Source organism: Phoxinus phoxinus (genome assembly GCF_949152265.1).
Source record: "Phoxinus phoxinus genome assembly, chromosome: 23".
NCBI lineage: Eukaryota > Metazoa > Chordata > Actinopteri > Cypriniformes > Leuciscidae > Phoxinus > Phoxinus phoxinus.
In genome coordinates, this window is record NC_136898.1 from 26,076,962 (window position 1) to 26,131,848 (window position 54,887).

The window sequence follows — 54,887 nt, forward strand, 5'->3', positions numbered from 1 at the left end:
ACTGCTATTGGCAAGGTGAAGTCCAGGGACAATCAGCAGACCTGATACTCTTCATTATGCAGGATGCTGACCTGACAGTACCAGTCATGCTTGGAAAGGGTTTTCTGTTAGAGACAGGAATGGTGCTAGACTTTCACAAAGCTCAGTACAGCCTACCCACAACAGAAGGTACTTTTTATGAAAGTAAATACTTGTCTGCTCGGTTATGGAAAAAATCATAATCACGATAATTTTGGTCAATATTGAAATCACGCTTATGTAACACGATTATTTCACATGACTTTGGGAACGTGGTGCGTTTATTAAAAAGACACCTTTTAACAATTCTTTTAAAAAAAAAATTTGAACATTTATTGTACTTTTTTTTAACTATTAAAATAAATAATATAAAAGATAATACTTCAATAAGTATTTTAATAATTCCCGCAGGTCTTCCACTTATAATGCGGGAAATTCCCCCGCAAACATTGATTCACTTTAGCAAGAAGATTGTATGAGAAGCCGAAATGAATCCACAGAGATTAGCTATAAAATCAAGTCAATCATTTAAAAAATTTCTCCAAGACGCAATTTCACAAACCGCGTGAGTGTTCAGCGGTGCCGTGTCTTCTCTCTCTCACTCTCTCAAAAAGGGCTGGACAAGGCAAGCGTCGAAACTACTCTCGCGTTTAGGAGTCGGACATGACGGAATTGTCTTTGCACAATCGGGCCAGCATTGCATCGTAACTAAAGTTGATAATTGTCACTTCTTTTTAAGTCTTATCTATCAGTTTAAACATTCAAACTGAGAGAGGTTATGGCTTCGGGAGGGGCGGATGTGTGTTTCATTCAGGACACAAGACAAAATAAGAGTGTTCTTGCGAACAGAACATGCAAAATAATCGTTTTTATTCAATTGTACTATTTTGGTGATCATTGGGAGCCGAAATCGAAATTCAATTAATTGCACAGCCCTAGTCCCTTCCCTTCCAAAACCATAACATCCACCCTTACTATGCATTTTTACCTCGCCATTTCCTCATATACTATTATATATTATAGTGATGAAACTCGTCAGAACATACATGAACTTACACTGGCAGTAGACACAGAACAACAGAGCTGAAGAGTCTGATGTTACACTGGCCTACTGTTTGTAGCCAAGAAATTACACTTTCCAAGACCGCGTATAGTTAGTAGCTGCAAGAAACATATGGCGGATGCCAGACCTGTTCACTCATTTCTGTTGAGATACTGTTATGCATGAGTAAGTCTCTGTCCTGTGGCAAACCACCAGTATCCCAGAATAACACAACTGCTCCTTCAACACAGCACTGTGTCCAGCAGTACAACTGACTTCACATTAACCTCTCAAACTGGGTGTAATACTCGTCAATATGTCTGACATATTAATAGCACAAAACCCATTATTTTTCCTCGTACTGTCAATAACAAGACAGAAACCTGCAGATTGTCATTTTCATACTCGCATGAAACCTGATATTTAAAAGGACAAAGGTTTTTACAGAGGGGATTTTGGATATCTCTATTTATCAGGCCACAAATCAGAAATTACTGTCAACAGCCACCATTTTTTTAAGGAATAAAATGTTGTATAAAATCAGGAAAATTATATATGAACAACCCCTCTGTAAAAACCTTCAGAATATAGATACGAATAAAACTGTAAAGTTTGGTGTATGTAAAGTGGAGATTTCTGGCTCAATGTAGAAGGAAAAACTCATTTTGAGAAACGGCCTTTGAAGATATAAACTGTAATTGAAATCTACAGACATGAATAGATAAAGTGCTCTAAAAGATACAGTTAAACGTGTATTTTGGATGTTTTCTTTCCACTAGTCTGAAAAAACACTTTATGAAAAGCCAAAAATAAACAGATGCATGAAAAAACACTGTTTTTGCCTGAAGTGTCTCACCTTAAATTGAATAGTGCAAAAAATAAGTTCCTATAATTTGAAGCAGAAAAGCAGAATATAAACATGGAGTAATAAGAGGTTGAGATAAACTCGAACTCGAGAGAGTCTAAGATTGAGCAGCACAGTTCACCCTATTCAACCCAAATTCCACATGAGGATGTTAACCGGCGTTACCTCGTATGACCAGACGCACTGGGTCCCCCCGAACCGCCTGACACAGCGCCCGATCTCCACGTCTTCATGAGTGGTGTACATCTCCCTGAGACAGGCCCCGATGTGAGGCGCCATCCTGCGGAGCAGCTCCCGGCTGAAGATCATCCCCGGACCCCCCATGCAGAAGTTCTCTCCGGGCTCCAGCGCCAGCTTACCCAGCTCCTCCGTGGTGCCCAGGCCCGTCTGGCCCAGATACAGCGGCTTACTGCTGTTCAGAGAGCGCAGGAACCGCTCCAGCTTCTCGCCTGCAGAGGAGGAACCCACGAGCTTCAGAAACATCCCAGCAAGACATTTATACAAACTCTGTGTGGGAAATGATCAATCACTAATGTTCTTAAACATACTAATTAGGGCTGCACGATATTGAAGAACAACGTGATGTGCGATAACTCAATATTTGATATGTAATACAATAATGCTTAAAGGGATAGTTCACTTTGAAATGAAATGTTGGTATGTTTTATCTTACCTGAAGTGCATCCAAGATGCAGGTGTCTTTGTCTCCGCAGTAGTTTCAATTTTGATATTTTTAGGTCAAACCGTTCTTGTCTGTCAGTCATATAATGCAGGTCTATAGGCACTGTCTCCAAAAGCATGCAGAGAAAAGCCCAAATTACACAATTCCTCATCGTAAGTGCACATTGATGGCCTAAGACAAGAAACAAGCAGTTTGTGTGATAAAACGAACAGTATTTATATCGTTTTTACCTCTTGTACACAACGACGTCCATCTGATCTGTTTACACCGGATTTCTTCCCCGGAAACTAATCTAACCGCCTTTGATTGGACGTTGCATTTTTAAACTCAGCAGAAACGCGTGTGATTGGCTGTACGGCTCAACGTATGCCTTTGATTGGCCTGAACAATGAAGCGAGTCGTGTGTCAAGATAGAAGGCTTACAAATTGGGAATAAGTGAAAACTCAACACTCCCGGATGAGTTCGCGAGCTTAGGCCATCAATGTGCACTTACGATGGGGAATTGTGTAATTTGGACTTTTCTCTGCATGCTTTTAGAGACAGTGCCTATAGACCTGCATTATATGACTGACAGACAAGAACGGTTTGACCTAAAATATCAAAACTGAAACTACTGCGGAGACAAAGACACCTGCATCTTGGATGCACTTCAGGTAAGATAAAACATACCAACATTTAATTTCAAAGTGAACTATCCCTTTAAAGTGTGTTAATTCTCTTTAAAATGTATTTAAAATTATATAACCTACATGAGAAGAAAGCTTCCCTACAACTTCTGAAAGTGAACAGCAGTGTTTTCCTGTAGCATTAGAAGTGTCGTTTTAACATCAGTGTAAACAGGGGTTCAGGAAGGCCTACATTCGGTTTAACAGAAACTGAATAATCAATGTAAAAATAAAACACTGCTTAGTTTTCACTGTATGAATTAAATATATTGATTCTTATTAAAGCTACAAAAGTTATTCAGCAGTGAGTGATTTTCTCTTTGTCTTTTGTTCATGACCTGACATGTTCATATTCATATCGCGATATACACATTTGCAATATTTCATTAATTTCGATATACTGTGCAGTCCTAATACTAATATTAACCTTAATTAATGTACTCAATATTTCTAATGAAGTGTAGAAACATTATAGACAGTATTATGTCACATTAGATAGATGTGATTTTTAGTAAAAACTTTTTTATTGAGGAAAAAAACTACTGTCTTCACCATATACATGTTGATTGACCAATGGATATAGCCGCCTTAATTGATTATGCATTTGATAATCATCTGGGTTAATTTCACAAATAACCCACCAAGAGCATATCTGGGTCATATTTCACCCCAGAAATAGAAATCATTATATTTTCCATAAAGAAAATGAGGTCTGATTTTAGGATTATTATCAACATTGTGACATTATTTTCATGCCATCATTTTAATTGTACCCTTAAATTCTGATTACTCTAATATATAAAAAATTATGTTATATCGTTTAAATTGTTATATATTTAGAGAATTATTTTACCATTAAAAATTAAATCAAGTTAGAATTGCCATAAAAAACATATTTGGGGGAATTTTAACAGTCATTAAAATAATGTCACAATTAGTGCTGGGAAATGATTAATCACATCCAAAATAAAAGTTTGTTTACATAATATATGTGTGTGTGTACTGTGTATGATTATTTTGTATATATAAATACACACATGCATATATATAGAATTTTTATTTATTTATATATAAATTATTTATGTATAATATCAATAATGTATAAATATATATATATATATATATATACAGTATATATATATATATATATATATATATATATATATATATATACAGTATATACGCAAATATTTCTTAAATATATACATGCATATGTGTGTATTTATATATACAAAATAATTATACAGTACACACACATATTATGTAAAAACAAACTTTTATTTTGGATGTGATTAATCATTGCCCATCACTAAACATATCAATGGTCCTAAAATAAGCTTCCATAACTTTGTTATTTCTATAATTTCCCAGAAAAAGGCACTTTAACTCTGTCATTATTGTAAAAAGTTAAATATTTCCAAAGAGCTATGCATCAACCCAGCAATGTCTCTTTTCACTCTGGCTCTTCAGCCATTCACCTCTGATGTAGACATCGTCATCGGCCCTCATGAACCACTCATATTTATCCAGGTAATGGTCGTGCATGTACTTCAGCATCATGAAAGACTTCTTCTGGGGAGGGTAGGAGTCGTCCACCCCTGCCAGCGAGACGAGGGGCACAGGGATGGGCAGGGGTATCTTCTCAGACCCCTCGCTGGAGAAGAACTCCACCCGGCCCGGGATGCTGGGGCTCCAGGTCCTGAAGGCGGCCACGGCCCTGGAGGACAGGTACTTCTGAGCCGTCATGACCCCCACATACAAGAAGCTGTTCACCTGAGGCTCAGGTGCAGCTCGATCACTGCTGTTCCCCGTCCCATGAAGCTCCTCTTCCCCTTCATCGCTGCCCTCCTGGCTGGAGAAGACTGCCTGCAGATGCTTGTGTCTGCCACTGGTTGAGGAGGAGGAGGTGTCTGAAACTTCAGCCTGAGCCCTGTTACTGTAGAAGGAACACACTGAGGACCTTCTGTTCTTCGCACTGATCTCTACGACTCTGGGCACAACCAGCCACGACGCGGCGGTGAAGCCCAGAAACACCCCGACGACGAGGCTCACCAGCGGTCTCCTCGACCTGAGGGCCATCGCACAGTCAACACAGCAGATCCCTCATAAACAACAGTCTCCTCAAACTGATATACAGTGCAGTTTGGAGTCAAACGACTGACGCCTGTGATTATCTAACATCTGCAAAGTGCGTTCGCGAGCACGTCGCGCGACCGAAGCGGAGAGTTGTCCCGTCACACGTGAGCCAAACATCTTTCACATGTATCGATCACGGTTAAAATCCATCCCAGTGTTGATATCGCAGCTCTCGCTCGGCGAGGAGAGTTTCTTATAATTCTTTCGGTCGCTGCCAGTCCACATTACTGAAGTGGAAACGCGTCTCACTGTAACGTTTATAAAGTTGACGCTTCCTTTCCCAAGCGGTGAACGCTCGCGTTGTGCCTTTCTGTTTCCTCACCTCACTGTAATATACTCTGCATTCGCGTCAGCCGCTTCGGTCTCCACACACTCGACATTTTCCCTCACAGTTTGACGCGAGGACGCGGAACTTTTCCTCCTCGCGTCTCCCGCATGTCTCCGGGGTTCGCACTGATGTAACGGGACAAACACACGCTCCGTCGCGGGGCGGAGCGAGGCTTCTCTTCCCAGGCTGACTTTAGCTGGGAAATACAAAGAAGGCAGGAATTCACTGCTCTGGGCTTATTGACTCTGAATATTTGACTTAACTGAGACTAGGCTACAGTTAAGCCCACTGATGTGTAACACAAGACTAAGTGTAGCCAAGAAATAAAAATAAATTAAAGTTGTACCCTATGTTTTAATAGGCTAGGCTACTATGGATAACATTTAGCTACTTGACAGAAATCAACAACACGTGTAGGTTAATGACAAATTAGACCAAACTGAGAGACCTGTCAATAAATAAATACATAATTAAATCAAGATTGGAAACAGCTGAGCCAATGGTGTGAGTTTGGGGCGGCATTGAAAACATTTGGGAAACTTGTTTGAAAACAGTCATTAGCTGCATCGTGTATTTTTTTTTATTTTTCAGCTTTAGTACTCCTCAGCTTCCATGGTATTATGGGATAGCAAAGTGTTTGCTATGTTCGCACACTTTACAATCCCATCATATGCAGTACGTCATCTCGGTATTGTTCATCTAAAATCTGTTCAGATTTGAAAAGTCGTGTAGTGTATCCCAGCCTTTACCAACACTCAATATTTCAGTGATCACATGACACATATTTCCTGTCTGCTATTTAGAATGTGAAATAGCAATGACCAACTGGTGAATAACTCACTATGAGTTGATTAGTCAATGAATTGGTCAAACTAACAAAATTATCTAAATCACTTCACGATAATTTGGACACGTTAATGCATGCACTGAATCATGTTGAGAAAACTAGAGAAAAAAAGCAAATTACCCCCCAAAAAACAAAGCTGGTGGATAAAGTGGAATATTTACACTAACTCTGAAAATGAATCTGAAATCCCTCCTGTCGGTTTCCAGTAATGAAGATCTTCATTAACCTGCATGTGCAGCGAACGAAAACGCATTTCCCTAACAAAATACCTCTACCATTTATTATGTGCAAAGGTATTCTTTGATCCACCATGTAAATAACCAAGATAAATATGTAACATTAAAAAAAATCTGAAAATTAATTGAAAGAAAATTCAAGAAGGGCTGTCAGGTTAATGTGTTTTTGAGATGTTTTGTCTTGACAGTATGCATCTTTTATCTTTTATAACCACTCACTTTCTCTGTTCAGAATTCGTTTTTTTGATTTCAGGCTTTTCTTGTCAGCAGAATTAATCGACACAATGCATGGCCAGCGAGTTTCTTAGATGAAGGCCTTGTGACAACTTGACACAATTTTCCCTATTTATAAAATTCCTGACAAATTCAGAATGCAAAAAAAAAAAATTGTAATGTTAGTTTTGCATCAGAATGTGTTTTCTAGATATGACTGTATAGTCGGCACACACTCCGTGTTGACCCCTGCACTCATCAGACAGAACTGCTCCCGGTGTAATTCTTATACTTGTAAAAAAGCATTAATATCTTCGTAGCAGTCTGACGTGTGTTGACTGTGGACTGCATGGTTCCCACATCTTTTTATTAGATTTAGATTGCTCTTATCTGGTGCTAACTTCAGACATGTATATGTTTAGATGTGTATTTTAGACTTTTTTTAAACATTTTAAATGTGTTTATTACTTTTTAGGATTATCAGCTCTCTTTCAGATCATGTGTATCACGTAAAAGCAATATATAAATGCATCATTAAATATAAAATAACCCTATTTTTAATTTAAAAGAAGTGCATTCAAACTATATTTGATCAGTATGCACATTCCCTGAAATTAAATCCATAACCTTGGCATTGACTGCACCACTTAAATAGCAAAAACATTTAAAGAATTGTCTTTATCAAAACTATATATCAAGGAAGTTAGAATATTTAATTAGTAAAATATTATTGGACCAATTAATAAAAATGTTTGTCAACAGCCGATAAAATTTAATCAGCTAATATTTCATCAGCTATTTCTTTCCAATCTTTCACTTGACAATCTTCATGATATGTGCATAACCCACAGGTCTACTAACAGGGGAAGACACACAGTTAGCTTCAGAATGAGCAAGACCCTGAAACCCTGGAGTGCTCACGGCATCAGCAGAACAGGTTTAAATGAGATCATGCTTTTTTAAGCTGTAAAATGACGTCCTCAAAGGCAACTAGAGGTCAAGCTGCAGCTATTCTCGCGTCAGAAGTAGAGCAGTGGCTTTCTGAAGAGAGTCACTCACAGTTCTCCAGTTTACCTGACAGCTGACCATTCACAGCACTGTTGCTTTACAGGGTGGAGTCGAGACCCGGAGCTCCACAGGAACCCACAGAACTCACACAGACACACACACACACACACACACACACACACACACACACACACACACACACACACACACACACACACACACACACACAGTCACTCACTCACTTACACACTCACTCACACACACACACACACACCGACAGGAACCCACAGAACTCACACACACACACACACACACACACACACACACACACACACACACACACACACACAGTCACTCACTCACTCACTCACACACACACTCTCACACACACACACACACACACACACACCGACAGGAACCCACAGAACACACACACACACACAAGTACACACACACACACACACACACACACAAGTACACACACACACACACACACACACACACAGTCACTCACTCACTCACACACTCACACACTCACTCACTCACTCACTCACTCACTCACTCACACACACACTCTCACACACACACACACACACACACACACACACACACACACCGACAGGAACCCACAGAACTCACACACACACAAGTACACACACACACACACACACACACAGTCACTCACTCACTCACACACTCACACACTCACTCACTCACTCACTCACTCACTCACTCACACACACACACACACACACACACACACACACACACCGACAGGAACCCACAGAACTCACACACACACAAGTACACACACACACACACACACACACAGTCACTCACTCACTCACACACTCACTCACTCACTCACTCACTCACTCACTCACTCACACACACACACACACACACACACACACACACACACACACACACACACACACACACACACACACACAGTCACTCACACACACACACACACACACACACACACACAGGAATTCTGCCTGCAGGCCATTCAGTGCACATTGCAAAAAGACTGTGGGGAAACATAAGCAGTCAGGTGAATGTTTAAAACCTTGTTTCAAAGTTTTTTTTTATTGCTATTTGGATTATAATGACAAAAAAAAAAAAAGTTTGATATTAAACTGTCTTTTGTATTAGGACTCCTCCTAGTGGTGATTTCTAGCCGTTGCTGATCCCCTAAAAAACATCCAAGTATCCAAACTAAAGCATCTCGCAAATAATTAAACCTAAAATATTTATAAAATATGACAAAATATGAATTTTATATTAATGACAAAATATTAATGACAAATTCAACTCAGATTATACAAATATAAAGTTGTAGATTATAGGCAATATCTAACATGAACAATATTTTAACAGTATTTATTAAATCATGTTAATGTTAATTTCTACATTAACTAATACATTTCATATTTCAAGTTGTATGAATTAACATTAATATTATGAACAATATTATTAACATTATAAATTAACAGAATTATTACCAATGAAAACAGAAACTGACTTTGACATAACTGTGACATTATATATCCTCAGCTATTATGTTTGTTTTTAAATAATCTTCATCAATTGCTCTATATAAAACTTATCCGTTTACAAGGACATGTTCTTCTTTGTTAGTAATTTTTGAGAGCAACTGAAAATTGAATGAAAAGTAAAATTTTGCCTCCTGACAAAAAAAAAACTGTTGTTTTTCTCTTTTCATCTTAGCAATAAGTTTACTTCTTTTGATTGGATTTAACCCATTAATATGAACACCTCAGGGTTATTATCATATAGTCCCTGTCAACATACATAAACCATAAACAAACTGAGGTGAACAAAACATTATTCCTTGAAGCAAAAACACAAACATTTTGTCCGAGTATAGTATATAATTAGGCTGCATAGTTTAGAACAGCCGGGACCGGGAACACTTCCCGTAAATCCTGATGTACTCGTTACATCATAAGAAGGATGGCGTCTACGCTAATATTAGTCTCTCTGTCTATCCCGAGGTTTACCGCTGTCCACCGGAACCAGGCCGTATCCAGATCTGATGAAGGACCAGCGCCAGGACACGACGACGCCGCTGACCTGAAGTGTCAACCAGTCTCTCCTCCTCTCCACTCCGACTTCAACAAACAGGAACTGGACAAATACTCTGATTCATTCTGAACTTCATACACTGTTCACTCATTGGCCAGAGGAGAACTGGCCCCCGACTGAGCCTGGGTTCTCCCAAGGTTTTTTTCTCCATTCTGTCCTGATGGAGTTTTGGTTCCTTGCCGCTGTTGCCTTACCTTCTGGCTTGCTTAGTTGGGGACATTTAATATTCAACAATATTATAGATCTGCCTTAAAGGTGGACGATGATGAAATTGTTTTTTGTATTATTTTCATGTAATCACTGTGAAGCTGCTTTGATACAATCTGTATTGTAAAAAGAGCTATATATAAATAAAGGTGACTTGACTTGACTAAGAGGCTTAAAATTGTGCCATCATATCCAGTGAGGGGACGTGGTGAGCATCCACAAGGCTCAGTACTAGGACCGCTGCTGTTCACTCTGTACATGCTACCATTAGGAGATATCATTAGGAAGTGAATCAATCAAAACTAACTTAAGCTGGAAAATAACATTATTCAAGAACCGCTATAAAGCCAAAACAATCTGTTACCTTAAACTATACGTTTATCTCTGTAAAGCAGCTTTGAAACAATCTACATTGTTAAAAGCGCTATATAAATGAAGATGACTTGACTTGACTTGACTGAGCATTGAGATTATATTATAATGAAGCGAATATTTCGGTGCACTGGAGGCCTTTAATGATTGAGACAGACCCTTAAAATCTCCCTGATCAGGAACCAAATTAGTTTTTCAACTTCGTATTATTGTTTATGTTGATACCATGGTTAACATTAACTTATATTATAATAAACAAACTAAAAAACTGAACCAAATACAAAATAAGAATTGTTAACACATTATAGATCCATTTTAAAGCATACACTTGCATGCACCTGGGAAAAAAGCTAGTAATAGGTTAATATCAATGAATACACATTAAAAAATGTTTTATAATACATAAGCAACATGAATAATCAACCATTTATATACACTAGGCTATATACAAGAAAAGACATCACAACAAAATACATGGAAACACATACTGTATGTTCCATGTAATAAATGAATGTAAAAAAAAAAAAAAAATTACAAATGTGCGTCTTCACTTAACTCTTTGTGTCTCGATCCGCTAGTTAAGTCTGACGTCACTGCAAAAGCTCTCAGATGCCAAAAGCAAACAACAAACGGTGCTAAATATAAACGCACAGTGTGCTGTAATACTCCAGTAAATGATCATCCTAACCTTTATGTCTAACGCAATCTCACTCAGATGTTTTTTTGTTTTTTTATCGTTAAAATATTGAAGTCTGGGCTGCCGTGAGACTGGAGACTGCAGTGCACCATGGCTTTGGAATAGCTTAAATGTGTGACTTAAATCAACAGTGCTCATAAACACGGTTGAGCCTTCAAGCATTCGTCACAACAAGCAGATTACATTTCACTTATAACTGAGTTTAGGTGCAGTGAAATCGGCTGGTGTTCGGAGGATTTCAATAGGAATCCACACCTGGTCAAACATTTCACTGTGGGATCAAGTTACTCACTGAATGTGCCAGATTTGACCCACAGAAAGCTGCAAAAGTGAGCGGTGTTTCATACATTACTTCACTACACTGCTGACAATGGACAATGGACCTTTTGCCTGTGTAATCTCAAAGAAATGTAACTAATGTGACCACACCTTTACTCACTGCAACATAAAATGCAATCAATAATAAAATCTTAACAAGGGACATTTGAGTTAATTAAGTCAAATGAAGACCATACTGCATTACAACAACAGCAGAGTAAATGAACTATCCCTTTAAAGTCCTCCCAAATTGAATACTGTTATCTATAAGCTAGTGTAATCCAGAACAATGACAAAGGTCACATTTAAAAGATATAAGCATTCAAAACTTACAGTCTCACTTACGCCAATATGTCACTCTGCACTTCAGCTTCACATCAGATTTCTGTCCAATCAAATGCTATTTAGAATATGAAGCTCCGCCCCCTACATGTGAATATGCTTTCCATTGGGGCGAATGAAGTGCAGACCAGAACACTTGTCAGACCCATATGAATTCTGCACAGAAAGCTGCATTTTAAAGAGATATGGAGATCAGAGGAACGGTCAGAGATCAGGAGGAAACTGAAGCTTTACTGAGCGCAACGGGTCTGAGCTGTGATATAAACTAAACCCTATTGGCTATTTTAGAAAAGGGGAGGGGCTGTTTGATATGCCCCGCCCCTCTTCCTGTTTTAGTGGAAATTACATCAACACATTGAATAATGCTGCGCGTTTCAAGGCACTTCAGTGGGTCTTTAACACAAGCAGTTATACTTTAATTGTAATTTTATTATTACCGTACCATTATGATTAAATGGTGGATAACATCGTATCTATAAGAAAATTACTCAAAAAAAAAAAAAACCCACACCACTCTGAAACGTCCTGTGTAATCCGTGCTTGCAAAGTCTGTGCTTTAAATCCATTCAGCACAATCCTCTTGTTCGTTAACATTGTCAGGGTCTGAATCGGGCTCGAAATAGTTTGAAATTGATGCTTTTGTTAATATTTACATCTGAGTAGAGCTTATGAAGGGGAGTGACATTTCCCGAAGACAATAACAACACACTGGGCCAGCTGACCAATCACAGCACATTTCATATTTCAGAAGGAGGGGCTTCACCGAAAACAATGCGTTCAACCCGACTGGGGAGAGAGGAGCTGTATTAATGTAAAATATGTGAAAAATAATGTGCTTTTTGAACAATAAAGCATGATAACATATTGTAGTACACCCCAAATACAAAATCAAATCTTTGTGAATGGGCATAATGGGACCGCTTTAAGCTTTTGAAATAAATTTCACTTGAAAAAAGGTGATGTCTGGCCTTCTTTCACCCCACCAAACAAACTCCATTCATAGATATATATATATAAACACTAGATACCTCGTACGCGCTGTTGGCCAATGGAGGTCGACGGCCGCACACGACGGCCATCTTGCCACAGTCAGCTCGCTCACTCGTAACATTGTGTTGTATGATGCATGTACTTTTTAAATAACCATAACTTGCTCAATTATCTACCGATTTTCAAACGGGTTGGTTTGTTATAAACGTCAGAGATGTAGTTATGACACTGCGTACTTATGAATAATTATAATATTATATATTTCAACATGTTCAAGCATCCAGAATTACAGCCATGTTAATAACGTTTGTAAGAAACCAAACCGTTTGTAAATCCGTCAAGATTTCAGCGAGATAAGAGTATTTGTGTTTGTGCAGATCATTCACCTTACAGAAAGCTTCCCTGTGACAAGATGGCCGCCCTATGATGCCGGAAGTGACTCCGCCTTAAGAGATCTAGTGTTTATATATATCTATGACTCCATTACCATGCCCTCATTTCTTCTCTTTTACAGGAAACCTTCTTCCTCCGTTTCCTCTCTCTATCGCCCTCTAATGGCCAGGATGACACATGTCACCCCTGTACGAGGGCAGCTCAGCAGACTAGAGTAAGCGGCTGGCGTGGCTCCGTCAGACTCTTGATTGTGTCACCACTATTGGCACAGTAATAATGATCACTACTGCACAAACTAACAGAATGATGAATGCAAATGTTTTACAAATTTTGTTCCTCTTCATTTCTGCTGCTTTCTTCTTGAGCAGAGAATCATAGCCGGGGGTGTAGAGATCTTCCAGCCAGAAGCTCAGCTCTTTCGGGTCTTCCTGAAAGACACATTCAGAACATTATTCTTTCTGAGTTTACTGCGTTTTAAAAGTACTGGGAAAATTTCACACTGTGATAGCAAATGCTAGATCTTTTATATAAGCTCCGCTTTACATGATAACTAATGTATTATTTAATAAATGGTAACAAATGAGGTCTTATTGTAAAGTGTTACCAAATAATTAATGGGATTTTCACCATTTTCACGTGTTTCAATAGCAAATGCATTTGCGCCTATTTGTGCGCCCATGGGCTGCTGGTCTGAAAACGAGATGTGTGTTCAGGCGCATTGTTGCCACTTTGCTATATTGAGGAACTGAAATAGACTGCGCCATATTCTTTTGTAATTTAAAGAGCGCGTAGTAATATGCGCCTATAGGCGGGTCCACAACGCGCATCCACTTATTACACACACAGGGCGCAGCAGCACACAAACATGGCAAATATTAAAAATAAAAGGATTACAATGCAAAAGATTAATATTATGCACATAAAGATATAGTGGAATCCGGCTTGTCCCGTAGATGCTCTGCTTGCGCACTTTAACCTTGCGCATGAGCAGATCCGTTTACGCTCTGGAGATGCGTTCAGTTTTTCCGCTTGAAAATTCCTTCATGTAAATAGTGAATCCGCCATGGCGCGAGCGCAACTGGCTTTTAAAGGGAATGGGAGATGAGACTCTGATTGGTTTATTTCACATTACGCCCAAAACACACCCATTACTCATTAAGCTGTTACTAGAGCTGTTACTAGAGCTGTTACTAGAGCTGTTACTAGAGCTATTTCTAGAGCTGTTACTAGAGCTGTTACTAGAGCTGTTACTAGAGCTGTTACTAGAGCTGTTACTAGAGCTGTTACTAGAGCTATTTCTAGAGCTGTTACTAGAGATATTACTAGAGCTGTTACTAGAGCTATTACTAGAGCTGTTACTAGAGCTGTTACTAGAGCTGTTACTGGAGCTATTACTAGAGCTGTTACTAGAGCTATTACTAGAGCTGTTACTAGAGCTGTTACTAGAGCTGTTACTAGAGCTGTTACTAGAGCTATTTCTAGAGCTATTACTAGAGCTGTTACTAGAGCTGTTACTAGAGCTATTACTAGAGCTGTTACTAGAGCTGTTACTAGAGCTATTACTAGAGCTGTTACTAGAGCTGTTACTAGAGCTATTTCTAGAGCTATTACTAGAGCTGTTACTAGAGCTGTTACTAGAGATATTACTAGAGCTGTTACTAGAGCTATTTCTAGAGCTGTTACTAGAGCTGTTACTAGAGCTATTACTAGAGCTGTTACTAGAGCTATTACTAGAGCTGTTACTAGAGCTGTTACTCAAGCTATTACTATAGCTGTTACTAGAGCTATTTCTAGAGCTATTACTAGAGCTGTTACTAGAGCTGTTACTATAGCTGTTACTAGAGCTATTTCTAGAGCTATTACTAGAGCTGTTACTAGAGCTATTTCTAGAGCTGTTACTAGAGCTGTTACTAGAGCTGTTACTAGAGATATTTCTAGAGCTGTTACTAGAGCTGTTACTAGAGCTGTTACTAGAGATATTTCTAGAGCTGTTACTAGAGCTGTTACTAGAGCTGTTACTAGAGCTGTTACTAGAGCTGTTACTAGAGCTGTTACTAGAGATATTTCTAGAGCTATTACTAGAGCTGTTACTAGAGCTATTACTAGAGCTGTTACTAGAGCTATTACTAGAGCTGTTACTAGAGCTATTTCTAGAGCTATTACTAGAGCTGTTACTAGAGCTATTTCTAGAGCTGTTACTAGAGCTGTTACTAGAGCTGTTACTAGAGATATTTCTAGAGCTGTTACTAGAGCTGTTACTAGAGCTGTTACTAGAGCTATTACTAGAGCTATTTCTAGAGCTGTTACTAGAGATATTACTAGAGCTGTTACTAGAGCTGTTACTAGAGCTGTTACTAGAGCTATTACTAGAGCTGTTACTAGAGCTGTTACTAGAGATATTACTAGAGCTGTTACTAGAGCTGTTACTAGAGCTATTACTAGAGCTATTACTAGAGCTCTTACTAGAGCTGTTACTAGAGCTGTTACTAGAGCTGTTACTAGAGCTATTACTAGAGCTATTACTAGAGCTGTTACTAGAGCTGTTACTAGAGCTATTACTAGAGCTGTTACTAGAGCTATTACTAGAGCTGTTACTAGAGCTATTTCTAGAGCTGTTACTAGAGCTATTACTAGAGCTGTTACTAGAGCTGTTACTAGAGCTGTTACTAGAGCTGTTACTAGAGCTGTTACTAGAGCTGTTAATAGAGCTATTACTAGAGCTGTTACTAGAGCTATTACTAGAGCTGTTACTAGAGCTATTTCTAGAGCTGTTACTAGAGCTATTACTAGAGCTATTACTAGAGCTATTACTAGAGCTATTACTAGAGCTGTTACTAGAGCTGTTACTAGAGCTGTTACTAGAGCTATTACTAGAGCTGTTACTAGAGCTGTTACTAGAGCTGTTACTAGAGCTATTTCTAGAGCTGTTACTAGAGCTGTTACTAGAGATATTACTAGAGCTGTTACTAGAGATATTACTAGAGCTGTTACTAGAGCTGTTACTAGAGCTATTACTAGAGCTATTACTAGAGCTATTACTAGAGCTGTTACTAGAGCTATTTCTAGAGCTGTTACTAGAGCTATTACTAGAGCTGTTACTAGAGCTGTTACTAGAGCTGTTACTAGAGCTGTTGATATGATTGGTAATTTACATTTAAAAGTATTTGCATTATTAAAGGGATTGAGTTTTATTGTCATTTGTTTAACATTTAGTGTATTTTGCAGCATGTACTCTGTAACATGTAGTGGAATACGTTTGAAAAGTAACTGTCCTGATCATATCACGCTGGTCAATATGTAATATGTGCATTTGAATGGGCAGATGTAGTACCTTCATATAGTCTGCCAGCTGACCGTGTGCAGTGTGTCTGTCATAGTCCTGGATGGTCCAGGATGGCTTGGACTTCTCCTCCGCGGGGATGATGTTGATGTGAGAATAGAGAGGGTTCTGCTTGATCTTTGGTTTTAGAGTTTGAGGAGTGATGTGTTTCTCCAGCTCCCTGTCTTCAAACACATGACTGTCTGCTGGTGCCTTTTCTTCCTGTCCTCTCTCCATTCCCTACAAAACACAGTGAGATTTATGAAGCGGGCATTAAATAAAATGAATTCCCATGTTGGCCCATGCCAGTCCACAGGTGCATCAATATAGTCCTGCAGCGCGGCACTGCTCTATGTAATTAATGACCAAAATAGGCCCTAAAAAAGGAACGGTTTTGCAAAGTAATATTGCTTCTTGCACTTATTATAGAGGGTATGCATTCAGTGTGTGGGCCACAATTTGGTGGACAGCTTAGCATCCTAATTTATTGTTAACACATACTGTATATTTAACACATGCAATCAGTATGTTAGCAACTTGTTATTAATGCAGCACCTCCTCTGCTTTTCTCATATATAATTGAGTTATTGGAATGGATTGTTTGTCATTGTTTATATTTTGTTATCCTCATTTTAGACAATTTTTTAAAAACCATATTCATTTATAAAATAAAATAATTAGTAACTGCTACATACGTTAGGCTGTCTTTTAGATAGCTGGTCCATAACATTTATTTATTTATTACTGATTAGCATAAAGCACACATTTAATTTACCAACAAAAAACAAAACAATCAATGATCCATCGATTCATCAGGTCGGTTAGTACAGTTTACAGCAGAACAACTCATGGAAATGTAAAGTTAAACCTACAATCTCCTCCCGAAGATCCCCCAAAAAAAGCCAGTTGATGCCTCAGTGACTATTTCAGTCAGAGAGCTGTCAATCACAGCTGTCACGCCACGCCTCGTTTTTATAGCATAAAATAACTAAAACCAAACGTATCTAAAAACGAACTCTCACATCAGTGTGACAAATCTGGATAAAATGACAGAAAACAATTTTGAAGAAAAGGAAAAAAAGAATTTGAAGTGTTGTTTAATTGGAGATTGCATATGGAGGGCGGGGTTTATGGCCACCCGGGGGCGATCGAAACGCCGTTGCTTCACTTTCAGGAGTCCGCGGCAAAACAACGCACATTTATTAATCGTATGGGCTGCCATGCCAAATAACCCATACAGTATGCTTGCTTTTCTACTAAAAATGGACAATGGGTTGTTATCGGGAGCGTTTTTGCTGATAGGCTAGCCTAGCCTATGTGTATGTTGTTACTAGGCGACACGTAAATTGAAACTATGTCATGAAAATCTATTTAAATGTGTTTTATAGGGGAAGCGCATCCACAGTTGGCTCGCCCTCGGTTTATGTGTGTGTGATATTCCACTCCGCTGTAAACTTCGACGATAAACAAAGCAGAATATATCTAGTGTGACGTCACTGTCGGTAGCTATGACCCGCGCGCGCTCAAACAGTGAACGAGCGATCTACTAGTTGAGTAAAAGTCAGTGTAACTCGAGTAACTGACTTCAACGAGTTAGATATTCGACGACAGATACTTCATACTCGAGAGTTTACACCCGTGTCGAGCAGCAGCAGCATCTGTGTTCAGGGTATTGTCGATATGCAGGTCTTCACCTCGGACACGACTGTCTCTGACCCGGTGTTGCACCAAAAACTGTGACCCATCAGATTCTGTGACCCAAGAGGGCGCTGCTGCACATCTTATGCTCGTGCGTGGCAGATAATCAAGGACGAAGAAGAGCGTCTACGTAAACTGCGCAAGAAAACATTACATCTATGAATGCAAGCCGCTGCTGAAAGCTGTATATTCTCAGGTTTATATTGCTTCATAATGAGAAAGTAACGTTAATCCGCTGTGACAAATTGTGAAATGTGATTTTTTTAAAAAATTCTAATTCCTTCTGACTGAATGCACGAGTTGCATTTGTAATTTACATGTTTATCTGAAAATAAATATCTGAAATGTTTCTAAACATGTATTATTTCTTTCTGATTCAATGCACGAGTTACATTTGTAATTTACATCGGGGCTGTATTGTATTGTACAGAGGTCACAATATATGATAGGCAGCCATCAAAATATGTGACCTCAGTGTAACTGTCTATTAAATGAGTCAAACGTCTAAATACTGTTTTGGGGTTGATATAGCATCCATTCAGACTAATATAGACACATGTTTTATTAATTAGAGTCATCACAGACTCAGTACCACATAGGTCACAATATATGATAGGTCACAAAATATGATAGACAGCTGTCAAAATGTGTGACCTCACTGTAACTGCCTAATAAATGAGTCAAACTTCAAAATACTGTTTTAGGGTTGATATAGCATCCATTCAGACTAATATAGACACGTATTTTATTAATTAGAGTCATCACAGACTCAGTACCACATAGGTCACAATATATGATAGGTCACAAAATATGATAGACAGCTGTCAAAATGTGTGACCTCACTGTAACTGCCTAATAAATGAGTCAAACGTCTAAATACTGTTTTAGGGTTGATATAGCATCCATTCAGACTAATATAGACACGTGTTTTATTAATTAGAGTCATCACAGACTCAGTACCACATAGGTCACAAAATATGATAGGCAGCTGTCAAAATGTGTGACCTCACTGTAACTGCCTAATAAATGAGTCAAACTTCAAAATACTGTTTTAGGGTTGATATAGCATCCATTCAGACTAATATAGACACATGTTTTATTAATTAGAGTCATCACAGACCCAGTACCACATAGGTCACAATATATGATAGGTCACAAAATATGATAGACAGCTGTCAAAATGTGTGACCTCACTGTAACTGCCTAATAAATGAGTCAAACTTCAAAATACTGTTTTAGGGTTGATATAGCATCCATTCAGACTAATATAGACACATGTTTTATTAATTAGAGTCATCACAGACCCAGTACCACATAGGTCACAATATATGATAGGTCACAAAATATGATAGACAGCTGTCAAAATGTGTGACCTCACTGTAACTGTCTATTAAATGAGTCAAACGTCTAAATACTGTTTTAGGGTTGATATAGCATCCATTCAGACTAATATAGACACGTGTTTTATTAATTAGAGTCATCACAGACTCAGTACCACATAGGTCACAATATATGATAGGTCACAAAATATGATAGACAGCTGTCAAAATGTGTGACCTCACTGTAACTGCCTAATAAATGAGTCAAACTTCAAAATACTGTTTTAGGGTTGATATAGCATCCATTCAGACTAATATAGACACATGTTTTATTAATTAGAGTCATCACAGACCCAGTACCACATAGGTCACAATATATGATATTCAGCTGTCAAAATATGTGACCTCACTGTAACTGCATAATTAATGAGTGAAACTTCAAAATACTGTTTCTGGTCTGCAATAACATTCCTTCAGACTAATATAGACACATGTTTTATTAATTAGAGTCATCACAGACCCAGTACCACATAGGTCACAATATATGATAGGTCACAAAATATGATAGACAGCTGTCAAAATGTGTGACCTCACTGTAACTGTCTATTAAATGAGTCAAACGTCTAAATACTGTTTTGGGGTTGATATAGCATCCATTCAGACTAATATAGACACGTGTTTTATTAATTAGAGTCATCACAGACTCAGTACCACATAGGTCACAATATATGATAGGTCACAAAATATGATAGACAGCTGTCAAAATGTGTGACCTCACTGTAACTGCCTAATAAATGAGTCAAACTTCAAAATACTGTTTTAGGGTTGATATAGCATCCATTCAGACTAATATAGACACGTGTTTTATTAATTAGAGTCATCACAGACCCAGTACCACATAGGTCACAATATATGATAGGTCACAAAATATGATAGACAGCTGTCAAAATGTGTGACCTCACTGTAACTGTCTATTAAATGAGTCAAACGTCTAAATACTGTTTTGGGGTTGATATAGCATCCATTCAGACTAATATAGACACGTGTTTTATTAATTAGAGTCATCACAGACTCAGTACCACATAGGTCACAAAATATGATAGACAGCTGTCAAAATGTGTGACCTCACTGTAACTGCATAATAAATGAGTCAAACTTCAAAATACTGTTTTTTTTTCCTCGATCGCTTTGGCGCCCCCGTGGATATGCGCCCCTATGCACTGAGGTTGGGTCACGTGGTCTGATGACATTTGACAGCGATACTATTTGGGAATTAATTTTGTGTAGCATTCATCGATAAACATCCATTGTTTAATAAAAGATTTAAAAATGGATGCAACTGAAATTGAACAGTTGAAGGTCTTCTTGCTTCATGGGCAGTTCCCAGAGGGAGCTGACAAGCACCAACGTTTTGCCGTTAAAAGAAAAGCGTCCAACTTTTCCGTGATAGGTAAGGTATCGTTAATTAGTAGGCTATGGCCTAACAGTTACCTGGATATAATTGTGCTTACAAATAAACCTTGTTGAATTCAGTACATATCATGTAGAGTTGTAAATATAACTGCGGCATTATTTTATGTGTTTTTAATAGTGCTGCACGATTAATCGCATCGCAATCGTGATGTCAAGCACATGCGATTATATGACGCAAAATGCTGCGATTTTATTAAATATATTTATTTGGCCGTCAACATTGCATGCAATACATTATATGATACAGCTATTATTCAGGTAAATGCTTTTAAACCATTAATGTGACAAGACAAAAGATCGCGCTGCCTGTCAATGTCCTTACACACACACACACACGCACGCACGCACGTACACACACCTACACTCACAGAAAGAGAGAGAGAGAGACGCGCCATTATTTTGCGCACAGACAGTACGCCAAAATAGTTCTTTCGTGCTTACAATAACACACACAGGTCTGCCAAAATGTCCATTTTGTCCATAGACAGTGGTTTTGTCGAGTATCTTCAAACATAAGAGCAGTCTGAACAGATTGAGAGAATGAGGCGCCGGCGCGCGCGCACGTGAGATCTGCGTCACGTCTCTGTCAGCTTTTCTTAAAGAGACAGTAGCCACTAATGATCTCAGCTATTGAAGTTAATCAAAGAACTGAAAGAGAACAGAGAAAATGTCTCACTGCTCTTGACTAAATATATTTTGTACTTTTAATAAGGATTAGTCTATATTTCATTTATAACTTATGCAGTGCAGGCTGTTTGATAACTTAAAGGGATAGTTCACCCAAAAATGAAAATTCTATCATCATTTACTCACCCTCAAGTTGTTTTAAACTAAAAATAATTATAATAATAATAATAATTTGAAAACAGTGTATTTGGTTGATGTTTCTAGTTTGAGTTGAGACATACACATTTCAGCATTATCACTAATCATCTGTGTGTGCATTTTACTTGAGAACCAAGCAAGTTGACTCAGGAAACCATTTATTTATTATAATCGCATATCGCAATATTGACCTCAATAATCGCAATATGACTTTTCCCCAAATCGTGCAGCCATATTTTTAATTAATAAATTGTAGAATCATTAACTCTCCACGTTGGGAAACGTTTTTTTCCCATGTGTTAAATTAACGCGAACCTAAGCAACCAAAACCATCTGGCCTTTAGGCTTATCGTTCGTGCATGCAGGGTTCGAGGGGGGTCGCTGGGGACCCCCCATAAGATTTTTTTTGCTTTGTTTGGGGGATCTCCGAGAAATGTATTTTACCTTTGTGCAAAATCATGAAATCAATTCTATTTACAATGCTTTTGCATGTATGCCCCCACACAATAGGTCATGTATGTAATTATTAGCTCTTTTAATTGATTATTATGTACAGTAGTTTCCATAAATTTACGATCAATTATAGCGGAAAGAAATTGTACATGATACTCCACAGAAGACCAGCTCTACTACAAGAGGAGGAAGGGCACACTGCTTGAAACATCAAGCAAAGTTGTGAGCACAGCAGAGGAGGCAGACACCATTTTTCAAGAATTTCACTGTGGAGACATCAGTGGGCATCCAGGCCAGTTGAAAACTAGAGATGCCATATCACAACGTTTTTACTGGCCTGGCATGTCAACCGACATAGAAAAATGGGTAGGCTCCTGCACTGTAAAGAACACTTATGGATGGTCCAGTTTTGAGGACATTGTCATTAACTAAATAAATTGTCTTTTGACTTAATACATCAACATCTGTATTCCCTCAAAAAATGTTTGCAGGTTTCACAGTGCACAGAGTGTCAGTCTAAGAGGAAATCAATCAAACTCCAGCCAGAATTCACACAAATAATGGTATCAACTCCAGAATTTAATTTAAAACAGTAGTTATTATAGCTATATAATCTATTTTTTTCATTGTGTGAACATTGTCTATTTTTCTGTTAACAGACCAAGGCTCCCTTTGAATTAATCGGGATGGACCTAATTGGAAAATTGACAAAAACAGACAATCAAAATCAATACATCTGTGTCTTGATTGATTACCGAACCAGATGGGCGCAGGCATACCCGATGAAACTGAAAAATGCTGTGGAGGTCACAAACTGCCTCCTTAAGTTTGTTTATCAGTTTGAGGTGCCCAAAAGAATTCTCACCGACAATGGCAGGGAATTTGTCAATAATGTAAGTGAAGTGTTTGCTAATGTGAATGGCAATGTAAAATGGTTTTCTATGGCAAGAGTTACATGGATGATTGCATGTCTTCTGTAGATCAACACTGAGGTATGCAACCGGCTGGGGATCAAGAGGAGCCTGTGTGCCCCATACCACCCACAGACAAATGGACTGGTGGAAAAATTTAATGACACCATTCAGAAGTAAAATATCATTACCATATAGAAGTAAATTATGATGTGGTTGCTACTTATGTCATGATGCCTCAATGTGTTCGGGGGTGGCTTGAGTTTGAAGAGGAAACACTGGCTTTCAAGAAAATTTTTGAAAGATGTGCAATTTAGTAATCATGACACACACACACTTATGCCTAGTACACACTACACAACTTAAAATTTTTGCAGATCACTGTGCGACTTATATTACATGACTTGCTCTGGAGTGTTGAAGTCGTTGTGGTGTTTACACTACATAACACTACGTAAATTATCTGAAACGGGGGTTACACACTACACAAGCTGACTGTCACCCAAAGATTCTTCAGTAACAATTACACTATAATTTTTTCAGAGCTCTTGGAAAACTGGTTAAAGACAAAACCAATACCTGGGATCAATATTTAGAACCTGTCATGTTTGGCTTGCGGACCAAGAAGCAACTTACGACACAGTTTTCCCCCTTCCACCTAATGTTTGGAAGAGAGGCCCGTTATCCGAGTCAAGTCCCTGAGTATTTTCAGGTGAAGGATAACCTTTATAGACTTTTTCAATGTCCACTGAAACATAATATATACTTTAAACAGCTATGATATATAGATTAAATCTTTACTTCCATATCTCCACAGATGAAAGACACCATGGAGAATGATTTCCTGGCTGAAGAGGTGGCAATCGACATCCAGCGCCATGAGGAGATCATGAAGATTGTGGAGGACAACACTAAGAGACAGCACGACAGAATCAGGGGAAGGACAAGACAGAAGGGTCTTCTGTTACCAGTGGGGGCCCTGGTATGGAGAGAAAATGTGAGGAGCCAGCAGAGGAAAGGGGGAAAACTCGACCGAGAGTACTTGGGACCTTTTACAGTGGTCAAGGTTGAGGGGAAAAGTGTGGACTTGATTGACATCAATGGCCGCACCTTCCCAAAGGTCAGCATCGACCACTTAAAAATGTACGTGGAGGAGGTCCCAAGAGTGCCACAAAGGATGAAAAGGGCCCCACCCCCTGTTGGCTCCGCAACCCCAATTAAAACTCTAACCCCCTTGGTTGAGGATGAGGATGACGCCTCTCCAACCCCATCCCCTGTTAGCGCCTCTACCCGTGTCACCTCCCCAACACCACCCCCTGTTAGCGCCTCTACCCGTGTTACCTCGCCAACAACATCCCCTGTTAGCACCTCAACGCCTGTTAGCTCGCCAACACCATCCCCTGTTGGCAACTCAACCCGAGGTACCATGCCAACACCATCTCCTGTTGGCACCTCAACCCATGTTACCTCGCCAACACCATCCCCTGTTGGCACCTCAGCACCTGTTACCTTACCAACACCATCTCCTGTTGGCACTTCAACGCCTGTTACCTCACCAACACCATCTCTTGTTGGCACTTCAACCCCTGTTCCCTCCCCAGCCCCCATGGATGAGAATGAGGAGGATGATGCCTCCCCCCAGTGCAACAAAACCTCACACCCTGGGTTCCATGAGCAGTGTAGGTGGACAAAATAACTCTTAACAGCAATCATGTTAACCTTTTGAATTTTGTGAATCTCCTGTATACATATCAGCATATTGAACTAGAAATGAATGCCATATACTTACTAGTAATTTATATCCAAATGTCACGTCATCAAAAGGCATAACAGACGCCTGGGGAGGGAATAAATCCCATGTCCTGCTGTCCCGCATGGGCCCATATAAGTTGTTTTATTGGGACATTGCAAGGACTGCGCCGGGACAAGATTTGGAGAGTGAGGTAAGCTTTGTTATTGGTTGCACTTTAAGGGAAATCTGAAATGTACTTGTATAGTAGTGTTGAAATGAATTTATATTTGTACTTATATAATTCATACTGTCACAGTTTGCTGTAGTGTGTTGAATAAGTAATTGATAACAACAATATGGTGATAACAAGCAATTATAGATAAGTCAAAACAGGTGAACTTAACAAATAGTACAGTATTAATGGATACATCCTGGATATGGTGCCAAAGGTCCACAAACTTACATTCCAGCACTTTTGATATCAGATAAAGACTTACATCACATACACAATTTCATACCGGTATAGTATTTCAATAAACTTCTAAATTTACATATTAACTGAACACACCCCTAGAACAACTCAACAAATGACAGTACTCAAAAGAGGAACAATATCATACACAGAGTATATCTGGAACACCATTACAGTACTACACACCGATATAGTACATTCATGAATATCAAAAATACTGTACTAATAAATTGAAAAAATGCGGAAAACTAAAAGGACACGAAAACAAGAGAAAAACATAGCCATATTTAAGGAATACCGTTACATTATTTACAATTACACATTACTTACAATTATTTCCCAAACCTGTACTTACACTTTAGGTGATCAATGCACTGATGTGCAAAATGGTAATAGAGAAGAACAAGGTGGGAGGGAAGGCCCTTTTCATCGATTCTTTCGAAATGACGAGGATCTGGGAAGGAAAGGGGTCAAGATTGAAGGTAGGCAGAGTTTAGGTTAGTTCTGTAAAAAGACTCCAAATTTAATGATGTCATGTTAGTGATTCTGAAAATGCTCCTGGTCTTTTGCAGTGTGATCCCACCCAACACAACCTACTTATGGGTGCTGTCTATGAGCCAGGCCACTGGATATTAACTGTAAGTGCAAGTACTTGTACATACACACAGAAATACACACATGGTCCAATGGGGGTCACCTAAGAATTGCAGAAGAATTGCAGCGGAAACCCAACATATTTTTCAGCCATTTATTCACACAAAATACTTTGAAGACAATGTAAGCACATGTGACATTCTGATTCTTTAGGTGATCTTTCCCAAGGAAAGACACAGTATTGTTCTGGACCCCCTGGGCAATGACAAATGCAAGTTTGAAAAATGTTTGCAGTCTACAAGGTAACTCATAAAAACCATGGTAATAAGTTTTCACTTAAAAACACATATATAAGAATGTATTCTCATATGTCATGGTGTTGGTGTACCAACAGGGCGTTCATCAGGAAGAAAGGGTGCAATGTGTCGAGGTGGACAGCCGGCACTGTTCCACACACCCTGCAGGCGGATGGCAACTCCTGCGGAGCCTTTGTCCTGAAAGTAAGTTTGTGATTTCTGTGTAGGCTTTGTGGTTCTAAACAATACAAAGTGTTGAACGTATGACCAGTTGACCAAACAACTAATTAAGTATATGTCACATTAGTATGCAGAGAAGATACTGAAAAACGAGCCACTGTTATTCTCTAATAAAAGAGAAGCAGTAGCTCACTACAGGAAGGAGGTGGCCAGGACACTTCTGGAGAAGTCTGGTAATGTAGCATATATTCTGGTCAGATGCATGTATTCCTACCTTATTTTCTGGTCAGATGCATGTATTCCTATCTTATATTCTGGTCTGATGTATGTATTCCTAGTTTATATTCTGGTCAGATGCATGTATTCCTAGCTTACATTCTGGTCGGATTCATGTATTCCTAGACATATTGACAAATGTTATTGTATTTGTATTGTATTGAAACAATTGTTGACAAGTCTTATTGGTGTCACTGATGACCAGATGACCTTCGTGAGCTGTGCCACCATTGTGGTGAAAACAACGTTTTGTCCGAAGATGGGAAGACAACCAAATGGGTAAAGGATCCCATTATAAAACTTCATTTTTAGTGTCTTTGTTACAGTGAATTTAAAATATTTACTCCCAATTGTTTGCTATGTTGTCTTCACCTTTGTTGTTACAGGTCCAATGTGACACATGTGACCGGTGGTTCCACATGGTATGTGTTAAACATGGAAGCCCCGAGAGTGAAACCTTCAGTTGTGCCGCATGTACAAGTGTGTAAAATAAATGTAGTTTTATCTTGAAATGGTTTTATGTTTGTGTAAGCCTAGTACGGGTAAGTACACACTAGGTTAGTTAAATGAATATACAATTACCCCTAATAAAAATAATTCACCTTAAAGGAAAAAATTAAATCACCACATCAAGTGATTTGCATACACAAAATTACAACTTGTATTAATTGAACAACAATTGAAATAAACAATTACAATAACAAGTGTGTGGGTGCGTTATCAGTGTACGTGTATGACTTAATAAGTCATCAAGGATCACCAGTTCTGTCCACTCAAATTCACATAAGCCAAATTTTGTTCAGTGCTAGGCGCCTGGGAGCAGGGTTGCCAGGTGCCATCAAGGTTTTCCAGCCCAAAACCTTGTCAAAAAACACCCAATCTGGCAACCCTGTCTGGGAGCTGCGCAGCTGAGCGTCATTAATTAGACAGTTACAGTGAGGTCACATATTTTGATAGCTGAATATCATATTTTGTGACCTATCATATATTGTGACCTATGTGGTACTGGGTCTGTGATGACTCTAATTAATAAAACACGTGTCTATATTAGTCTGAATGGATGCTATATCAACCCTAAAACAGTATTTTGAAGTTTGACTCATTTATTAGGCAGTTACAGTGAGGTCACACATTTTGACAGCTGTCTATCATATTTTGTGACCTATCATATATTGTGACCTATGTGGTACTGGGTCTGTGATGACTCTAATTAATAAAACACGTGTCTATATTAGTCTGAATGGATGCTATATCAACCCCAAAACAGTATTTAGACGTTTGACTCATTTATTAGGCAGTTACAGTGAGGTCACACATTTTGACAGCTGTCTATCATATTTTGTGACCTATCATATATTGTGACCTATGTGGTACTGAGTCTGTGATGACTCTAATTAATAAAACACGTGTCTATATTAGTCTGAATGGATGCTATATCAACCCTAAAACAGTATTTTGAAGTTTGACTCATTTATTAGGCAGTTACAGTGAGGTCACACATTTTGACAGCTGTCTATCATATTTTGTGACCTATCATATATTGTGACCTATGTGGTACTGAGTCTGTGATGACTCTAATTAATAAAACATGTGTCTATATTAGTCTGAATGGATGCTATATCAACCCCAAAACAGTATTTAGACGTTTGACTCATTTATTAGGCAGTTACAGTGAGGTCACACATTTTGACAGCTGTCTATCATATTTTGTGACCTATCATATATTGTGACCTATGTGGTACTGGGTCTGTGATGACTCTAATTAATAAAACACGTGTCTATATTAGTCTGAATGGATGCTATATCAACCCTAAAACAGTATTTTGAAGTTTGACTCATTTATTAGGCAGTTACAGTGAGGTCACACATTTTGACAGCTGTCTATCATATTTTGTGACCTATCATATATTGTGACCTATGTGGTACTGAGTCTGTGATGACTCTAATTAATAAAACACGTGTCTATATTAGTCTGAATGGATGCTATATCAACCCCAAAACAGTATTTAGACGTTTGACTCATTTATTAGGCAGTTACAGTGAGGTCACACATTTTGACAGCTGTCTATCATATTTTGTGACCTATCATATATTGTGACCTATGTGGTACTGGGTCTGTGATGACTCTAATTAATAAAACATGTGTCTATATTAGTCTGAATGGATGCTATATCAACCCTAAAACAGTATTTTGAAGTTTGACTCATTTATTATGCAGTTACAGTGAGGTTACACATTTTGACAGCTGTCTATCATATTTTGTGACCTATCATATATTGTGACCTATGTGGTACTGAGTCTGTGATGACTCTAATTAATAAAACACGTGTCTATATTAGTCTGAATGGATGCTAAATCAACCCCAAAACAGTATTTAGACGTTTGACTCATTTATTAGGCAGTTACAGTGAGGTCACACATTTTGACAGCTGTCTATCATATTTTGTGACCTATCATATATTGTGACCTATGTGGTACTGGGTCTGTGATGACTCTAATTAATAAAACACGTGTCTATATTAGTCTGAATGGATGCTATATCAACCCTAAAACAGTATTTTGAAGTTTGACTCATTTATTAGGCAGTTACAGTGAGGTCACACATTTTGACAGCTGTCTATCATATTTTGTGACCTATCATATATTGTGACCTATGTGGTACTGAGTCTGTGATGACTCTAATTAATAAAACACGTGTCTATATTAGTCTGAATGGATGCTATATCAACCCCAAAACAGTATTTAGACGTTTGACTCATTTAATAGACAGTTACAGTGAGGTCACACATTTTGACAGCTGTCTATCATATTTTGTGACCTATCATATATTGTGACCTATGTGGTACTGGGTCTGTGATGACTCTAATTAATAAAATACGTGTCTATATTAGTCTGAATGGATGCTATATCAACCCTAAAACAGTATTTTGAAGTTTGACTCATTTATTAGGCAGTTACAGTGAGGTCACACATTTTGACAGCTGTCTATCATATTTTGTGACCTATCATATATTGTGACCTATGTGGTACTGAGTCTGTGATGACTCTAATTAATAAAACATGTGTCTATATTAGTCTGAATGGATGCTATATCAACCCCAAAACAGTATTTAGACGTTTGACTCATTTAATAGACAGTTACACTGAGGTCACATATTTTGATGGCTGCCTATCATATATTGTGACCTCTGTACAATACAATACAGCCCCGATGTAAATTACAAATGTAACTCGTGCATTGAATCAGAAAGAAATAATACATGTTTAGAAACATTTCAGATATTTATTTTCAGATAAACATGTAAATTACAAATGCAACTCGTGCATTCAGTCAGAAGGAATTAGAATTTTTTAAAAAAATCACATTTCACAATTTGTCACAGCGGATTAACGTTACTTTCTCATTATGAAGCAATATAAACCTGAGAATATACAGCTTTCAGCAGCGGCTTGCATTCATAGATGTAATGTTTTCTTGCGCAGTTTACGTAGATGCTCTTCTTCGTCCTTGATTATCTGCCATGCACGAGCATAAGATGTGCAGCAGCGCCCTCTTGGGTCACAGAATCTGATGGGTCACAGTTTTTGGTGCAACACCGGACCCGGTCGGCATCGCGCAGCGGACCGATGAGGCAAAGCCTGCCGTGCTATCGGCCTGGGCTTCAGAGAGAGACACGACGGCTTCTCCTGAAGGCACCTTCAGCCCAACAGGTGAGATGTGGGACAACGGTGATTATTTAAATCTCGCACAGCGATCTTTGAACGTTACTTTTGCTCTCTTCCTTCTGCTGGAGGTCTAATTTAAAGTCGTGAAAATCAAGATTTTAATGTTGTGTGTATGTGGTATTTTTAATATGCTTTTTAAGACAAACCATGTGTAAGTTCATAAGTCGACAGCATTGCTGAGTATTTTCTGCTTAAAACTGCAGTGAAAAGACATGGTTTGAAATCGCTGGTGTTTCCGACGTCACAAACTACCTTGTAACCAATCAGATCAGCGTGTGGATCCTTAATGCTGGGGCCACACCAAAAGTTATTTTAAATCTCATATGATTTTTTAAAATGTGAGAGACCACAAACATGAAGACAAATACATCCTAGATTTAACAGTTTTTCTCCTATAGTGTGTGGTGTGCCGCAATGTGAAGAAGACAACACATCACACACAAACAGATTTTCATCCATAGTCCCGACTGTGAACATGGGAAATCTCACAAAATCTCCCTAGACTATAGAATAAACATTGCAGACAATAGACAGGGGAAAAAAATCTTCTGTCAGCTTTCTGATTGGGTATCATTTCGTTCCACCTATCAATCAACAGAGTATGCGTTTGTCCTTGGGGTTCCCCCCACACATCAGGATTTCTGATTGTAAGTATTGGATATGTTTTGTGATCGGGGCGGCTCCGGCGTTCTTCCGAGCAGGCTCAGTCTTAACACACCTCACACACCTCAGGAACATCTGATTAGATCATCTGTAGAACCATCAAGATGATCGGGACTTCACTTAGGATTGTCGGAAGGGGAGAAATCGGCCGGAATATCTTGTGGTGTGGCCTCCGCATAAGCTGGTGTGAGTGAGTGGAGGCAGGGCTCATTTGCATATTCATAGAACCGCGTAAACTAAATGAGGCAAGGGTGTAGAGTTACATTCTAGGTAACATTATTTTAAGGTATGAAAATTTTTTTCAAGCGAAAAAACACTTTAATATGTCATTTTGGGGATCAATGAGTTTTAAGGGCTAAAATTGACCACAGGGGGACTTGTGTTTGGCCGTTGGCCTCATTTTGACAAGGATTATTGAAATTGATGAAATATGAACTTAATGGAAAATAGATATTGCTTCTGTGAACTACAAGTTAGCTGTTAGACTAGCTATTAGAGCAGGGCTTCAGACTACTCTAATGGGAAGCATTTCAAGTCGGCATAAAATAAAATTTTACAATTCGTATTTTTATATCTAATGTTGTAGTGTTTATTATAAACGATTTATCTGTGCACTTCATTATTTTTTTTAAATTCATGTACCCTTATAATCTTTAATCAAATACGTTACCCTTCCCTTCCCCCTCGAAACGACTTCTCTTCTCTTCCGGTCATGTGCTATGGCGCGAGGGCGTGGCGACTCTCCTCAAACCGCTAGTCTGCTATGAGCGAGAGATGGAGAGGAGGAGCGCTAAAGTAAAACCCTGCCCTCTATTAAATACTCCGTTTCACTTGGAAAAACAACAATGGAGAAAAGTCGTTTGTAACTTCCGGTTCATGTCGACTTTAAATTCTGCGCAGAATTTTCTGTTATAAACCATATCAGATCAAACCGCGCTGTCGTGGACACCAGGAGAAACATTGTGCCATGAACGCAAGTTTAAAGATGTAGGAAAACTAAACTTTGTGGAAACCGAACACTTTTATTTTTTAAAAGACATGAAATGGCAGAGGAGCACGTATTGGTCATTTCTACTCACTAATAGACCTGATGCGCCAGACAGAGAAACAAGCGCAGCAATCTTTAGAATATTGTCTTTGGACTTCCGGTTTTGCTGTCGCTCTGTATATTTCTATGGCATTGTTGTCAAAGAGTAGCCTAATTAGCTGGTGAAGTGGATTTACTTATTGTAGAGTTAACAAAAGTTATCATGAGGATTGTAATGTTTAAAGCAGATGTCTTAACAAATGTCACTAGACTGGGAAGTTTTTAAAACGGTCAGTTAATTCATAAATAAGTAAAATCACTGTGGAAATACAAACCGGACGACAAAAGACAACAGTTGCAGTGCTGAAAAGGGGCGGGGCTACATAAGCTCTTTATATGGGGGGAAATAGGTCACAAAGTCTTGGTAAAAAAACAAACACTTGTCTTCAAATTGTGACTGAATTACTCCTTTTATATCCACTGAAGCTGTCGGTCAGGCCAGTTTGATACTGTAGAAGAACAATGGTAGAATTGTTAGGTTTTCAAATAAATTAGGTTTTGCACATTAGCCTACTTGTTAATTAGTAGACTATTTTTTTCTGCATCTCAATTCAAGCTCAGTGCTTTACTTTCAAATTTTTAATGAACAAACGTAATATTATTCAGGGCTCAATGCTAAGGATTTTTTCTCCTGGCCTGGCCCCACAACAACAACAAAACGAAGAAAAGAAAAGAAAAGAAAATGGGCCTTTACAATAAGCCTAGTATTGTTTTTGTTATTTTTGATACATGTAACCATAATTAATAAGGCTATGACACCAAAAGCTATTAGATTAACTAATTTAAACAGTAAGACTAAGTAATAAAATGGGAACAAATAATCCAATTACGACCAATAGCACAAATAAATACAACAGAACAAACATATAAATGAAATAAACAGTGCTTTTCAGGTCCAAGTAGGTTTAAACAGGAGATTTTCAGGTACAGAAATTGTAATTAACTAATAACTATAGATCAACCTTTATTAAAGTTAATCAGTGTGGAGCATTTAAAGATTCATTAATAATGTTGGAAACATAAAACATTAAATACTGTTGTTTTAAATTATTAAAAAAAATTAAAGATACTTCAAATGTGAATTAAACCCGCCAGTAGGTGGCAGCAAGTCACTGTTAATGAGTGAGACATTCTAGATGCATTATAATTGACTAAATCACGCTGTAAATGCATACACTCTAAATGGGTGTGTTTCTGTTTGTTTATTTGTAAATTGATGGACATACTTGATAATGTCAGATCGCTAAATCAACAATTACAATATCATAGACGATATCACACACCCCTACAGCACTGACGTTCCCTCAACGGTCCCGAGCGTCGCGCACACTGGCCCCGGGCCATCGAGCCCTGTTATTAATAACTGCATGATTAAATTAACTTTATGATTACAAACCCCTCCAGCGCGACTGAATAAGGTGCTGGCGCCTCCGTCTGTAGAACTGCTCTCCAGTGTTAGTCTGGAGCCCTGTAGAGCTGCAACTAACTACTAATGCCTTGAGTCCGTTTATCAGATCAGTCACCTTTATTTATATAGCGCTGTATACAATTCAGATTGTATCAAAGCAGCTTCACAGTGATAACATGAAAATAATACAACAAACTTTGTTTCTAGAAGAAAATTGTGTCATCGCCCACCTGAAGTAAGGCAGATATTGTTGAATATTGTCAGGAATTTGTTGAAATTTGTTTCTGTAGTCCGAGATGTTTCTAATAGTTTGCAATTCATTGTTCTACATTTTAGAAAAGCCTGCTAAAGCCAGTGCGAGGAGAGCGGTGCGAGCGCTCTGCAGGAGATTGGGTGCGGTGGTGAAGCAGCCCTTCCTCTGCTGCGACCCGGACAGTGTCCAGCACATTACACCACCGCAGCTGAGCTCTGTCCCGGGCCCCTCCAGGATCAGGCCGACGGCTGACGGCGCCGATCATCAGCTGGTGTGTCTGCCAGGCCAGGTGTGTGAGGATCTCCCGCTGCCGATGTGTGTGCCGGGCTCCACCGGGATCGAGCCGCCGGTGCCAGATTACTCCTGTTCGGATCTGCCTAACGGTGAGGCATTATTACTTTGGTTCATGTTGTTTCTGCCCTGTTCTTTTCTGTTAATAATTACTTTCTGCTGTAGTTCTGATTTGACATAATCTAAAGTAACTGTTAGGGCTGCACGATTAATCACAATTAAAACGAAATCACGCTTAAACCGATTTTGTTTATTGCGAATATGAAATCGCAAAGGCTGTGATTGTTTGTTATGCGCAGCTTGTCATTGATGTACGGCTCTGTAAACGCGGCTCACTCTGAAAGCACTGCGACACACTTCAAACATGAGAAGCATTTATGAACCTCTTGTCCAACAAAAGACAACATTTAGTAACATGATTTTCCTCCAAACTCACTTCATAAGGACAGTTGAGCTCATCCTTCTGTGAGATGATGTGCTTCTTACACAGAATAAGGCAGTCGTGGGTTTATTGGTCATGTTTAATCAATCAAAGCGTTTCAATCTCTGGTTTATTCAGCTACAGCGATAGGGATTTCTTGGAATGATGTGTCATCGTACTTCTACGGCGGGGAATGTGTGTGTGACGCCCTCTGGTGTTCAGATGGAGCATTTACTGCCGATCACAGAGCCGTACTGCACTGAAAAGCTGCACATAAATTTATCACAGCCCTTGCCAAATCATGAGCGGTTTCATTTTGATTAATCGTGCAGCCCTAGTAACTGCTTAACAACCAGACAATGATATGTGTTGTAAGTTCATTTTTAATTGGTCGTTGCTCACATTTGAATCTGGTCAGCGATGTTTCTAATAGTTTTCTCTTTATTGTTCTTCTTTTTAGAAACAGCTGCTAAAGGAAGGAAGAGTAAAGCGGTGCGTCCTGGCTTCTTCATCAGGGCCCGTGAGGCCGTGAAGCTCCTCTTCCACGACTCCGCTCAGCCGGATCCAGATCAGCCTGAGCCTGTGTGTGTGTCAGACCAGGCCTGTCCGGATCTCGAGTCGTCACCCGTGATAGAAAGTTCCTCCGAGATCAAGCAAGCGGCAGACGGCTCCGATCAGGCCGGGTCAGTGTCGCCGCCGTTCAGTGTGCCAGAAACGCCTGATGAAGAGTCTGCAGATCCAGAAATCGAACTGACTCAAGGTGAGTCGCTATCGCTTTGGCTCACGTTCACTGCCATGTTTAATTGATCAAAGGAGCTTGCAGACTCATGTTCTGTTTCTGTGTGTGTGTTTCAGGATCTGTCGTGTCTTTGTTTGAAGTGGGTAGTCTGATGACATCAGGAAAATTCAGCAAGGTGTATGAGGGAAACCACGTATTCAGTGACATAATAAAGGTTGCCATCAAGTGCATCCCCAAACGCAGAACGGCCCGTTATCTTGATGTTGTAAGTTGGCAAAACGTAACGCATATTAATGATGATTAAAGTGCAGATTACAGCTGTAGCAAACATAAAGCTGAAATACACAGACTAAAGCATTGTCCTTCAAATCTTCATGTGTAAGAGTTACTCGTAGCAAACTAACCGCTGTTGTGTCCTTCAAATCTTCATGTGTAAGAGTTACTCGTAGCAAACTAACCGCTGTTGTGTTTCTGCCTAGCCTGATCATTCCAGACCTGTGCTCGAAGAAGTGGCACTGATGCTGCGTTTGGGACAAGCTCCCTCTTGCCCCAACATCATCAAACTACACCAGTGGGTTGAGGAGGAGAGCGGCTTCGTGCTCATCATGGAGAAACCTGAATGCAGGAGCTTGCAGGATTTCATCTTGATGGCAGATGACATGACTGAAAGACAAGCATGCTGGTTAATGCTTCAGGCAGTCCAAGCGGTCAAACACTGCCATGAGCGAGGAGTTTTCCATGGAGATATCCACACGGGGAACTTCCTGGTGTCTCACCACAGTCTGGAGCTCAAGCTAATCGACTTCCGCTGTGCTCGTCTTATCAACACTCAAGGCTTTAACAGCAGCGAATATCAAGGTGAGTTGGCATGTTTTTTTACCACGTTTGGTATCTTACGGTAGTGTTGTCAAAAGTACAGACTTCGGTATCAAATTTAAAAAATGTGACGCTTTGAGTGCTGTTGAGCGAAATCGTAAACACCTCTGATTGGGCATCGCGCTCATCGGATATGTCTGTGATTGGCTACAATGGTCTGCGCTTCAAAAACATGTTGTAAATATTAGGGGTGTAACGGTACGTGTATTCGTACCGGACCGTTTCGGTACAGCACTTTCGGTACGGTGCACATGTGTACCGAAGGCAATCATTCACGTAAATTAGGCTAGTTTTGTGTGCGGAACATAGGTCAATTCCGAGTTTCCACACGAACATATTAAGTGTCGGAAGTCTCCGCGTTGCACTGATTAATCGTTTTTGTGATTCAAATCATAGACAGTATATAAACGATTCAAATACATGTAAAATAGTACCATTACATCTGTCTTCCTGTGTGCGGAAATTTGTTTATGTTGCTGTGACAACGAAACACGTGCACACGCGCCTGTGTTAAAGGGATAGTTCACTTTAAAATGAAAATTCTGTCATCATTTACTCACCCTCAAGTTGTTTCAAACCTGTATTAATTATTTTTTTCTGCTGAACACAAAGAAAGATATTTTGAAGAATGTCAGTAACCAAACAGTAGTCTGTACCCATTGACTTCCATAGTATTTTTTTTTCCTACTATGGAAGTCAATGGGTACAGACTACTGTTTGGTTTCTGACATTCTTCAAAATATCTTTCTTTGTGTTCAGCAGAAAAAATAAATTAATACAGGTTTGAAACAACTTGAGGGTGAGTAAATGATGACAGAATTTTCATTTTAAAGTGAACTATCCCTTTAAGAGTGCTTGTAGCTCCGTGCGCGCTGATGCACTCATCTGTGGACATTTCCGAATACCTTTCTGTTAAAAGCGGGCTTTCCACACAAACAAACGTACATGTGTCATTAGTATGAGAAAAAAAATAGGATTTTAACTCGGGTCGGGCTCGGACATAAATATCGCATAAATAAAGATCATCACATACACGGCACGCTCGCTTTAGCCCAGCCTCTCGCTAGCTAGCGTCATGGCCAATATTGGTTTGAGAGTATTTTATTTAGTGGAGAACTTTGCAGCAGTATTTTATTTCTTATTCTTTTTTATTTTATATATTTTCTATTTAGTAGCCTATATTTTATTTAAAAAGTGTGTTTAAAAAAGTGTAAACAAATTGTTAAAAAAAAGTTTATAGTAAACAACCAGCAGTTTAATGTTTTGCATTTCTTTCCCTTACTGTACCGAAAATGAACCGAACCGTGACTTTAAAACCGAGGTACGTACCGAACCGTGATTTTTGCGTACCGTTACACCCCTAGTAAATATACATCAATGACGCTCTTCATCGAGCGCTTACACAGAGACACGTGGGAGCGTTTGAAAGCAGGACCGGTCTGCTGATAGACGTCTGCTTGTGGTTTCAAAAGCTCCCGTTCCCGTTTTCTTAATAACTTTTAAACACTTGCGTGTGCTCTCAAACGCTCCCGTGCGCTTATCATTGGCTAATCAGAGGTGTTTATGATTCCGCTCAACAGCGCCCAAAGTGTCAATTTTTTTAAATTTACTTAGTACCAAAGTCGGTACTTTTGACAACACTATTTTACGGATCATGTAATATTGTCTCATTGATTACAAAATGGCTCAACAGTAAAACTGTCTGTCTCTTTTACAGGACGAAGCTCGTACACCCCACCTGAGGTCATAGGGCACAACATATTCCACGCCGGCCCTGCTAATGTCTGGGCACTGGGGCTTTTGCTCTTTGAAATCATGCACGGATATTTGCCCTTTGAAAGCTTTGACGCAATACTGCGTAAATGCATCGACATGGATCCGGCCATATCCACAGGTGAAAACACAACACACCGACACAAATAGTTCCTCTCGAAATCTAGCCAACAGAAATGTTTACGGTTTACAAAACGTTTTCATATTTCAACATTAGTGTGTGTCTGCCTCTAAGACTAACCTGCGCTTGCTCTCTCCGAACACTTTTCAGCTTGCCATGACCTGATTTTCCAGTGCTTAACCCGTAATCCAGATCGCCGGCTGACGCTTGGGAAGCTGGAAGAGAACCAGTGGATGAAAATCCTAGACCGTAAGAAGGAAGGCGCTCCAGTGCCTCAGTAGATCGAGAGGTAGGAGCTGCATTACATCCGGTGTCAGAAGAGCATAATGGATGACGGCAGTCGGAGGAAATCTCCACATATCACAGCAATAAAGAAGCAAAGACAACACGACTCAAGACCTCATACTTTCTGGGGAGATGCACCCATTCAACTGGTGCATCTTCCCCAAGAGTGTGTGACCTGTGTGCGACCTGTGTGCTGCCAGAGACATTCATGCCGTAAATAACTCTGGGCAAAATGACAGCTTGACACTGATTACGTTTTTACATGCACATCTGATGTTGATCCATGTTGCCAGAAATTGTTTTAAGACAGCAAAGCGGCGTTTGGGTTTACATGCATATTCTTAACCCTACGTGCGGCGCCGTTAGTACGTGGCTTTCTTCACGCCTCGTCAAGTCACCGTTATTTATACAGCGCTTTTTACAATACAGAGTGTTTCAAAGCAGCTTTACAGAGATAACAGGAAATTAATGCAACAAAGTTTGTTTCTAGAAGAAAATGGCATCATAGTCGAGCTTAAGTAAGTTCAGTGATGTTTCATTTTTGTTATAAAAAAGTTATTAATTTAGTTAATTTATCTGTACAGCCGCTCTGGGGAAAAAAACGTGATGTCCTCGTCCAGTTCAGTTCTCATATAATGGTGTCAGTGCAGGGAGATCAATATTATTGTTGGATATTAAATTATATGTTCCCTACTAAGCAAGCCAAAGGCGAAAAAGGCGACAGTGGCAAGGAACATTCAGAATATTTAGCCACTTAACTCAAGGAATGTCAAGAAAACGATGTTCGTGTTTCAATATTTCAGATCAGATCTGAAATGTTTAAGTTGAAGCACTAAAATTATTAACTGGAAATAGAAAAAAAAACATTATCATTTTTAATTTCACTTTTTTTTTCTTTCTTTTTTTACAAAAGAACATAAAACAAAAATACAAAAAGAACTATTACCAAAAAAATATATAAAATTATCATGAAATGTATATAAATATATAGTTTTATAATCAGAATTTCTGGAATGTCACTAATGAATGAAATTAATTTAGTTTGTGTATATTTGTAAAAATGTATTTGTATATATATATATATATATATATATATATATATATATATATATATATATATATATATATACACATATAAATATACAAATATAAGTTCACCTTCCTCCCTCCACTGATTTGTTCTGGTTTGAGTGCTCCCTGGGTAAAGTTACAGTTACGTCTTCAGTTAGTCAGCTTAAGGTCCTTCCCATCTACACTGGTTATATCCCGTAAGCCTAGTGAATGTTTCATGAGCAGTAGGATTAGTCATATTCATCCGCACAGTCACGAAGAGCCAAAGCACAACCACAACAATAATCTTCCCCAAAATGCATGCAGTTTACATTCATTCATTAACCATTTCAGTTGTGTCTGACTCTTTTGTGTTGCAAAATGAGGTGGATAAGCACCGATATGGGTGGTATTTAAAAATATATTTTTCAAAAAGGCAAGGTAATTTTTATTTTATATTTGATGACTTTGAATTCCATTTCTGAGGACATGTCACCATGGCAGGTTATATTCAGCATGGTGCGTTTTGAAACCAGCTAAAATTGCAAGTTAGTATAGAGCCGGTACTATTCAGGATATTTTAAAAAAAACATATTATTTTTTAATTATTTACCCTTTCACTGCAAACAAGCAGAGACAGTCTTCAAAATGCGTGCAGCACTTAGTTCACGATCGAGGCAGGTTGAGCTGTTGAATGAGGTTTAGCGACAGTTTGAGGATCCGCTGGAGTTACGAGGTTCAGTCACAAGCTCTTAGTATAGAGTTCAATATAAGCTGTGGTATAAAGTATAGGCAAAACTAAACCTGTTATTAACCATTTTCAGAACAATGTTACAGAATGAACAGAAACGTTAAAATACTGATTCTGCTCTGAGTGAACAGATTGCATTTATTTTCTATTTTTAAGCCCTGGTAATGATGACAATAAATACAGAATTTGACCGACCGATTTTAATTTGAACAACTCTTATGAATACAGTATGTACAGTTTGTGGTTACCTCACTGCCCTGACATCAACCAAACTGAAGACTACTGGAAAAAAGCACCTAAAGTCAAAAGAAATACAGCAACTCCTTAGATATTTTTTTTATTTATTAAACACTTAGTGTAGGTTTTTTTATTTTAAGTTAGCCTATATTATGTTTAATAAGTAAGTAAAGACTGAATAAATTGAGTTCCCGATAACAAATACTATCGCTCAGTCAGACTGTTTCTACAGCAGCTTGAGCGTGTATGCTAACAGCGTTGACCTGCTGTATGCTAACAGCGTTTACCTGCGAGTACATCCGGTTGTGCCACTGCCTTTGGCGAGACAACACCGCGCCAATCTGGAACATGCCATGTGTAGCCGGCAGCATTCCCACATCCAGCTGCAGAAACTTCTCTGGGTGATTGTTGTTCGGCAGGACGGCTATGTCCATTGTGTGACTTGTGTAAGGCTGAAATGAGCCTTACTGAGTTTGATCTCGGTGTGAGTGTGTAATTATTCATGATGTAACTCTACCTGAGCCCATGTGATACCACTGTCCTGCTAGTGAAGGGCTAGTTCCACACCTTCTGACACACCTACATGCCAGTAGCATGTTACGCAATGACCTCATCCCTCCTTCAACATGGAGGGATATTTGTTATATGCATTTTTAGGTTTGTTTTGTGGAATAATATAAAATAGCACTAAAATTTCAAGTACTATTTACCATTTACTTTGTTGTCCTATCAAACTAAACGGTCCAACCATTGTCTTCAAGACTCACTTCACTTGTATTCATGAGTATAGGGCCAGATTTAGATTTAAAGTGACACGAAACACCTCGGATTTATAAAATAAGTAAAAAAGACTTCAAAAATTAGCATTAAAAGCTGTGGGAGTGTAGAGGGTGGGAAGAGGGGACACAACAACCGATAACACAGACCTGTAACAAGCACTAAAATCTCTGAACAAATGACACATTTACTTTACAGGTTACTTTTTTTGTCCACTCTTCAATTTTCGGTCTACATTGTTGTATTGCTGTATCAGCATCCTTATTTGCACATATATATATTTCATTAGAAAAGACATGATGAAATATGTGCGCATACAAGGTGCTGGCTCATGTTTGGAGCACTAGAATATATAAAATATCTCCATAACTTGCAACACACCTACTCTGGTCGGGAAATTAATTGCGAGTGTTGTTAAACCGCACAAAACATCTAACTATTGCATGGCTTCACGCTTAATTAATATTGACTTTGCAATGAGAACTGCTATTTTTAGCACAACTCATTGGGTCTCATTGACTAAGCATGTGTACGCACATTGCACATGAAATCTGCATATGAACATTTTCAAAAACAAATTACGATTCACACAAAAATTTCATGCTAAAATGTATTCTAAATTTACAACAACAACAAAAAAATATGGAACAACAAACCACGCGTACGCAAAAAGCACTTTCTCTGTGCGGCCTTAAGTTTTATTTCATCTTAACATGACTATCATTATATTATATTAGCCTATATTATGAATTACATTCTATTGTATTTATTCATCTTAATCTCAAGTCTGTTTGCGCGCGAGCGACAGTGGGCGCAGAGAGACCGAGTGTGTCTGTGCGCAAGAGAGACCGAGTTTGTCCGAGCATTTGTAAATTGGTACATAGTAATATATAATTACTATATAAGAGACATGGAAGTTTGATAAATGGAGAACAATATATATATATGTATATATATATATATATATATATTTTATATATATATATATATATATATATATATATATAAAAAGAATCCTACCACTAAATTAGCAGACTGATTTGAATCAGATAGACAGAAGATGCAAACACTTTCTTGTCTGTCCCAAATACCATTACAAGGGGAATATTTTTTCCACTGAATTTTTCATTCTGTACTCTAAATGACTCAAAGAAACTTCACTATATGCTCGGAAAGGATGAGCTGCAAAATACACACCATACGAGGTGGTCAATCCATTGTATTTTTTTTGTGAATGTGTGCGTATGAGAGTTTGTACGTCTGTGAGTGTAGTGTAGAGAACAAGTTCTGACCTTTAAACAAATCCTGTTTAACGAGTTTGTTTGCCCATAAAATCTTTAAGATATTAGGTTAAACTTATTTGGCTTGCTGTCCACTGGAGAGGGGCTCGATGAAGCAGCTTCAACTCGAGCTCTGATATACCCCCCAAAAGTGTTGAATAAAAATTTGGGACAGCAAGTTAGAATAACATGATCAATTAATTAAGAACTTGGGAAATACAGGATGCCTAAGAGCTTAAAGCATGTTACCCCCCAAAAGAGTGGAAATTTAAAGCTGTATGGAGCATGGATGGACGCTGCTGCGGCAGTGATGTTTAACGGAGCTCCTGTGGTAACTCTGGCTGGACTGCGTCTCCCTACTATGCCCACCATGTGGGGCTATGAGTGGAGCTCCGGCGGGAGCTGTGTTTGAAAGAGTGTGCCTGCGTTCGTTGGAGTGAAACGACATGGGCTTGTGGAAATTGCCTGGGGTACATCTCACCGCTGCACTGCTGCGGCAGTGACTTTCAGAAATTACTCCTGCGGGAGTGTCTTGGGACTGGAGTTTGTGTACGAGGTTGGAGAACGCCCTGCCACATCCATGACATGGAGCCCTATGGAGTTAGAGAACATAGGGCCTCCAGATGTCACGAACAGGGGAGGAGGTCCTCGTCCCTAAAGGCAAACGGGCCACCAGCATGGGGAGCCCACATGGCGATTCAGATGGGAGACCCCACTCCAGGAGTGGTATGTCACGCACATCTGAAAGGGGAGAGCTCTCACTGCATCCAGATGAATACACGCCCTGCGGGGCTAGGTAAGCGGGGAGATGCGATAGTAGGGAGAGGCGGTCCGGACTCAGAAGGATGCTAGTGTTTGTTGTGCTTGTCTAATGTTATGCAGATCTGAACGAACGTATGTTTCGAAGGCTTGGGACGACCATCGACCCAGCATTTTGATTTGGTGATCGGAAAGGCCCCTTTGTGCTGCTGTGGTGGCTGCACCTATTCGGAAAGAATGTGAAGAGAAATGTTTGGTTGGGATGCCGGAACTGTTGAGGATGGATTTGAGGTTCTTTTGAAACCAATGTCTGGAGGCAGGGAGGTTTTTATCATCAATGAAGAGAGGATTGAGAGAAGAGGTGATTTGGGATTTCCTCTGGTGAAGAAAAAAGTTTAAGGACTGGTATGGTTGGATAGGGTTTGGCAAATTGAAAATGAAAATCGAATGGCCAGGTTTCAATTGATCGGTTTTGCTTTGTTTGATGTTGAAGCGTATGGTGTCATGGTTTATTATTTGAAGGTCGGAGAATGTAGGATGGATAGATGTCAAGTCAAGTCACCTTTATTTATATAGCGCTTTTTACAATACAGATTGTATCAAGAGCAGCTTCACAGTGATAACATGAAAATAATACAAAAAACTATTTCATCATCGTCCACCTTTAAGGCAGATCTATAATATTGTTGAATATTAAATGTCCCCAACTAAGCAAGCCAGAAGGCAAGGCAACAGCGGCAAGGAACCAAAACTCCATCAGGTGACAGAATGGAGAAAAAAAACCTTGGGAGAACCCAGGCTCAGTCGGGGGCCAGTTCTCCTCTGGCCAATGAGTGAACAGTGTATGAAGTTCAGAATGAATCAGAGTATTTGTCCAGTTCCGGTTGGTTGAAGTCGGAGTGGAGAGGAGGAGAGACTGGTTGACACTTCGGGTCAGCGGCGTCGTCGTCGTGTCCTGGCGCTGGTCCTTCATCAGATCTGGATACGGCCTGGTTCCGGTGGACAGCGGTAAACCTCGGGATAGACAGAGAGACTAATATTAGCGTAGACGCCATCCTTCTTATGATGTACCAAGTACATCAGGATTTACGGGAAGTGTTCCCGGTCCCGGCTGTTCTAAACTATGCAGCCTAATTATAGAAGTCTATAATGTGTTATGTGTATGCTAGGCCGAAGAGATGTGTTTTTAGTCTAGATTTGAACTGACAGAGTGTGTCTGCTTCCCGGACAATGTTAGGAAGACTGTTCCAAAGTTTTGGTACTAAGTAGGAAAAGGATCTACCGCCAGCAGTCGATTTTGATATTCTAGGTATTATTAACTGGCTGGAGTTTTGAGATTGCAGTAGACGTGAAGGACTATAATGCGTTAAGAGCTCGCTCAAGTACTGCGGAGCTAAACCATTTAGTGCTTTGTAAGTGATCAGCAATATTTTAAAATGTATACAATGTTTAATAGGCAGCCAATACAGTGTTGACAGAACGGGGCTAATATGGTCATACTTCCTGGTTCTAGTAAGAACTCGAGCTGCTGCGTTTTGAACTAGCTGTAGTTTGTTTATTAAGCGTGCAGGGCAACCACCCAGTAGAGCATTACAATAATCTAGCCTTGAGGTCATAAACGCATGAACTAATTGTTCTGCATTATTCATTGAGAGCATATGACGTAATTTAGATATATTTTTAAGATGGAAGAAAGCGGTTTTACAGATACTAGACACATGATTTTCAAATGAAAGATTGGTATCAAAGAGCACACCCAGGTTCCTAACCGACGACGAAGACTTAACAGAGCAGCCATCAAGTGTTAGACAGTACTCTAGGTTATTACGTGTGGAAGTTTTTTGTCCAATAATTAGAATCTCTGTTTTTTCTGAATTTAGTAGTAGGAAATTACAAGTCTTCCAATTTTTTATATCAGCTATGCATTCCGTTAATTTTGTGAATTGGTAGGTTTCGTTAGGTTTTGAAGAAATATACAGCTGAGTATCGTCGGCATAACAGTGAAAGCTAATTCCATGTTTCCTAATGATATCTCCTAATGGTAGCATATACAGAGTGAACAGCAGCGGTCCTAGTACTGAGCCTTGTGGTACGCCATACTGAACTTGTGATTGATAAGACATCTCTTCATTTACTGCTACAAACTGATAACGGTCAGATAAGTATGATTTAAACCATGCTAGTGCAATTCCACTAATGCCAACATAATGTTCGAGTCTATTTAAAAGGATGTTGTGGTCAATGGTGTCAAATGCAGCACTAAGATCAAGTAATACTAATAGAGAGATACAACCACGATCGGATGATAAGAGCAAATAATTTGTGACTCTAACGAGAGCTGTCTCGGTACTATGGTACGGTCTAAATCCGGACTGAAAATCCTCGCAGATATCATTTCTTTCAAGAGAGGAACACAGTTGTGAGGATACTGCTTTTTCTAATATCTTTGACAGAAAAGGCAGATTCGAGATCGGCCTGTAATTGACTAGTTTTGTAGGATCAAGTTGCTGTTTTTTAACAAGCGGTTTAATCATAGCTAGCTTAAAGGTTTTTGGTACGTATCCTAGAGACAAAGATGAATTAATGATATTAAGAAGAGGATCTATGACATCTGGAAGCATCTCTTTCAGCAGCTTAGTCGGTATAGGGTCTAACATGCACGTTGTCGATTTAGATGATTTGACGAGTTTGCAAAATTCTTCCTCTCCTATAGCAATGAATGAATCAAATTTTCCCTCAGGGAGACTACAATGCACTTCCTGATGCGATACTGTATTAGACGGTTGCATAGTTATAATTTTGTCCCTGATATTATCGATCTTATAAGTGAAGAAGTTCATAAAGTCATTACTGCTGTGTTGCTTGGAAACTTCTGGGCTTGAAGCTTTCTTTTTCGTTAGTTTAGCCACTGTTTCAAATAAATACCTAGGATTATGTTTATTTTCTTCTAATAGGGTTGAAAAATAAGCAGATCTAGCAGCTTTTAAAGCCTCTCTGTAAGCAATCGAGCTCTCCTTCCATGAAATCCGAAACACCTCTAGTTTTGTTTTCTTCCAGTTGCGCTCCATTTTTCTGGCTGCTCTCTTAAGGGCCTGAGTGTGCTCGTTGTGCCACGGCGTTGGACTATGTTCTTTAATCTTCTTTAAGCGCAGCGGAGCAACTGTGTCTAAAGTGCTGGAAAAGAGAGAGTTAAAAGTTTCTGTTGCAATATCAAGTTCTTCTAAGCTATCCGGGATGCTGAGATGATGAAACTGATTAGGAAGATTATTGATAAAGCAATCTTTAGTGGCAGAAGTGATCGGTCTAACATATTTATAACACGGAGTCGGCTTTGCAGCCTTGGCTAAGTGTAATTTACACGAGACTAGATAGTGATCTGAGATGTCATCGCTCTGTTGCAGTATTTCAACGGCATCAACATCTATTCCATGTGATAGTATTAGATCTAGAGTATGATTACGACAGTGAGTCGGTCCTGACACGTGTTGTCTAACTCCAATTGAGTTTATAATGTCTTTAAATGCCAATCCCAATGCATCTTTTTCATTATCTATGTGTATATTAAAGTCACCAACAATTAGTACTTTATCTGCAGCCAATACTAATTCTGATAGAAAGTCCGCAAATTCTTTGATAAAGTCTGTATGGTACCCTGGTGGCCTGTATACAGTAGCCAGCAGAATTTTCAAACGTGATTTATCGTTTACACTAGATATTTTTACATTAAGCACCAACACTTCAAAATAATTATATTTACAACTAGATTTCTTAGTGGTTTTGAAAATATTACTATAAATTACAGCAACACCACCTCCTTTGCGTTTCAGACGAGGTTCATGTTTATAACCGTAATCTTGTGGGGTTGACTCATTTAAAGCAATGTAATCGTTTGGTTTTAGCCAGGTTTCTGTCAAACACAGCACATCTAGGTTATAATCTGTAATCATATCATTAACTATTAGCGCTTTTGAAGTAAGAGATCGAATATTCAGCAACCCAAGCTTTATCATTTGCTCATTTGTATTATATCTGTTTTTTATTTGTTGAACATCAATTAAATTTTTAACCTTATATGGGTTTGAACGTTTTTTGGATTTCCAAGTTCGGGGAACAGACACAGTCTCTATATGATGATATCTAGGTGAAAGAGGCTCTATGTGATGGGATTTATCTGACCTTGGTGACGTGAGGCCGCTAGCAGACGGTCGGTTAAGCCAGTCTGTCTGCTTCCTGACCTGAGGCCCAGATTGTCATGTTTTATCTCTAAGACTATGAGCCAAATTACTAGAGAGAAGAGCAGCACCATCCCAGGAGGGATGAATACCATCTCTTTTCAACAGGTCAGGTTTGCCCCAAAAACTTTTCCAATTGTCTATGAATTCTATATTATTTCGTGGACACCACCCAGCCATTGAGTGAACACAATCTACTAACTATCTCATCACTCCGGCGAACAGGAAGGGGGCCAGAGCAAATTACAGTGCTTGACATCGTACTTGCAAGTTCACACACCTCTTTAATATTAATTTTGGTGATCTCCGACTGGCGGAGTCGAACATCATTAGTGCCGACGTGAATAATAATCTTAGAGAATTTACGTTTAGCGTTAGCCAGCACTTTCAAATTTGCTTTGATGTCAGGCGCTCTGGCTCCCGGCAAACATGTGACTATGGTGGCTGGTGTCTCTATTTTCACGTTCCGTGTAATAGAATCGCCAATAACTAGGGCACAATCAGAATAATTCTCAGTGGGTGTTTCACTGAGCGGGGCAAATCGATTTGTTATCGGAACGGAAAAGTGTTTTTTTGATCCGCGACTAGACCGATCTCTCACTGTCACCCATCTGCCCTGCTGCACGGGCTCTACTTCAGCCGGAACCGACTCATGTAAAGAGTTCACTAGGCTAGGCGCATCCAAAATAGTATCTAAAGCTCTAGCACTCTTCTTACTATTCTCGATTAAAGTTTGGATGCGTGTCTCTAGTTCTGAAATCTTCTCCGTCAGCCTGACTGTCTCCTTGCATTTATCACATATAAATCCTATATTGCCGACAGAGAAGGCTATGGTAAACATGTGACATGAAGTGCAGGTGACAATAACAGGAGAAGACATTACTCACCGTGTTTGTTGACTGATTCTTACTCACCTGGGCTTTTATGAACTCAAAGGCGTGGGCGCGCGAGAGAAAAATAAAATAACTGAGCGCACGGGTGGTGCGTTAAAAGGCTAGCGAGTTAGCGTGTTGTGCTGACAATAACGGAAGCTAGCAATGTCAGGTTAATCTGAGATGTTGAGTAAGCTGTATTTAGTAGTATAAACAACTAGAATTTATAATAAATGATGGTTCAAAACAGAAAGAAATACGAAGCTAATACGAGGCTTAGACGCAGCAAACAAACTCACAGCAGCAGCAGTCACAGCGAGGCAGACAGGAGCAATCGATCTAAATGGGTTGAAGTTTGAGTTGGTGGTAAATTCTGAGACTCTGAGGAAACCAAAGAAAGCCAAGTTGAACATGGCGTCTAGGGTTCTTGTTTTGTTGGGAGAAAAAAGACCTGAGCGGAGAGTGGTTAGGCAGATGCTAAGAATGTTGATGGTTAAAGGTTGTCTAGAGTCTGGACGTGGGGGATTGGTTTTTTGTAAACCTTTGATGAGGAGGAATATCTGAGGATTTGAAATGTTGGGGCACTGTTGGCCGTGGATGAGCTTAAGAAAGAAATGAATTCCGCTGAGGTAGACTTAGATTGATCCTGGTTTAATTGAACTGGTGTAATGGAGGTATGTGATGAAGGAGGATATTGAGAGGAGGGAAAACTCAGGAAAAAACATGTTGTGAGCTCTGTGGAAGTTTTTGAAGGAACCCCAAGCTGTCCAATAAGTTTGGAGTGTTCTGGGAGAAACGGCTTGTAAGATGGTACTCGTGGATAGGGTATGGAGATGTATGAGGGGATGGTCTAGAGGAATATGAGTTCTGAATAAGGTGGAACTGGAGTTGGATCGGAGTCTGCTTCTGGAGCCAATGTTCTGAATTTCTGATAGAATTAGGGAACAGAGATTTATTCTGGAGGTAGCTGACACGCCTACATTTTCCTGTTGAAGGAACAGACAACCTTGTAATGCTGGGCAGGTTTAAGGAGTGCTGCAGGCAAAGCTGCTGTGGAGATCTGGCAGGCACTGCTGCTTCAGTTGCTCCCTGAAGAGAATAGGCTTGAGGCTTCTGCTCCAGAGGCTCCCGTCGCAGTGGCTCAGGGATCTTTAGTTTTTGCCTATCTGGGACCTTGTCTGGGATGAGTTCTCCATGTGGGGAATATGTGAGCACCTTTGAGGCAGGCATAGGTACTCTCTGTGGAGACTTGGCAGGCATAGGTGCTCTCTGTGGAGACTTGGCAGGTATAGGTGCTCTCTGTGGAGACTTGGTGGGCATAGGTGCTCTCTGTGGAGACTTGGCAGGCATAGGTGCTCTCTGTGGAGACTTGGCAGGCATAGGTGCTCTCTGTGGAGACTTGGCAGTAGGGCTGCAACGATTAGTCGACATTGTCGACAACGTCGACAATAAAAAATTGTCGACAAATATCTTTGTTGTCGAGTAGTCGTTTGATCTCACGTGACCAATGTATGGGCCTGCAATATCGCATTTTGACCGCTACGACGCTGTAGCGCTAGAGTGTAATGCAGCCGTTAAATGCTTTTGCGGTAGAAGAAAAAACAGCGCGAATTACATAGACAGTAAATAAACGGCGAATTATGGCGGAGTGTAAACGAGTTCGGACCAGTAAGGTGTGGGAAAGTTTCACAAAACTGCCAACTAAAAATGCTGTCATGTGCATTACATGCAAGGCTGAGCTTGCGTTTCACGGGAGCACAACATATGTTGGAGCACTTAAGAGAAAGCATCCCGGATCAAAAGGAGCCGGTGAGAGGTGAGTGTTCAATCTCCAGGTGAAGCTAACTAACTAGTTGTAAATCTCTTTATTAGAGAATGCAATACTACCATTAATAAAAGTGATAATATTAAAAATTATAATATAAATACAGTAATGTGATTATTTATTTTGCATAGAATAAAGCTTGATCGAGCTTAGGAGTCAGGGCAGTTTTTATTATTGTAACACTATTAGGTAAATACGTTAGCTATTACATTAATATAAACACAATGAACTAACATGAACAAAAATGTTAACAAAAATTAATAATGTTACAAATGTGCTGCTCATATTAGTTAGTTCATGTTAGTAAATACATTAATGTTTACAAATTAAACTGTTACCTTAGTGTGAATTGCTTCTAGATTTCAAACTAAACACCCAGTAAAGATGATGACTAAACAACAGTTTAATCACTAAGAGAGTTAAAATAAAATGTTTTTTTCTTTGCAAAAAAGATCTTTTCTTTCAATTCCTGCAACATCCACTCCAGCAGAACGGATCTTCTCAGCTGCAGGAAACATTTGCTCACAAAAAAGAGCAAGCTTGTCACGTGAACATGTTGATATGCTGACCTTCCTTCATTTTAATTCAGCACTTATTTGAAAATCCAAAAAAGCCAGTGCAGAAAGGACACGAGTTACTTACTGCTTTTCATTAAACTAACTGAACACTTGGTTTTAGAAATAAAGCTCTTAATACTGCTGCCAAGAGATATTTACATTCAAACATATTCTTGTCTGCAATGCAACTGATTTATTTTTGTTGACCTGTTTAGTTGGAAGTTCATTAAAGTTCATTAAAACACCATTTCAAAAGCTGAAGTGATTTTTTTTTTTTTTTTTTTTAAGATTATAATATGTATAACTCAATGTTTTAACTTATTGAAAAGGCTGAATAATCATTCCAAACTTACTGATTAGTCGTCAATATAATCGACGATTAGTCGATTAATCGGTCCAATAATCGTTAGATTAATCGATTATCAAAATAATCGTTTGTTGCAGCCCTACTTGGCAGGTATAGGTACTCTCTGTGGAGACTTGGTGGGAATAGGTACTCTCTGTGGAGACTTGGCAGGCATAGGTGCTCTCTGTGGAGACTTGACGGGCATAGGTGCTCTCTGTGGAGACTTGGCAGGTATAGGTGCTCTCTGTGGAGACTTGGCGGGCATAGGTGCTCTCTGTGGAGACTTGGTGGGCATAGGTGCTCTCTGTGGAGACTTGGCGGGCATAGGCTCTCTGTGGAGACTTGGCAGGCATAGGTGCTCTCTGTGGAGACTTGGCGGGCATAGGCTCTCTGTGGAGACTTGGCAGGCATAGGTGCTCTCTGTGGAGACTTGGCGGGCATAGGTGCTCTCTGTGGAGACTTGGCAGGCATAGGTGCTCTCTGTGGAGACTTGGCGGGCATAGGTGCTCTCTGTGGAGACTTGGCGGGCATAGGTGCTCTCTGTGGAGACTTGGCGGGCATAGGTGCTCTCTGTGGAGAATTGGTGGGCATAGGTGCTCTCTGTGGAGACTTGGTGGGCATAGGTGCTCTCTGTGGAGACTTGGCGGGCATAGGTGCTCTCTGTGGAGACTTGGTGGGCATAGGTGCTCTCTGTGGAGACTTGGCGGGTATAGGTGCTCTCTGTGGAGACTTGGTGGGCATAGGTGCTCTCTGTGGAGACTTGGTGGGCATAGGTGCACTCTGTGGAGACTTGGTGGGAATAGGTGCTCTCTGTGGAGACTTGGCGGGTATAGGTGCTCTCTGTGGAGACTTGGTGGGCATAGGTGCTCTCTGTGGAGACTTGGTGGGTATAGGTGCTCTCTGTGGAGACTTGGTGGGCATAGGTGCTCTCTGTGGAGACTTGGCAGGTATAGGTGCTCTCTGTGGAGACTTGGTGGGCATAGGTGCTCTCTGTGGAGACTTGGCGGGTATAGGTGTTTTCTGTGGAGACTTGGCGGGCATAGGTGCTCTCTGTGGAGACTTGGTGGGCATAGGTGCTCTCTGTGGAGACTTGGCAGGTATAGGTGTTTTCTGTGGAGACTTGGTGGGCATAGGTGCTCTCTGTGGAGACTTGGCGGGCATAGGTGCTCTCTGTGGAGACTTGGCAGGTATAGGTGCTCTCTGTGGAGACTTGGCAGGTATAGGTGTTTTCTGTGGAGACTTGGCGGGCATAGGTGCTCTCTGTGGAGACTTGGCAGGCATAGGTGCTCTCTGTGGAGACTTGGCGGGCATATGTGCTCTCTGTGGAGACTTGGCGGGCATAGGTGCTCTCTGTGGAGACTTGGTGGGCATAGGTGCTCTCTGTGGAGACTTGGTGGGCATAGGTGCTCTCTGTGGAGACTTGGCGGGCATAGGTGCTCTCTGTGGAGACTTGGTGGGCATAGGAGCTCTCTTTGGAGACTTGGCGGCCATAAGTGCTCTCTGTGGAGACTTGGCGGGCATAGGTGCTCTCTGTGGAGACTTGGCGGGCATATGTGCTCTCTGTGGAGACTTGGCGGGCATAGGTGCTCTCTGTGGAGACTTGGCGGGCATAGGTGTTTCTTGCGGGAACCCAGCAGACACTGGTGCTCCCTGTGCAAATGAGACCTTTTGCAGATGTTTAATCAGATGTTCAGGGATCCTAGGTTTTCCTCTTTGTTGGGACCCAGCAGGCACAGGTGCTCCCTGTGCAAAAGAGGCCTTTTTCAGATGTTAAATCAGATGTTCAGGGATCCTAGGTTTTCCTCTTTGTTGGGACCCAGCAGGCACAGGTGCTCCCTGTGCAAAATAGGCCTTTTGTAGATGTTTAATCAGATGTTCAGGTATCCTAAGTTTTCCTCTTTGTTGGGACCCAGCAGGCACTGGTGCTCCCTGTGCAAAATATGCCTTTTGCAGATGTTTAATCAGATGTTCAGGTATCCTGAGTTTTCCTCTTTATTGGGACCCAGCAGGCACTGGTGCTCCCTGTGCAAAATAGGCCTTTTGCAGATGTTTAATCAGATGTTCAGGTATCCTGAGTTTTCCTCTTTGTTGGGACCCAGCAGGCACAGGTGCTCCCTGTGCAAAAGAGGCCTTTTTCAGATGTTAAATCAGATGTTCAGGGATCCTAGGTTTTCCTCTTTGTTGGGACCCAGCAGGCACTGGTGCTCCCTGTGCAAAATATGCCTTTTGCAGATGTTTAATCAGATGTTCAGGTATCTGTCATGAGTCTGGTAGCCTTCTCTGTCTCCCTCTTCTGGTTGTACTCGCACACACTCTATTACGCACACACACACAGACTTCACGCACCTTCACTCATCCTCAGCTGTTTCTAATCGCTACTCATTATCAAGCTCACTCTCTCACACCTGCTCTCTCTTCCTTCTAATTATGGTTGCTACTTCTAGCTTCCCCTTTTCTCTGCTGTTTGCCAGATTATTTCGTACCCAGACGTATGCGTGTGATTGCTATTACCTGCTGTTCCTGTCCTGTCCTGTCTTGTCTGTGACCGTCATACATCTAGCCTGGTTCAGGTCTGTCTCCGTTTGCTTATATTAATCATATGCTCTACACTCTGTCCAGCCTGCCCGTTGCTGAACAGCATTCTGAGCGTGCATCTCACCAACCCGTTACCGCTCAAGAGATCAGTGGATAAGAGCCCGCCGGATCCCTTTCTCGGACTGTTTGCGGTTCCCCTTTTGACAAAGAGACTTTCTGCCTTTTGTTTTTGAGCATCGTCACTGACGACTGGATTTCTGTTGTTTTTTCCTGAAGAAAGGATTTACTTTGTTTGGACTGTTCTCTCTGTCATCATTAAAAGAGACTGTTATTTGCATCTTCGCTTTTGGGTCTAATCTTTCCACATAACAGAATAATCTGGCCAACATGGACCCAGCGAATGAGAGTCCGATTCAAGCAGCTGTCGAGATGCAAGGTGCCATGCTCGGCAGACATAATGAGGAGCTGACTTCCGCCCGTCGTGCGGTTGAGACGATGGCTGCCCAACTCGCAGATCTGTCCCTACAAGTCCACCAGCTCAGAAGTGTTCCTTCCAGGTCGTCGGAAGCCCCAGAGCCCAGAGTAAACAATCCCCCGTGCTATGCCGGTGAGCCCACTCAGTGTCGGTCGTTTCTCACACAATGTGAGGTGGTTTTCTCCCTTCAACCTACTACTTATTCCAGGGGGCGAGCCCGGGTGGCTTACGTCATCTCTCTCTTGACCGGACGTGCTCGTGAGTGGGGGACCGCCGCCTGGGAGGCTGAGGTGGATTTCACTACCTGTTTTGACTCCTTCAAAGAGGAGATGATACGTGTGTTTGACCGTTCCGCTCATGGGGAGGAGGCTTCCCGCATCCTTTCCTCTCTTCGCCAGGGAAGACGGACTGTTGTGGATTACTCCATTGAGTTCCGCACCTTATCGACCACTTGTGGATGGAATGAGCCAGCACTTGTCGCACGCTTCTTAGAGGGGCTTAATGCCAGCATCAAGGATGAGGTTATTG

At 40.0% G+C, this 54,887-nt stretch overlaps 4 protein-coding genes across 5 annotated transcripts in view; 2 read left to right on the forward strand and 2 right to left on the reverse strand.

Moving 5' to 3' along the window:
- Window positions 1-8,218, reverse strand: part of chsy3 (chondroitin sulfate synthase 3) — a 72,303-nt gene extending 64,085 nt beyond the window's left edge. The window contains exons 1-2 of the mRNA XM_079600264.1: window positions 4,752-8,218; window positions 2,091-2,374 (exon numbers count right to left, since the gene is read on the reverse strand). Coding sequence (XP_079456390.1) covers window positions 2,091-2,374; window positions 4,752-5,352 — 885 coding nt within the window. The 5' untranslated portion in view covers window positions 5,353-8,218. The remainder of the gene's footprint in view (window positions 1-2,090; window positions 2,375-4,751) is intronic.
- A 2,859-nt stretch (window positions 8,219-11,077) lies between these two features.
- On the reverse strand, window positions 11,078-41,892 carry minar2 (membrane integral NOTCH2 associated receptor 2). The gene is made up of 3 exons (XM_079600043.1): window positions 40,989-41,892; window positions 16,804-17,031; window positions 11,078-13,900 (listed from the first exon to the last, which is right to left on the reverse strand). The coding sequence occupies exons 1-3, from the start codon at window positions 41,133-41,135 to the stop codon at window positions 13,709-13,711; spliced, it is 567 nt and encodes a 188-aa protein (XP_079456169.1). The 5' UTR covers window positions 41,136-41,892; the 3' UTR covers window positions 11,078-13,708.
- LOC306991828 (uncharacterized protein) lies at window positions 20,797-27,725 on the forward strand. Of its 2 annotated transcripts, none has more exons than XM_079600040.1 (15): window positions 20,797-21,258; window positions 22,723-22,925; window positions 23,051-23,122; window positions 23,219-23,452; window positions 23,540-23,646; window positions 24,014-24,182; window positions 24,288-25,149; window positions 25,295-25,413; window positions 26,037-26,156; window positions 26,247-26,312; window positions 26,482-26,570; window positions 26,663-26,768; window positions 26,872-26,977; window positions 27,226-27,299; window positions 27,407-27,725. In XM_079600040.1, exons 1-15 carry the CDS (start codon window positions 21,138-21,140, stop codon window positions 27,506-27,508), a joined length of 2,550 nt encoding a protein of 849 aa, XP_079456166.1. In that variant the 5' UTR covers window positions 20,797-21,137; the 3' UTR covers window positions 27,509-27,725. The 2 variants fall into 2 exon arrangements, with proteins under 2 accessions (XP_079456166.1, XP_079456167.1); XM_079600041.1 differs by having other exon boundaries at window positions 22,726-22,925.
- LOC306991829 (serine/threonine-protein kinase pim-1-like) lies at window positions 30,582-39,571 on the forward strand. The gene is made up of 7 exons (XM_079600042.1): window positions 30,582-30,731; window positions 34,241-34,540; window positions 35,330-35,629; window positions 35,725-35,873; window positions 36,088-36,466; window positions 38,202-38,378; window positions 38,529-39,571. Exons 2-7 carry the CDS (start codon window positions 34,471-34,473, stop codon window positions 38,657-38,659), a joined length of 1,206 nt encoding a protein of 401 aa, XP_079456168.1. The 5' UTR covers window positions 30,582-30,731; window positions 34,241-34,470; the 3' UTR covers window positions 38,660-39,571.
- Window positions 41,893-54,887: the final 12,995 nt, after the last annotated feature.

Coding starts and splice junctions, on each gene's coding strand:
- LOC306991829 (XM_079600042.1), top strand. CDS start 34,471: ATGTGTGTGCCGGGCTCCACCGGGATCGAGCCGCCGGTGCCAGATTAC. Junction 35,630..35,724: donor AGAAATCGAACTGACTCAAG/GTGAGTCGCTAT, acceptor TGTGTGTTTCAG/GATCTGTCGTGTCTTTGTTT. Junction 36,467..38,201: donor TAACAGCAGCGAATATCAAG/GTGAGTTGGCAT, acceptor TCTCTTTTACAG/GACGAAGCTCGTACACCCCA.
- LOC306991828 (XM_079600040.1), top strand. CDS start 21,138: ATGGATGCAACTGAAATTGAACAGTTGAAGGTCTTCTTGCTTCATGGG. Junction 23,123..23,218: donor CAGAATTCACACAAATAATG/GTATCAACTCCA, acceptor TTCTGTTAACAG/ACCAAGGCTCCCTTTGAATT. Junction 26,157..26,246: donor GAAAGGGGTCAAGATTGAAG/GTAGGCAGAGTT, acceptor GGTCTTTTGCAG/TGTGATCCCACCCAACACAA.
- minar2 (XM_079600043.1), bottom strand. CDS start 41,135: ATGGACATAGCCGTCCTGCCGAACAACAATCACCCAGAGAAGTTTCTG. Junction 17,032..40,988: donor ACAACCGGATGTACTCGCAG/GTAAACGCTGTT, acceptor TGTGTTTTGTAG/GGAATGGAGAGAGGACAGGA. Junction 13,901..16,803: donor AGCTGGCAGACTATATGAAG/GTACTACATCTG, acceptor TGTGTCTTTCAG/GAAGACCCGAAAGAGCTGAG.